Genomic DNA, 60,948 nt, shown 5'->3' on the forward strand with positions numbered 1-60,948 from the left:
CTTGGGCAGAAAGGTCGGATTTGGGGATTCTAGTTGTCTTGAAGAAGCAACTATCGCTCAAATTTTGTGTGATACATAAGAGAGAAATAATAATGAGATAAGAGATGAGCACACAACCTGAGAGCTAGAGAAAATGAACACAGGACAGGGATTGCCTGGAGCTAGGCCAGAATGAACTAGAAGTACTGGTGATTGGTGACAGTGAAATCCAATCAAGAAATTCCATTATTCTCCCAGAGCCCTGCAACAAACTCTTCACTGTAGTTACAAGCTGCCCAATTCTTTTCTAGGGAGGTTGGAATGGAAGAGGAGCTAATATTATCTTGCTATTCAAATGCTTTTGATTAGTGTTTGTTTGAGTTTTCTACTCTTCCTAATTATGCTAATAAATTACATGGTCATTAAACACCGACTTAATCTAAACTAATAAATTCAATGTTTGAGATTGAGAAAAGGGAAACTGTTACATGGGAGAAGAGATATCCCTGGTTTTATTCTGGGGGGAAGATCCATCCATTTAAAGTTTCTTTATTTTTGATAACATCCAGAAATTACCCACTACACCACCTTGAAATAGGAGAGAGAATGAATAAGGAGATGAACCAGTAGTGAAGAGAATGAGAGCCAACCCTATGTATACCTAAAGAATCCCATATTACCTATTCTATTTTTATTCCAAAATGATCACCCAGGATTCTTTGTTATTCTAAGATGCCCAAATGAAGGCATCATCCATTATCCATTGAAAGTTCCACTACTGGGGGCAGCTAGGTGGCACAGTGGATGGAACACCAGCCTTGAAGTCTGGAGGAACTGAGTTCAAATTTGCTCTCAGACACTTAACACTAACTGGCTGTGTGACCCTGGGCAAGTCACTTAACCCCAATTGCCTCAGCAAAAGACAAAAAAAAAAAAAAAGTTCCACTACTGTACCTCTAAATCCAATTTATGTGCCTCCACCAAGACCTCTTATTACCTATAATGATATAGTATTTTTTTATGTCATAAAAAGCTTTGATTTCTTCTTTTAAAAACTGCCTATTCATATTCTTTGACCATTTTTCAGTTGGAGAATGACTTGTGTTCTCATAAATCTTACTCATTTTTAAATATATTTGAGAAACAAAGCCTTTATCAGAAAACACTGTAAAAAATTTTCCCTTCAGAATTCTGTCTTTCCTTTAAAATTTGATTGCATTTGTTTTGGTTGTACAAAATTTTAAAATTTGATTTAGTCAGAATGATCTCTTACATCTAATAATGTTCTTTCTTGTTTGGTCATAAATTCTTTTCTAACCCATAGTTCAGACAGGTAAACAATTCCATTCTCCCTTAATTTGCTTATATCACTCTTTATGTCTAAATCATGTACCCATACATAGTGTAATATATTATCTCTACTTAATTTTTGCCAAACTGGTTTCTAGTTTTCTCAGCAATTTTTGTCAAATAGTGATTTCTTAGATGGCACAGTGGATAGAGCACCAGCCCTGAATTCAGGAGGACCCAAGTTCAAATCTAGTCTCAGACACTTCCTACCTGTGTGACCCCAGCCTCAGGAAAAAAAAAAAAATAGTGATTTCTTACCCAAAATCTTGGATCTTTGGATTTGCCTAACACTAGATTACTATGTTGATTTAATACTGTGTACTTAATCTATTCCATTGATCCACCACTCTATTTCTTACTCAGTACTAGATTGTTTTGATAATTACTGCTATTATACAATTTGAGATCTGCTACTACTAAACTGTCTTCCTTCACATTTTTTCATTAATTTCTTTGATCTTCACAAAATAGAACATTTTGATTACACCAAATTAAAAAGTTTCTGCACAAACAAAACTAATGCAAACAAGATTAGAAGGGAAGTAACAAATTGGGAAAAAATGTTTACAGTTAAAGGTTCTGATAAAGGCCTCATCTCCAAAATATACAGAGAATTGACTTTAATTTATAAGAAATCAAGCCATTCTCCAATTGATAAATGGTCAAAGGATATGAACAGACAATTTTCAGATGATGAAATTAAAACTATTTCCACTCATATGAAAGAGTGTTCCAAATCACTACTGATCAGAGAAATGCAAATTAAGACAACTCTGAGATACCACTACGCACCTCTCAGATTGGCTAAGATGACAGGAACAAATAACGATGAATGTTGGAGGGGCTGTGGGAAAACTGGGACACTGATGCATTGTTGGTGGAGTTGTGAAAGAATCCAACCATTCTGGAGAGCAATCTGGAATTATGCCCAAAAAGTTATCAAAATGTGCATACCCTTTGACCCAGCCATACTACTACTGGGCTTATACCCCAAGGAAATACTAAAGAAGGGAAAGGGTCCTGTATGTGCCAAAATGTTTGTGGCAGCCCTTTTCATAGTGCCTAGAAGCTGGAAGATGAATGGATGTCTATCAATTGGAGAATGGTTGGGTAAACTATGGTATATGAATGTTATGGAATATTGTTGTTCTATAAGAAATGACCAACAGGAGAAATACAGAGAGGCTTGGAGAGACTTACATCAACTGATGCTGAGTGAAACAAGCAGAACCAGAAGCTCATTATACACTTCAACAATGATACTGTATGGGGATGTATGCTGATGGAAGTGGATATCTTCAACATAGAGAAGAGCTACTCCAATTCCAATTGATTAATGATGGACAGAACCAGCTACATCCAGAAAAGGAACACTGGGAAATGAATGTAAACTGTTATTTTTACCTTCTGAATCCAATTCTTCCTGTGCAACAAAAAATTCGGTTCTACACACATATATTGTATCTAGAATATACTGTAATATATTTAACATATATAAGACTGCTTGCCATCTGGGGGAGGGGGTTGGGGGAGGAAGGGAAAAAATCTGAATAGAAGTAAGTGCAAGGGATAATGTTGTAAAAAATTACCCATGCATATGTACTGTCAAAAAAAGTTATAATTATAAAATAAAATAAAAATTAAAAAAAAAATTTCTTTGATCTTGATCTTTTAGTCTTTCAAATGAATTTTGTTATTTTTTTCTATGTCTATAAAACATGTTTTGGTAATGTGATTATTATGGCATTGAATAAGTAAATTAACTTAGGTGGAATTATCAGTTGTATTGTATTAACTTGGCCTACCCATGAGCACTTGATATTCTTCCAATTGGTTAGAACTGACATTGTGTGAAAAATGTTCATGTAGTTCCTGTGTTTTTCTTGGCAGATAGATTCCCAAATATTTTGTATTGTCTACAGGGATTTTATTTTATTTATTTATTTAATTTTATAATTATAATTTTTTGACAGTACATATGCATGGGTAATTTTTTTTTTACAACATTATCCCTTGTACTCACTTCTCTTCTGAATTTTCCCCTCCCTCCCTCTATCCTCTCCCCTAGATGACAGGCAATCCCATACATGTTAAATGTGTTACACAGTATATCCTAGATACAATATATGTGTGTAAAACCGAATTTCTTGTTGTACAGGAAGAATTGGATTCCGAAAGTATAAGTAAGCTGGGTAGAAAGACAATAGTGCAAATAGTTTATACTCAATTCCCAGTGTTCCTTCTTTGGGTGTAGCTGATTCTGTCCATCATTGATCAACTGGAACTGAATTTGATCTTCTCTATGTTGAAGATATCCACTTCCATCAGAATATATCCTCATATAGTATCATTGTTGAAGTGTACAGCGATCTTCTGGTTCTATTCATTTCACTCAGCATCAGTTGATGTAAGTCTCTCCAAGCCTCTCTGTATTCCTCCTGCTGGTCATTTCTTACAGAACAATAATATTACATAACCTTCATATACCATAATTTACCCAACCATTGATGGACATCCATTCAACTTCCAGTTTCTAGCTACAACAAAAAGGGCTGCCACAAACGTTTTGGCACATACAGGTCCCTTTCCCTTCTTTAGTATTTCTTTAGGATATAAGTCCAATAGTAACACTACTGGATCAAAGGGTATGCACAGTTTGATAACTTTTTGGGCATAATTCCAAATTGCTCTCCAGAATGGATTCTTTCACAACTCCACCAACAATGCATCAGTGTCCCAGTTTTCCACATCCCCTCCAACATTCATCATTATTTGTTCCTGTCATCTTAGCCAATCTGACAGGTGTGTCTACAGGGATTTTATATGGAATCTCTCTTTTTATCTATCTTGCTGCTAAATTTTATTGGTAATATATGAAAATACTGATGATTTATGTGGATTTATTGGGTTATCTTTCCCTTGGGTCCATTTCCTCTTCCTTAAACCCAAGATCTCAGACATCATCTTTCTTTTACTTATTACCAGTGAATTCAGACAACTACATTCGCCATGACTTTGATACTATTGATCACCTTTTCCTTCTTGGTACTCTCTTCTCTCTCAGTCACTTGGGACATCATGCTCTCCTAGTTCTCCTCATTCTCCTATCTCCATTCTCTATCATTCTCCATTCAGTTCTCCTATGTGATTTTTCCTTCTTTGTCTCCTTTGCTAGATCCTCTTCCAGATTAAGCCCTATAATCATAGGTATCCCTCAAGGCCTTTTTCTTTTCTCCCTCTCTAATATTTCATTTAGCTCCTATGGGTTTAATTATCACCTCTATACTGACAATTTTCAAATCCATCTTTACTGCCTTAACCTCTCCACTAATTTCCAATTGTCTTTTAGATCTAGATGTCAGTCTCTTGGATGTCCAGGAAACATCTTAAATTCAACATGTCCAAAATAGAATTTATGTTTTCCTCTAAATCTTCCTCCCACCCCCCCATTACTGTCAAAAGGCAACATAATCCTCTAAATCATTCAGAATTGCAACCTAGGTATCATTCTGGATTCCTCACTAGCTCTCACCCCCTCATATCCAATCTGGTGCCGAGGACTGTCATTTCATCTTTGTAACACTTCATCTCTATCTAGTCCAGGTCCTCATCACCTCACACCTGGATTAGCCTGCTGGTGGAGCTGCCTGCCTCCTTTCTCCCTACTCCAGTCCATCCTAAATCAAAGTTTTGACTGTGGTATCACCTGCCTCTAGTCAACGAACTCTAGTGACTTCCTGTTCTTCCAGGACTAAATATAAAACATTATTTGGCAAAACTCTTCATAACTTATTGCCTTCCTACCTTTCCCTATTATATACTTTTCATTCCATGACACTGGCCTCCTGAGAGTTCCACAAACAAGCTATTCCCTTTCTCTAGCTGTCCCTCATGCTTAGAATGCTCTCTCTTCCCATCTCTGCCTACTAGCTTCCCTGAAGTCAAAAGTAAAATCCCATCTTCTACAGGAAATAACCCTCTTAACTGTATTACTTTCTATGTTAATTATTGTTTGTACATGTTTTTTGCAAGTTGTTTTTATTAGACTGTAAACTACTTGAAGGCAGGATTTTTTTTTTCTCCTCTTACTAGGACTTAGCACAATGCCTGGCAAAAATAAATGTTTATTAGACATCTTCCTCTATCCTGTCCCCTGTCTCCCATCCTCCAAGACCCCAGAGTAAAAAAGCATCCCCAGAACCTGGATACATTGCAGAACAAAGCTATGTGTGAGCAGCCTGAGCCATGGCAGACCATTCATAGTTGTTTTTCCTGCCTCAGTAAAGCTTTAGATTTTAGCACAATGAAAAATACTGCCCTCAGAGATGGAAAGACTGGGCCTCTGACTTACACTTAGTAGCTAAAGGACCATGGACCAATCACTTGATTTGTCTAAACTTCAATTTTCTCTCCTGTAAAATGGGGATAATGATACCTTTAGTACCTATCTCTCAGGGTAATGGTAAGGCTGAAATGAGATAATGCACATAAATTGCTTTGCCAATTTTAAAGAACTAAATATCAGTTATTATTCCCAGGAGTTCCCTACAGGTCCCAGACAAGCTCCCAACTCCAGGCAAATGAGCAGTTTGCCATCTCATCTGGTCAGGCTAGCCAAGAAGTTAATCATAGGTTTGGGAAAAGATTTCTGGTTCTGAATGTCTTCTGAGGTCTGCTGGAAGGTTAGAAGTGTGTACCTGTCCTAGTGAATGAGTTAGTGAGTTTTAACCCTCACGACCCCAGAAGTCATAATGATGAGAAGGGAAATGGTGTTGGTGGCCAGATTCCCAGTAGACTCAATTCAATAATTTAATTTCCCATTTGCTAATTACCTGTATGTATTCTTAAGGCTATGCACTGAACACTGGACTTCCCAGCTCTCATGATTTAGGACCCTGAGGGAGCAGATAGCTTTCTTGTTTCTGATGAATTCTTCCAACTTTTTCTTGGCAGCTAAATGGCATAGGTAGGTCTGGAGTCCTGGAGTCAGGAAGAGGAGCTCAAATCCAGTCTCAGACACTTTCTAACTAAGTGACCTGAATCAAGTTACTTAACCTCTCTTTGACTCCAGATGAAATTTCATTATTTTGCCAGAAACCAGGCTTCCTTAACACTTCCCAGCTATGTCCTCAACAGGTGACTCCTCACTCTAACACACACACACATCCACCTTTTCTCAGCCTTCATCTTGTATTGCCATACCTTCTTAGAAAGTAAGCTCCATTGGGGCAGAAATGATCTTGTTTATATTTGTATTCAAAAAATTTAATGTGAAAATTCATCATATACCATCCATCTGTCTATGAAAGGGTCATTTCCCAATAGTTGTTTCTGAATGCCTTTTTCTATGTGGCAGCTTGAAGAGGGGCTCACTTAGGCAAACAGAAATCTGAGCCCCTGGCTGCCTCCTCTGTTCTGTTTCTTTCCTCAAACATTTTTTTTCTGAGAAAGACTCCTTTTTTGGAGTAGGTATCTCAGAAATTTGGAAGTTCCTGAATCTCTATGCTATGTATAGATATTCTAGTATTTATAAAGAGCATATATGCGAGATATAATTGGGAAATGTTCAACAAAATAAAAAATGCATTGTGCATACCCTTTGATCTAGCAGTGTTTCTACTGGGATTATATCCCAAAGAGATCTTAGAGGTAAGAATTTTTTTTTTTTTTTTTTTTGGCTGAGGCAATTGGGGTTGTGACTTGCCCAGGGTCACACAGCTAGGAAGTATTAAGTGCCTGAGGCCAGATTTGAACTCAGGTCCTCCAGACTCCAGGGTTGGTGCTCTATCCACTACTCCACCTAGCTGCCCTTCAAAAAAATCTTAAAGGGGGAAAAGGGATCCACATGTGCAAAAATGTTTGTGGCAGCTCTTTTGGAAGTGGCAAGAAGCTGAGTGGATGCTCATCAGTTGGAGAATGGCTGAATAAGTTATGGTATATGAATGTTATGGAATATTATTGTTCTCTATGAAACAATCAGAAGGAAGATTTCAGAGAGGCCTAGAAAAGACTTCTATGAACTGATGCTGAGTGAAATGTGCAGAACCAGGAGATCATTATACACGGTAACAACAAGACTATACAATGATCAATTCTGACAGATGTGGCCCTCTTCAACAATGAGATGATTCAAACCAGTGCCACTTGTTCAGTGATGAAGAGAGCCATCCACACCCTGAGAGAGAACTATGAGAACTGAGTGTTGACCACAATATAGCATTTTCACTTTCTGTTGCTTGCTTACATTTTGTTTTCTTTCTCAGTTTTTCTTGTTCTTCCTTCTTGATCTGGTTTTCCTTTGCAGCAAGATAACTATGAATATGTATACACGTCAGATTTAATATGTATTTGAACATATTTACCATGTATTGGACTACCTGCCAGCTAGGGGAAAGGAGGAGGGGAAAATTTAGAACAAAAGGCTTTGCAAGGGTCAATGTTGAAAAAATTACACATGCTTATGTTTTGTAAATAGCTTTAATTCTAAAAAACTGCTAAAAATGCAATACAATGTGTTTTTTTTTTCAGTATCTTAATATGCAGTTCACAGTTCTAATAGATTTTGAAACCGTTATCTAAGAAAAGGCCACTGATATAAGGGGGTTCCTAAATCTGTGGTCTGACTCCTTTAACAAAGAAAGTGTAGAGCCAAAGTTAAAGTCAAAGACTTATTCAGCTCACTGGTTAAAAAATTTCATATATTGTAATGTTCTCTTTTCTAAATTATAATCATTCTCTGGGAGCAGGTTTCTTGGGGAACTTCTGGAGGCAGCCTTAGTTTCAGTTCAGTTCAATAATCCCAAATGCAGCCAGATGTTAAAGTCCAGATCCTTTACTATCTCTTTCCAAATTTATCTCCTTCACTTGGGGCTCGGCTAATTTTCTGGAGGCCTTTCAGATCTTGGTTTCAGTATTCTCCTCAGGACAGCCTGCTGTTAGGATTACTAAGTGAGAACTGAGGTTGTCTGGACAGTGACAAGGTGAGAATTCAGGTTTTCTGGACAATTACAAGGTGAGAACTCAGGTTGACTTGATAGAGGGGGCAAGCTCATTGGCTGGGGTGGTTCTTCCCAGAAGCCCTTGCATTATCCCACGCCCATTCTCTGGGAGGATAAAAGACACAATATTGGGCCTGGAGAGCAGATCGGCCTGGAGAAGGATAAGAGCTGGAGGAGATTCAGAGCCAGGATTCAAGAGAAAGACTCTGCATTGCATCAGGCTTGACGGGGCTCTCTGCAGGAAGGGAAGTCACTTCTAAGGACAAGAGTTAACAGCAACTGCCTGGAGACAACTGTTCGTTACAGGAAGAAGAATCTGTTGGAGAGATTTGAGTAGACACAGCAGATCTCTTCCCAGAGAGCGATCCAGCAGCTTCTAGAGAAGACAGCTCGTTACAGCCTGCCACCACTTCTCTGTCTTCATTCGTTCTGCCCCACTTGTGAATCTCCTTGACTGAATCCTGACTTTGAATCTCCAGAAGTCCTCCTTGGCCCTGAGAGCTTCTTCCTTATATGCTGCCCACTGAGTACACACCAATCATTACATCACTAGGAAACCATTATTTGTTGTAGGATTAAATCAATGCTAAATTAGATTTAACCTTTGCCTCCTCAATTCCACTCAGTACCTTGTTTCAAGTTTTGGCCCATAACATTTCCTTGTAGGGTCAGATCAATTATACTGAACCATGCTAAATTAGATAAATATTGTCTCTATCCATTCCAGTGACTTAACACCTTGTAAAAATCCTAAAAAAGGGAAAGGAACCCATGTGTGTAAAAATGTTCATGGCAGCCCTTTTTGTAGTGGCTAGAAACTGGAAACTGAGTGGATGCCCATCAGTTGGATAATGGCTGAATAAGTTATGGTATATGAGTGTAATGGAATATTATTATTCTATAAGAAACAATCAGCAGGATGATGTCAGAGAAGCCTGGAGAGACAAGAATTAATGGCGAGTGAAGGGAACAGAATCAGAACATTGTACATACACAGCAATAGCAAGATTATACGATGATTCTTTTTTTTTTTTTGAATATACTTTATTTTTAAAATTTATTTATTTTTTTAATAATTATAAAATTTTTTGACAGTATATATGCATGAGTAATTTTTTTTATAACATTATCCCTTGTATTCATTTTTCCAAATTATCCCCTCCCTCCCTCTACTCCCTCCCCTAGATGACAGGCAATCCCATACATTTTACATGTGTTACAGTATAACCATGTATACAGTATACATGTGTATAACAGTATAACATATATACAATATATGTGTGTAAATCCAATTTTCTTGTTGCACGTTAAGTATTAGATTCCGAAGGTGTAAGTAACCTGGGTAGATAGACAGTAATGCTAACAATTTACATTCACTTCCCAGTGTTCCTTTTCTGGGTGTAGTTGTTTCTGTCCATCATCGATCAACTGGAAGTGAGTTGGATCTTCTTTATGTTGAAGATATCCACTTCCATCAGAATACATCTTCATACAGCATTGAAGTGTACAGCGATCTTCTGGTTCTATTCATTTCACTCAGCATCAGTTGATGTAAGTCTTTCCAAACTTCTCTGTATTTGTCCTGCTGGTCATTTCTTACAGAGCAATAATATTCCATAACCTTCATATACCATAATTTACCCAACCATTTTCCAATTAATGGACATTCATTCATCTTCCAGTTTCTAGTCACTACAAAAAGGGCTGCCACAAACATTTTGGCACATACAGGTCCCTTTCCCCTCCTTTAGTATTTCTTTGGGATATAAGCCCAATAACAGCAATGCTGGATCAAAGGGTATGCACAGTTTGATAACTTTTTGGGCATAATTCCAAAATGCTCTCCAGAATGGCTGGATTCTTTCACAACTCCACCAACAATGTATTAGTGTCCCAGTTTTCCCACATCCCCTCCAACATTCATCATTATTTGTTCCTGTCATCTTAGCCAATCTGACAGGTGTGTAGTGGTATCTCTGAGTTGCCTTAATTTGCAATTCTCTGATCAGTAGTGATTTGGAACACTCTTTCATATGAGTGGATATAATTTCAATTTCATACGATGATTAATTCTGATGGACATGGCTATTTTCAACAATGAGATGATTCAGGCCAGTTCCTCTTTTTTGAGGAAGACAATATATACAGTTCCAATGGTGTTATGGTGAAGAGAGCCATTTGCACCCAGAGAGAACACTGTAGAGACAACATAGCATTTTCACTTTTTAAGTTGGCTTGCATTTTATTTTCTTATTTTTTTTCTTTTTGATCTGATTTTTCTTGTGCAACATAATTGTGGAAACATAAATAGAAAATTACACATTTAATATATATTGGATTATTTGTTATCTAGGAAATTTGGAACAAAAGATTTTATAAGAGGGGATGTTGAAAATTATGCCTATATAGTCAGAGAAATGCAAATTAAGACAACTCTGAGATACCACTACACACCTCTTAGATTGGTTAGGGTGACAGGAAAAGATAATCCTGAATGTTGGAGGGGATGTGGTAAAACTGGGACACTGATACATTGTTGGTGGAATTGTGAATACATCCAGCCATTCTGGAGAATGATTTGGAACTATGCTCAAAAAGTTATCAAACTGTTCATACCCTTTGATCCAGCAGTGTTACTACTGGGCTTATATCCCAAAGAAATAGTAAAGAAGGGAAAGGGACCTATATGTGCAAGAATGTTTGTGGCAGTCCTCTTTGTAGTGGCCAGAAACTGGAAACTGAGTGGTTGCCCATCAATTGGAGAATGGCTGAATAAATTGTGGTATATGAATATTATGGAATATTATTGTTCTGTAAGAAATGACCAGAAGGATGATTTCAGAAAGGCCTGGAGAGACTTACATGAACTGATGCTAAGTGAAATGAGCAGGCAGGAGATCATTATATACTTCAACAACAATACTATATGATGATCAATTTTGATGGGCTTGGCCCTCTTCAACAATGAGATGAACCAAATCAGTTCCAATAGAGAAGTAATGAACTGAACCTGCTACACCCAATAAAAGAACTCTGGGAGATTGACTATGAACCACTACATAGAATTCCCAATCCCTCTATTTTTGTCTGCCTGAATTTTTTATTTCCTTCACAGGCTAATTGTACACTATTTCAAAGTCCGATTCTTTTTGTTCAGCAAAATAACTGTTTGGACATGTATACATATATTGTGTTTAACTTATACTTTAACATATTTAACATGTATTGGTCTACTGCCTTCTGGGGGAAGGGGTGGGGGGAAGGAGGGGAAAAGTTGAAACAAAAGGTTTTGCAATTGTCAATGCTGAAAAATTACCCATTCATATATTTTGTAAATAAAAAGCTATAATAAAATAAATTTTAAAAAAGAAAGTAATTTAAAAATCAGTAGATTCTTCATAGTCAAGAAGTGTATGCTCACAAGATCATATGCATCCTCATGGGTGCTTAACCCAAAAATCGTGCTGGTCATTTTGGGGTGCTTAATCAGAATTGTTGAATGGATTCTCCTACCTGAGTAACTGATATAAAAATCAGTTGATCCTCAGGAATAGGAAAGTGTTAAGGGACAGGTCAATTCTCCAAGAGCCTCTACAGCTGTGAATCATAACAGCTGAAGTAGCTGCAGGGCAGCCTTTGCTGACACAGATGTTGTGGACTAGGAATGAGATAAATTTGGAGGCAGAGGGAAGAGGAGAAAGGTCAGACAATGCAACTTCAGTTAGAGAGGTCAGAGAACAGTAACTGCTTCTCAGTCTCCTTGTCTCATCCTCTCACAAGAGGAGATCCATTCTGGGTTGGATCTCCAGCAGCCACTGTCAGGTGATTCCCTGTATTCCAACAGGAAAGGAGGCTTAAGATGTGTCTGTGCCCAGGAAAAAAGACAAGATTAGATATTATGGGGTTGATGTGGTGCATTCTTTTAAGACGCCTCTTGATGCTGATCTGGAACCCCAACATTTTGGGATCCCCATTGAACCCCAACATTGTGGAGTTGGAGTCAGCCTCCTGTGAGACAGTGAGATTTGAGCACAGTTGCTCCATTTTGTAGGCTGAATGTCCAACCAGGGTAAAGTCCCTGGAAAAGCCTGCATTTATTTGTATCTTACTCTCTAGAAAAACAATACATGCAAAATTGGCCAAAAACGATTTAGTTAAAATTTTTAAAAATTAATTTGTTTTCAGTTTTGAATCCTAACTCTTCCTCACCCCTCCCCTACCAAGTCAGAAACAGAGGTTAGAGCTCCCCTCTGGATCAGTAGGGATAATCAGTCTGAAAGTAGTGCCTGTACTTGCAACCTGGATGAGATATAGAGAATCAGGAGAGAAGCAGACAGATGGAGACACAAAGATACACACACACACACACACACACACACACACACACACACACACACACAGAAATAGAGACAGAGACAGAGAGAAAAAGAGAAACGGACAAGAGACACAGAGAGAAGATGGCAAAATGGCTGCAGCTAAGAAATGGAATCATTCTCTTGGATCTTTGCATTTTGAAGAACAGTAAGTTATTCACAGCTACAATTCCCATCCTTCAATATTGCTGTTACTGTATACAATATTTTCCTGGTTCTGTTCTTCTGACTTCACTTTACATCAGTTCTTATAAGTCTTTCCACTTTTTAAAGCCAGTCTTCCTCAGAGAGTTCTAAGGTTAGTTTCCCATCTGTGTGTCAGGAATTTTTGAAAGGCTATCTTTTCAATAATTTCAGAGCCAACATATGAGTTATTTTTAAAATGATCAGGCTAGATTGGTACAGTCTCTTTCTTTTTATCTCTCCTCAGAAGTTCAGAAGGGTTGAAGATCCACGCCATGGACACAATAGTGATAAAAGGTGTGTAAAATTCCTTATGAAATCTTCCAATTTATTGGTCAGAGACACAAATATATATATGATTCCAATGTTTATAGAATCAATACATAGTACATCTTTGAATATCTTTGATATTACTGTATCTTTTCTAACAAACCCAATCTACTAAGATGCAAATGGTTAGGCCCAGATTTTGGCCATTTCAATACAAATGTAAATAGTTGTGATTGTATAATCACAGCAATCAGAGCAAAATTATCATACCAATGTCTTCAAGTTCGTTTCTCCCAAAATGCCTGGTCTCCATTGTGGACTGCTTTTCCTGTTCTAAGTTCAAAGGTGTATCTTTCATACTCATAATTTCATGTCATTTTTTTTTTTCAATCTCTCTTGCTACTGTTTTTCTGAGAATAAGTTGCCCTGACTATAATTATGGTAGCCAAACTATTGTATATGTTCAGGAGTGTCATTGAAACAAATATTTGCTGAACTTATACTTTAACATATTTAACATTAACAATTCTGTTTTTCAGATATGTGTCAATTTTTTCTAACCTGAAATTCAACCCAAGAATTTAGCTCCATCTTTAAGTTCAAAATTCAACCTTTGCTAAATAGATTTGATGTGCACTGAGATCTTTTTTGGGGAAAATGATGTAACCTTTAGCGGGGGCTGGATGTAAACTGTGTCCCCTTTGGGGAGACTCCCAAATCCTGGGAAAAGCATACCTTCCCAGACAAGCCCTTCCCAAGTGGTCTCATTCAGTCAGAGAAAAGCCTTCAAATTCCCAGTTAAGTGATTTTATTTAACTGGAGATTTCTGCCTGATGGTCCTCCATTGATTAACCCACACTGCTCCCAGCCCCAAGCCTCAGACTACTAATAAAAGACAATTCTGAACCCCAAATCTTTGCAGAAGTCTGAAACAGGATCATACTTGCTAAGGAATCTCTCTTTTTTTTTTTTTTTTAATTCATTTTTCCAAATTATCCCCTCCCTCCCCCCCCCCCCCCATGGCAGGTAATCCCATACATTTTACATGTGTTACAATATAACCTAGATACAATATATGTGTGTAAATACCATTTTCTTGTTGCACATTATTAGCTTCCGAAGGTATAAGTAACCTGGATAGATAGACAGTAGTGCTAACAATTTACATTCACTTCCTAGTATTCCTTCAGTTATTTCTGTCCATCATTGATCAACTGGAAGTGAGTTGGATCTTCTTTATGTTGAAGATTTCCACTTCCATCAGAATACATCCTCATACAGTGTTGTTGAAGTGTATAGTGATCTTCTGGTTCTGCTCATTTCACTCAGCATCAGTTGATTTAAGTCTCTCCAAGCCTCTCTGTATTCCTCCTGCTGGTCATTTCTTATAGAACAATAATATTCCATAACCTTCATATACCACAATTTACCCAACCATTCTCCAATTGATGGACATCCATTCAACTTCCAGTTTCTAGCTACAAAGGAATCTCTCTTCTTGACAAAACTGCCTGCCAGGACTTTTGCCCACTGTGAAGATGTTCTCTTCTCTGTGTTAACCTTTGTTATCTCCCTGATAGGACCTTTGCCATTTAGAAGTATGTTTTCCTTATTATTGTTCTGTAAGAAATGACCCACAGGTGAATACATCCAGCCACTCTGGAGAGCAATTTGGAACAATGCTCAAAAAGTTATCAAACTGTGCATACCCTTTGACCCAGCAGTGTTTCTCCTGGGTTTGTATCCCAAAGAGATCTTAAAGAAGGGAAAGGGACCTGTGTGTGCAAGAATGTTTGTGATAGCCCTCTTTGTGGTGGCCAGAGATTGGAAACTGAGTGGATGCCCATCAATTGGAGAATGGCTAAATAAATTGTGGTATGTGAATATTATGGAATTATTGTTCTGTAAGAAATGACCAGAAGGATGATTTCAGAAAGGCCTGGAGAGACTTACAAGAACTGATGCTGAGTGAAATGAGCAGGACCAGAAAATCGTTGTATACTTCAACAATACTATATGATGATCAATTCTGATGGATGTGGCCATTTTCAACAATGAGATGAACCAAATCAATTCCAACAGAGCAATAACGAACTGAACCAGCTACACCCAGCAAAAGAATTCTAGGAGATGATCATGAACCACTACATAGAATTTCCAACCCCTCTAATTTTGTCCACCTGCACTTTGGATTTCCTTCACAGGCTAAATGTACACTATTTCAAAGTCCGATTCTTTTTGTACAGCAAAACAACTGTTTAGCAATGTATACATATATTGTATTTAATTTATACTCTATCAGGGACAGCTAGGTGGCGCAGTGGAAAGAGCACCAGCCTTGAATTTAGGAGGACCCAAGTTAAAATCTGGTCTCAGACACTTAACACTTCCTAGCTGTGTGAATCTGGGCAAGTCACTTAACCCCAGCCTCAGGAAAAAAAAAAAAAAAAAAAAAGAAAAAAGAAAAAAAAAATTTATACTCTTATCATATTTAACATATATTGGTCGACCTGCCATCTAGTGGGGAGAGGGGAAGGAGGGGAAACATTGGAACAAAGGGTTTGGCAATTGTCAATGTTGTAAAATTACCCATGCATATATCTGGTAAATAAAAACTATTAAGAAAATTTAAAAAAACAAAAACAAAAACAAACTGCATATCCTTTGACCAAGTAGTGCCACTACTGGATCTGTATCCCAAAGTCATCATAGAAAAGGGAAAAGAATTCACATGTGCAAAAAATGTTTGCATAAGTTCTTTTTGTGGTAGCAAAGAATTGGAAAAGGAATGGATGCCCATTGGGGAATCCCTGAACAAGTTGTGATACATTATTCTATAAAAAATGAACAAGCTAATCATAGAAAGGCCTAGGATAATTTACATGAACTGATGCTGAACAAAATAAGCAAAATCAGGAATACATTGCACACAAATAGCAAGAATGTGCAAGCTATGAAAGGCTTGATTCTTCTCAGAGGTTCAGTGAGTCAAAGCAATCAGACTTTGGATAGACAATGCCATTTGCCTCCAGAAAAAGATCTAAAGAAATTCAATATAAACCAACACATACTATGTTCACTGTTTTCCTCTCTCATGGTTTTTCCCTTTTGCTCTGATTTTTCTTTCCCAACATGATTCATAAAGTAATGTATATTAAAAACTTACAGGGTCAGTTGGCTAGGTGGCACAGAGGACAGAGCACCAGCCCCGAAGTCAGGAGGACCCAAGTTCAAATCTGGTCTCAGATACTTAACACTTCCTAGCTGAGTGACTCTGGGCAAGTCACTTAACCCCAATTGCCTCTGCAAAAAATAAAATCAATTTACAATTTAAAAAATTATATTGTTAAAGACAAACACAATGACCAATCACCATTGTAAATGATGAAAGTCTACTTCCAGAAGAAATGAGATACCCATGCAGAAATGTTTGGGAGGGGCACATAGTAGATCCTTAATATTCATTGTGAAGTAAAGGAAAAAGCATTTTTGCTAATTGTCAAAAAAACAAAATAAAATAAAGGTATTGAAGATATCTGTCCAGACACTAATTAGTAGACTATTAATCTGAATGAACAAAGTATAGTGGAAGTGTGAAAAGGGATATAAATAAAACCTTACAGTGAAAGTAGCAATTCTTTACCAAGGAGCAAGTATTTGTGGAAAGTCATAAGGCTTTTAGACCTCTGGTGACAGAAAAGTTTTGCCTGTTTAGGAGTAAAACATTGAGGGGAAGGACCCTGCCATTTATATGTACAGTACCTAATATGTCAAATGAACTTAATGTTTACTTAATTTAAGGTTGAGTAGATTCATCAATAAAATTCTCTTAGTGTCTTTGGTGTGCTGCTAAACAAGAAAAATATCCAGAGAATTTGGGAGTGGGAAAAGTTTCAGGAGAGGCTGGATATGTATACTTACATGTTGATTTTTTTTTTTTTTTAACTGAGGCAATTGGGATTAAGTGACTTCCCCAAGGTGACAAAGGATTAATACTTGCATGTGGTATTGAAGATACAAAGGCAACTGCTGCTTTCAAAAAATTTACAATCCAATACAACACACAAAAGAAAACTGAAAGGGAGGGAGAGCAGGAGAGAAGGTACTCACTGGAGTACACAGTGGAGAAATCCAGAGAACTTCCAAACCAATAATACATCCAGGTGAGAGACAAGGAGTCAACTGAGTTGAGTTCTCTTTAAATAAAGATTTGGGAGTTCATGGCCCTCCCCTCCATTAGAGGCAATTACAAGCTTCCTTGGGGTTGGTGTCTAAATTCCTCTAAGAGTGCCACAGTAGCTTAGTCAAGAAATGCTGGTACTTGTGATAACTGCTGCCAATAGCCATGGGAATTGATTTGAATACCAAAGGAATGTTAAGAGAGAAATACCTGGGAGACACTGAACTCAAAGGGTAGTATGTACAAGGCACTGCCTAAGCACTTACAAATTATTATCACTGAATTTTCAATCTTGGGATGTAGGTGTTTACATTCTGATGAAGTAATGAGACAAATTGTGAAATGTCTGGGACCAAATTTAAACATAGCTACCTCATATTATCATATTGTATAATGATCAAAGATGTACACTGAGAATATTAGTGACTTTAAAGAGTTCTTTCCATAGCATCAGAGCAGAAAGTAAATTTTTAATTCTAAGGAGGCAGTATTAAGTAACAACCCTTTTTTTGGGCACATCATTTCCCCACCCCACCCTGCTTACCTAAAAGGCTCCCAATGAATTTATACTTTTCTAGGAGGAATTGGGCAAAAGAAAAACTTTAAAAAAAATTTTTTTTAATTGTGCCCTCTGAGCAAATATAAAGATGACAATACTATCTAATCTATTTATTTAGCGCTATAAGAATCAGACTTCCAAAAAACTATTTCAACGACCTAGAAAAAATAAGTTCATATGGAAAAACAAAAGGTCAAGAACTTCAAGGGAACTAATGAAAAAAAAAAATCAAATTAAGGTGGCCTAGCTGTACCAGATTTAAAATTGTAAAGCAGAAAAAAAAAAAAAAAAAAGATAGAAGGGGGCAGCTAGGTAGTGCAGTGGATAGAGCACCAGCCTTGAATTCAGGAGGACCAGAGTTCAAATGTGATCTCAGACACTTAACACTTCCTAACTGTGTGACCCTGGACAAGTCCCTTAACCCCAGCCTCAGGAAAAAAAATAAAGAATAAAACAGCAGTCACCAAAACCATTTGTTATTGGCTAAGAAACAGAGTAGCTCATCAATGGAATAGGTTAGGTTCAAAGGACAAAATAGTCAATAACTTTAATAACCTAGTGTTTGACAAACCCAAAGACCCCAGCTTTTGGGATAAGAATTCACAAAAAAAGCTGGGAAAATTGGAAATTAGTTTGGCAGAAACTAGGTATTGACCCACCACCATACACCAAGATAAGGTCAAAATGAGTTCATGACCTAGGTATAAAGAATGAGATTATAAATAAATTAGAAGAACATATGATAGTTTACCTCTCAGACCTGTGAAGGATGACCAAAGAACTAAGATCATTATTGATCACAAACAGAAAATTTTGATTATCAAATTAAAGTTTTTATACAAACAAAACTTAATGCAGACAAAATTAGAAGGGAAGCAATAAACTGGGAAAACATTTTTATAGTCAAAGGTTCTGATAAAGGCCTCATTTCCAAAATACATGGAGAATTGACTCTAACTTATAAGACATCAAACCATTCTTCAATTGATAAATGGTCAAAGGATATGAGCAATTCCAGAGAGCGATTTGGAACTATGCTCAAACTGTGCATACCCTTTGATCCAGCAGTGTTACTAGTGGGCTTATTATTCCAAAGAGATCTTTAAGAAAAAGGGACCTCTATGTGCAAGAATGTTTGTGGCAGCCCTCTTTGTAGTGGCCACAAACTGGAAACTGAGTGGATGCCCCTCAATTGGAGAATGGTTGAATTGTGGTATATGAATATTATGGAATATTACTGTTTTGCAAGAAATGACCAGCAGGATGACTTCAGAAAGACCCGGAGAAAATTACATGAACTGAGCAGGACCAGGAGATTATATACTTCAACAACACTGGACCTTTTCAACAATGAGATGAAACAAATCAGCTCCAATAGAAGAGTAATGAATTGAACCAGCTACACCCAGCAAAAGAAATGAGTGTTAACCACTATGTAGAATTCCCAATTCCTCTATTTTTGTCCGCCTGCATTTTTTATTTCCTTCACAGGTTAATTGTACACTACTTCAAAATCCGATTCTTTTTGTGCAGCAAAATAACTATAGATATGTGTACATATATTGTATTTAACATATACTTTAACATATTTAACATGTATTGGCCTGCCATCTGGGGGAAGAAAAATTGGAACAAAAGCTTTTGCAACAGTCAATGCTGAATACTTACCCATGCATATATCCTGTAAATAAAAAAAAAAAAAAATAGGGGCAGCTAGGTGGAGCAGTGGATAGAACACCAGCTCTGAGGAGGACCAAATCTGGTCTCAGACACTTAACACTTCCCAGCTGTGTGACCCTGGGCAAGTCACTTAATCCCAGCCTCAGGGAAAGAAAAAATACATATATATAAAATTGTGCCCTCCTGGGAATCATAAAATGACTTCACTTAACCAAAATAAAATGTATCATGTCCTGATTTTAAACAATATAAATACATCCTCTCCACACATATGTACTATTCTCATTCTACTTATGTCACTTGGTATCCTTTATATCTAAATTTCATTGTATTCTTAGGATGAATATCCCAAGGAATGAGGATGTCTCCAAAATTAAATCCATAAGGATGGAAGGATTGGAGGTCATATCAAAGATGAAGGTTTAAGGGTTAAGGGATAGAAAAAGATGAAATTATGTCATAACAAACATGCTTGAAACTAGAAGTGAATTCACTTGTGATGGTGAGAATGAGAGTAGGCCCAAAAATGATTAACAGGTTGTATTATGAAACATTCTGTGGCACTATAACTATTTCATCCATCTTGACTTCACTTTCCTTCCCTCTTCCCAGTCTAGTTAGTTCCTTTAGTTGACCAGTTTAAATTCTATTGTTTACTCTTACTTGTAAGCTATTATTCATAGTCTGTGACAGTTCCCCTTTATTCCATATTCACATTGCCTCTGAAGGGCCTGAACTATTCCAGTTAAGGATGATGCCCTGGAATGTAGGCTGCACCCACTGATCATCTTAAGTTACTAATTCCCTCCCTTTCCTTGTAAAACCTTACCAGCCCACCATCTCTAAAAGCTACTATCATATCTGCCCCTTCTTGGATAGGAGATAGGGAAATAAAACCTGCGATTTCATTGGTATTTCATCCATTTCCTTTCTCACTCAAAATATTACTGTGTATAAAGTAGCATCTGAACTGACTAAATCTGCCATTCCCAAAGTTACAATGTCCTGACAAGTCTGATTACCTTTTCCTCTCAGGCTTCTCAACTTTTCTGCACTGACTGTTCTCATTACTCCTTCTCAATTGCTCCATTACAGAATGAATCAAAATACCCCTTTAGTTGTAGATGCATACCTGAGCCATCTCTCTTGGTGATCTCCATTCAGCAAGCTTTTCAATATTTTTGTGTTCCAAACAGCCTTGTTTATGTTCACACCAAGATCAACTTTCTACTTTCTTTGATATCCTAGTGATTGTTCACCATGTATTCCCCCTCAACATGTCTTTCGGTTCTTTTGAGAATGTCTTATGTCTTTCCTATTTTGTAAAATTGCAGCAGTTAGGGAAAACTCTTGCACTTTTGTGCTCATTGACTTTTTTTGGGACATATTTGATATAAATATTCCCTTTCTCTAAAAGGGTTAATGTCCCTTTTTAATTCACATTTTGTAGAAAGGTTTCACAATATAGCTACCCAATTTGGAGCAAAAGAGTAGCTCTCTATGGGGATTATATCAGGTAGTCTTAATACTTGAGACTTCTTTATCTTCCTAACTACCAAGAGTCTTTGTGGCCCAAATGGAAATTTTAGAGGCATGTGCTAATAGCACTGTCTTACTACAATCTTCACAAACTAGGGATCCAGGATCCAAGAACTGAGAAAGGGACAAAAAGTGTTATCTTGGACCATTCCACAGCTATGACACACAGACCTTTATCATCATAGCAGATCAGAACTCAGGGAGTTATTCATCCTGCTCTAGATCCAGTTAAGTCAAAAGGGAGCCATTGTTAGCACTACTGTCTATCTACCCAGGTTACTTATACCTTCGGAAGCTAATAATTAATGTGCAACAAGAAAATGGTATTTACACACATATATTGTATCTAGGTTATATTGTAACACATGTAAAATGTATGGGATTGCCTGTCATCAAGGGGAGGGAGTGGAGGGAGGGAGGGGATAATTTGGAAAAATGAATAAAAAATGAAGTCAAAAGGGAGCCAACTTTACTTAACATATTAAGCTTCATAGCAACAAGAACCCTCAAAAACTTAATAGTCCAAGTCAATTGAGTTCAACTAAACTGCAAATTAGAATGCTACTGAGCTCTTATGTAACATTTGTAACATTACTCTATTACCTTATGCCAAAATATATCCTTGATATAGCTATAGAAAGGCAAATGGAAACATTAAAACTAGTCAGATTATCACCTGGTGGTAACCAATCTAATCTACTCCCCCCCACTCTTCCAAGTCCCTATTTCCAAAGGTGTCCAAATGCCACCATCCTTCCCCATTTGGCTTCATGTATCTTGCCTTCTAGTTGCTCACCAAATCTCAAGAGGCCCATCAAAGAGCTTCTGGTCAAACAATCACAAGTCCAAGGTAACTTGGGCACTAAGATCTTCACAATTATTATTTAATATGTAAAACAAACTGACTATCTCAGAGTCAAAGAGAGTCAGTACCTCCCAGCTACCCTAGCACACATCTTATTCCAGCCTTCCAATTTATCAAAGTTTGATTCTCACCTCTTGTTGTAAATACATTCTTTAGAAAACTGTTCCAGAGAAGGCCGTGCCAAGGACACAAGGTTTTTTTTTTTTTTAAAGAAACAGGTTTACACTCCCCCTAACCCACAGATACACCAGGCACAACATAGGGTAGACCAGCCATTTTATTTTCCTCTCATTGGTTCAGGAATGTTGATGGGCAGATAGCTCTTTACATGGGCTTTGGAGGGGGTCTGGGGGCAGCACCCTAGAAGAATAAAAGAGAGTTTGTGAGCAACATGGGAAGAATGTTCCCCCGAGAATTTCCCCACTTGGAGAGCAGAAAGTTATTTCAGGACCTCAATGGGGAAAAAAAAGTTACTTGGGGTAAATAATGCTTGTATACTGGTTAAGAGTTGGTTAACTAAAGAAGGCATTACCAGGAGATATACTGTCTAATTTGAACCCTTGGACTACCTCTCTCTGAGCGGGGACCTTCTCCTACGAAAACCTCTCCTCGCCAGCGTCCCAGACTCCCCCTCCCCCCCATTCAGAGACTCACAGCAGGTCTGAAGCGGGGCGGGGGAGTCCGATCCTTGCGTGCCTCCCGGGAGCGGTTCCTCACTACCTTGCTGTGGATCGCGCAGCTCACACAGTAATGTAGCTTCACGTACAGTTTGGGCAGCACATATGCTGGAAGAGAACGAGCGTTAGCACGGCGCGGAGGCTCCCCGGAGTACACACTAATCCGCTTAAAACGCCCAGGTCGGGAAAAGGGACATTTCCGGCACTGGCCGGCTGAGTGCGTGTAACTACCACCCGAAGTATCTTAGCCTTTGTAGGATGTGAGACTTCTAGCTGTAGACTCATTGTTAAAACGGCGCCTACTCCCAACTTTCCTTTGCTCCGTTGAAAAAAAAAAGCCCCAAACCTGCCCGGCCCCACCAGCTGTCCCCGCCTTCACAGGCCCGTGAAAAGCCGCGTTCGGGGTTAGTGGCTCGGGGAGCACCCGGCAGGGCTTACAGTCGAAAACGCTGGCCTCGGAGATGTCCCTGACGGCCGCCGCTTCCACGATGTTGCGGATCACGAATTTCTTGATGGCCTTATCCTTGGGAACGCAGCGGGCACAGTTGGTGCAGCGGATGGGCTGCACGTGGCCGCGGCCCTTCTTGGCGCGTCCGTTATTTCTCCTCTTCTTGGTCTGAAGCAACGGAGGGACAGAGTCACATAGCCCCGCCAGGTCCCTCCCCGACATCTAGCTTGTCCTCCCTAGCGCTACCCAAGCCCACTCCAATCCCCGCGCCCAGCGTCTCTATGCCTTGGGCCCGCCAGGGTCCGGGCTTTCTAGCCTTTCTTCCTAGCCCACCGTACCATCTCGTCGGCCTGAGCCCGGTTTCTCCACTCCCCTCTTCCACGGGCTCAGGGACTTCCCGATCCCCCCACTCCGATACCTTCCCAAACTCAGAGACCACCCCCCCAGCCCACGTTGTTCCCTCACCATCCTGAAAGCAGGGAGCCGAAAAAGGATCCGGCTTCCCGTCCGTCCTTCTTATATATCCAGAGATCCGTGCGCCTACACATGCGCGCAGACAAAGTTTATTCTCAGAGATAAACCAATCCCGAGATCCACTTAACAAAAGGCCTTCCTCCTTAAGAAGCCAATCGCCTAGATTAAAAGAGATTTCTATTGTTGTTTTCGTTTTAGGGAAAGAACCCTGAGGGACTATTTTTCGTTACTCGTGGAAGAATACAAGTAAAACTACTTTCCCAAGAGGCTGCTCGAAGCTTTGACTTTCCCAGAAGCGCTTGCTGGGAAGTGTAACCGGTCAGCTGTAGTGTCTCAGGGCACGCCGGGAGTTATAGTCCGCCGGCTGAATTAAGACTGTCTTTTGGGAATTGTAGTCTGAATGCGCAGGTAAGGCTCCATGCGCGATGGGAGATGTAGTTCCGAGGTGACCCTTGGGCCTCTCCTCTCTCACCCCGTCCCCAAAGCTGGGGAGCAACCAGGGAGCCTTATCTTCCCTACCCTGCATTTCTGTTCCCTCGCTCTTTTATCGTGCTCTCAGGCTCCCTTTCTTATAAGAATGGACACACAACGGCGGATGAAGGAAAAGCTATTCCCCGCTCCCACCGGGGGAAAACAAGCCCCCCTTCCTCAGTATTCCTGTCACGGCTACCCCTTACTCCCAGCACCTAGGAACAGAAGAATTCTCCTGGCAGCTGGGAGCCCTCATCCCATTCGCGTTTCCTTCCTCTCCTCCTCCCCCACACGTTCTTTGGATTCACTTCTCCGGAGGGCCCAGCTTGGTACGGCGGCCGAGGGGAGGCATTTCCCTCGGAGCGCGAGGACCGGCCGCTGGCTCCTGGCCGCATGGCTCTGTCTGCGATAGCTGGCCTGTGACTTGGTGAATTCCCCTGAAAGGACCCGAAGTCTCTTCTGAGAGCAGTCCCGGAATGAATCGTTCCCTCCACCTCCCATTCCAGCATTTAAAAACTCGCGATTGTGCCGTCGCGTCATCCAGACTTTTAAAGCCAACCTCTCCAGCTGTAGCGGCTTCCTTTGGGTAGTATGTCTTGCTTGGTCTCTCCCAGATGTAGACCCCAAACTGCTTATTGTCTAAGGACGAACATATCGATAATGTCTTTTTGCTCTTCTCCAGAACAGCAAAGCAGGGGAAGTTGGAAAAGCCAGGAGGTGTTAAATTACTCATGTTTATTTATAACAGACCTTCAGCCAGTACAGTACAAAACTTACAGTAGTATATTCTTCCTTACACAAATATTTACTTACAATATATTACAGATACAAAACGCTTCGCAGTTAAGTCTCAAAAGCAAGTTTGACTCCCCTTAAGAAGGGAAAGAACTCTCAAAAAAAAAAAAGGGGGGGGACCCAGAAGAGAAGAGAGGACAGCAATCAAGAAAGACACCAAGTCTAGGATGCAAATGAAAACCCTGGGAAAGAGGACAGAGGTGGTATTGCACTTTATTCTTTTTTTTTTTTTTTTGTCCATCATAATGTCTGATTAAAAATATATATATATATAATATGTACACAAGGAAAGAAGCTGCTAGGAGTGTTACAAAAATCCCTCCACAGCTTGGAGACAAGACGTGGAAAAAAAAACCCAAAGGTTTGGAAAAGTTTCTGCTTAGAAAGGGTTTTGTTGTTTTGAATTTGTTAGAAAACACCTCTTTCTTCCACTTAAGTTTCAGGGTTTTTTTCCCCTTTTTTTCCTTCTTTTTTTTTTTTTTTTAAATTTTAATTTTTTACAAAAGGAGCTGGGAGGAGGGGTAAGCACATTTGAGGTCCCAGAGCCAAGGAGACTCTGGAGAAGTAGGGCTTTGTCCTTAAGACCCTGGTTAAAGTGCAGTGATGATCTGGAAAATGATGGAGTCCCCTTCTTCCCCTACTTAAGAATCTTATCTTGCTCCCAGCCCCCATGTCTCCACTCTCCTGGGCATAGCAATAGCCTCAGAACATGATATTTTTGTTTTCTTTTTGAGTTTTTAGGGGTAAGAGGACCACAGGTTTGCCAGAGTAGAATGGGGAAAGGATGTGGGTAGGACCGTAAGGCTCTGATCTCCCTGGAAGGAATAGTCCCTATGGGGAGTCACTATCACAAGCAGAATACCATAGTAGTTCCCAGTTAAGAAAGAGGAGTAGAAAGGGGCTCAATGTCCAAATCTGCCCTGTAAAAGTAGAGTAGGGAGGTAGGAGAACAGTATCCTTCTAGAAATAAATTTCCTTTACAGATCCTTCCATCCTTCCCCTGTACTCCTGTCTTTGTTCCTCTACTTCCCACCTCCCTGACCCTGGCAGCATCTGTTTATTGCTACATTGTCCAGGAGGAACAGACATTTCCTTCGCAATGATGCTCCACTCTACACCTCTCTGGGTCTTATCAAGGAGACTTCAAGGCAGAAGAGAAGAAAACTGTTTTAGGATCTTTTCCCCATATGGGGATGAGACAGATTCCTCTCAAAGGCCCAAGTACCACAATCCTGGGTTCTGTTCCCCCAGCCAACCCTGCAGCATCCTTCCCGGGGGACCACAAGAGATCCCTGAAGAAGGAAAAAAGGGAGAAGAGGCAGAAGAGGCAATGAGGAAAGAGGTTGTGGGAAGAAGAGTGGGAGTTGGAGGAGAAAGGTGAAAGAGAGAAGGACCAAGTGTTGCAACTTGTGAGGTGGTTGTGTTATATTTTTTGTTTTTTTGTTTTTTTGTTTTTTTTGTTTTTTGTTTTTAACATAGAAAAAAAAAAAAAACAGCCTTTGGTTTGAACCTCAAGGAAGGCAAGAGAGCCAGGTGGCTGTGGCCCTGGGCTGGGACTCCATGTACATAGAGATGCTTCCCCTTCCCAGGGGCCTTCACCTATCTCCCAGACCCACAAGAAGAGCCAAGCATGCTGCAGGAACCAGGAGGGAAATGAATCCCTTCTTCCCTGCTTCCTTGGCACTGGGCATGAAGGGGGGGGCAATGAGCAAGCCCTTGGTCCAGATGTGCTGGATCTACTCTCCCTGGGCCAGGAGTAGGGTAGGGGCAGGGGCACATGCCCACCCTGCAATCATTTTTGGTTATATTGAAATAATTAAAATTGAGGAAAAAAACATCCCATTCTTATGACCACTGACCCTGAGGATGGAACCTCAGAGCTCAAGAATGGAATGGTAATCCCTGCTGGGAAGGGGTGAAGGCAGCAAGACTGAAGGACTGGGTCTTCTCCTTGTCTTTAGGCAGCAATAAACTCAACTGGTTTTTCATATGGTGGGAAAGCCCCTGAGTGCCTAGAGAGGTTTCTGGGGTGAAGGAGTCAATTAAAGAAATATTGAAAGGAAGAGAAGAAACTTTTTTCTCTTTGTCCCCAGTTCCAATTTGGGGGAGGACCTTTTACTCCCCAATGCTTTAAAGACAGAAAAAGGTGCAGACCCAACTTTCACCCCCTGAGGATATCAAATTGGAGTACCCCAAGTGGAGGAAAGACCGAGCACACATACTGGTTGGAGGACCTGAACAGCCCCTATGAGGTTGAAGGGAGAGGACCATCACATCCTAGTGGGAGACCCAGAGTGCAAATGCAGGCTTCAGAGTATTCATATTATTAGGGGAACAAGTGAGAGGATTCTGAGCCTCACAGTGCCCTGGAGTGAACTGTCAACCCTCTTCTCCCCTCTAAGTGGGGGAAATCCTTCATTCATTCATTCAAGAACAGTGCAAGCTGCCCAAGGTGAGAGGGCAGAGAGGTATGGAGTGCCAGAGTAGGGGTGTCCCAGAGAGGAGAGATAATGCCACAGAGCTATGGTGGGGCCAGGAGGCACCGGCACCGGAACTGAGGAATCTGGCAGTGTAAGTGAGGGGTGAGGATCAGGGACAGCAGGAGGCCAATGCCCCTCCAAACTCGAGAGCTTCCCACCCCATTGTCCTAGGAAAGCGAAGGAAGCAGGGATAGAAAGGGAAATTAGGCTAGGGCTGGAAAAGAGAATTAGGGCGAAGAATGGCAGCTATCTGATAGACTTTTCCTATAGAGGGCAAAAACCCTCTTACTAAATAACTTAGTGTGAATATGGGAAGGCATAAGGGTTGAAAAAAAAAGGACTAATAAAAACAGAAGACCTGTTTCATCACAATGCTTAAATAAATCAGCTTGGCAACTGGCATAAAGGAAATGGTGAGGAGTCAAATGTAAAATCAAGCAGCCAGGGATTATGTCTGTGTGACAGGCTATAAAAGCAAAACTTAGGTTGCAAAGTGGACAGCGGAGGCAGGGGTGAGAGGGGAGGGTTGGACACCTCTGAAGATAGGGGTAAAAGACAGGAAGGGCTGGGTTGGAGGAAAGGCCAGACATCACTAGCCCACCTTGTGTTCCCCTCGGACAATGTGGGAGGAGAACTCGTACCGGTCCTGGCTATGGTAGCCGCAGATGTTGCACTCAAAAGGGTCCCTGAAGCCGTGGCAGCCCATGTGGATGGTGAACATGACGTGGTCCAGGAAGAGGATTCGGCAGTGCTCACATTTGAAGGCCTTCACTGGCTCTCCATCCTCACCCACCACCCGTAGCACATCCTTGGCGTGGCCAGGAGCACTCCGGGGGAGCCCTTCCTGCAGCTTGGGGTCCTCTTTGGCGTAGGCAGGGCTGGGCCGGCTCCCCATAACCAGAGCAGGGGCTGACTGATTTGAGGGACACTGAGGTGTGGTTACAATCCCCCCACCCCGCTCCTCGTGGTTGCTCTCTGTGTCTGTGGAGTCCTGGCAGCCATTGCTGGGGGAGACCCCAGGGTCAGCTAGGGAACCCCGAGCCCGGTAGAGGAGGGGGCCCCCATCAGCCAGGTCCTCATGCCCCTCACTGGCTTCCCGGGTTCCAGGCAGCTCTAGTCGGCCAGGGAGAGGCTGCATCTGGGTATAGACAGAACTTATGACCGGTGTGAGCTCTGAGATGCAATTGGCAGGTGGAAGGCGAAGTGGGCGCAGGTGCTCTGCGCCCACAAAGGCTAGTGAGCCAAAGCCAGGCTCCAAACCATGGTGTGCAACCAGCTCCACATCTTTCTCATAGCCACCTGAATTCATGTCAAAGGGGAGATCGGAGAGGCTAAAGCGCATCTGCTTCTCACCTGCAAGGAAGGAGAAAGCACTTGAGCCCCCAAATCAGAGAACATCCTAAGGGTGGCATTTCTTTGTGCTATTTGTTTGTTCTATTTAGGCCCATGGAAGCCCACTTCTAGTTCTGCCATCCATGAGAGTTCAGGAAATTAATTGGGATCCTCATTCAAACCAGAGTCTAGGAATCTTAAGTTAGGGATGTCAGTGTAGACTATTTTCTAAGATCAAAGGACCATGTGATCTACATCAAGGAGGACCATGGGAAATCATATTGTCCAACTCTCCATTAAGAGAAGATAAGGAAACAAAGGTTTGAAGAAGTGAGGTGGCCATGGGAGTGGGCAGCCATGATCTGCCTCCCTCCTTCTGAGGTCTCAGGGGGCCAGGATATAGATGGACTGTGCTCCCTGTCAAAGGCTCTAGGGAAGGAGAGTCAGATTCCTGATTGCTGAGATACTTCCAGTGAAGTCTGACTTCCTTCTTTCTTGTTCTAGCCATTCTGTTCTTTCTTTTTTCCACCCACAGCAGCTAAAGACATGGAGTCTTTCTAGACAGCTCTGCTCCCAGGGCAGCTGTGTTTAGGAAAGTACATTGGGGAAAGGGAGAGGGGACAGTGTCCAAAGATGGAGCCAGTAATCCATAGAGAAAGATCCCGGTGGTCTCATGTTAACTGAGAAAATTACATATTAATATCAACTCAGTTCTAGTATATTGTTATTTATTGTGTTAAATATTTCCCAATTACATTTTAATCTGTCTCAGACCTCTAAGGATTTGACACCTCTGGCACAGTGGAAAGTATGCTAGGATTGGTGGGGGAAGGGTGTCATCAGGAAGAGCCGAGTTCAAGTCACACCCCAGACACCTCCCTTGCTGTGTGACCCCAAACAAGCCATTTATCTTTAAAATCTGTTTGCTCATTTGCAAAATGGTGATAATAATCATCCTTCCCTAGAAGGGTGGAGGGAACCAGATGAGATAAGAGTTGTCTAATGATTTGCAAACCTTCTGGCTTTGGGACTGGGTCTTGTGATTTTAGTGGTAAAGGGACCTTCCAAGTGAAGCACCCTCTACCAATTCAGGTCTTTCTTATTCAGTTCTCTGCTGCTCATAATCTGAGGGGCTTCCTGCACACTGAGAAGTCAAGGACCTACCAAGGATCAGAGCTAGTTTGTCCCTCAGGCAAGCCTTGGACCCAATTTTTCCAGACTCTAAGCCTGGCACTATTCACTGTGCTATCTAAATATGGCCACCTTAGCAGCAGAGCTATTGAAAGTCTATACTTAGAGCTTGTATACAAGGAAAAGAAAGATACAGCTATAGCGGGTACTTTAGCCATGATTCCATGCAAACCCTCAAACACTGTATAGTTATTTTTTTTATTATCTCAGGTTCCAACAATTCAGAAGGGCTTTGGGAACAGGGAACTATTCCCTAACATTTCTACAAACCTCCCCCCACCCTTTTCAGTCATTTGAGTGTCTTACCCACAAACTTCTGGGGGGTAGAGCGCTTGCGTTTGGTGAGGCTGTTGGCCAGGCGGTCGATAAAAGTCGGCCGCTCAGAGGATGAGTGTAGTAGCATGGAATCTGGCACCATCTCTAGGTCACGCATGTCATCACCTGCAGGAGAAATGGAAGAAGGAAGGGAGGAAAGAGGATCAGTCTGGGGCGGATTTGTACTAACAAGACAGGGGCAGCCTGCTTCAGGGAACTTTTAAGGACCAGAAAACTAAGTGAGACAGTCTCCAAAATATACTATACATTCTCTGTGTGACTAGAAGTCATCAGTGTTTTGCTTGCCATCATCTAAAATTCATTCTATCAATATTTTCTCTTCTTTCCAATATTCCTTAAATATTGTAGATATTTATATATAGGAGCATGAATTCAGGGACGAAAGATGTATTAGAGGTCATCTTGCCCAACATAGTTTGCACTCATCTTCTGTCTAGATTTTATCTGTCTCATTTGATTAAGGGCAAGGATTGTGTCTCCTTCCTCTAGCTCAGGGGTTCTTAACTAGGGGTCTATGATCTTATGTTTAAAAAGGTTTTGACCACTATAATTTAATTGATTTCGTTTGTAATCTTATATTATGTTGTATATTTAAAAGCATTCTCCTGTAAAAAAGGTTTATGGGCTTTACCAATCACTTCCCCAAGGGCCCAGGGCACAAAATAGGTATCCTTCTCCAGGTCTCTCATTGCACCCAATACCCAGAAGGCTCTGCACCTAAGATGGGATGTTGGTGACCTGGTATCTTCCCTGATGTGATCACCCTTGCCTCTTCCCATGGAAGCTTTTGGTTAGGGAGACACTAACCAGCATCTTCCTTTCTTCCTGCCTTTCTTAGCATAGGGAACTATGCCCTACCTGGCGCTCCAGTTAGGGCCTGAGCTTCAGTGCTGAGAGACTGCAGGTAGTTATGACACCGCTCCTTGTGTTCTTCCAGCGTACTCTGCTGCTTGTAGCTCCGGCCACAGTAGTTGCACTTGTACGGTTTGCCCACCGTTGGGGAAGACACTAGGGGTTAGGGTTGAGATGGAGAAGAAAAAGTACTAGGGTCATTTATGATCCACAGAAAGGCAAAGAACAAACTCTCAATATCTGGCGTTGAGAGGACCCTAAATTTGACTTAAAACCTTTACTTTTTCACTTGTTACAGGCAAACACATGCCTAGGGACCAATAATAATAATAGGAGAGCAGGAGGAGGGAGAAGAGACCCTTTTGCCAGTTAGCATAGGGTTAGAGCTTCTGGCCAGCTGCTGCTGTTGGGAAGACAAGGACAAAGTCCCCTAGTAGGCAGGCTGGCCACACCCCAGGGCATCAGAACCTGGGCCCCAGGCTGTGGTTTAACCTTTCTATAGGGCGGATGGTTGAAAGCGGCTGTTTATCAGAAAAGGGGATTTCTCAAGTATGCACCTTTGGCTTTTGTTGAGGGGGAAATGTTGGGCTGTTGGCAATGAACTAAAAGCCCTCAGGACTTATGTGGGGTGTCAAGGGGGAGTTAGCTCCCCCTCTACTCCATTCCTAGTTTGACTTCCATTTCTAGACTGAGCTTTCTGTACATTGTTTTTCTATTTCTGGAAACTGATCCCCTCCTGAAATATCAAGGGCATCAAGAAGATGTGTCCTTAATAGATACCAAGGTTGAACTGGGAAGGGATAAAAAGAGAATGCGGGGTTTAAAAGAAAAGTAAAAAGAAGAAAAAGAAGGTGAAAAAAGAACATGATTCTTCACCCCATAAGAAACTATATAGTTATTCTGGTTAGTTTTCTATTTAAAGGCTAGATATTAACATTCTTAGGGGATAGGTAAAAGGAATTTGGTAAATATCAGGTATTAGAGGTTCCATTATGGTATAACAGAAAGCTGACTTCAGTTTTCAAGAAGACCCCTCACACATGGTTGTGTGACCCTGTACAAGTCATTTAATTCCTCAATGCCTTAGGCAGCTGTCTAAGACTACACTGTAGACTATGTGCCAAGCTGCATTGGTAAAACTGAAAAGGTAATCTTACCTGAGATTCCCTATGTCACTGAAATTATAGGTCTAGACTCTATCCTTAAAGAGAACATGAGGGAGCTTGGAACTGAAGGGAAAGGGTGGGGAGAAGGAGAAGGGTGTGTGAGTAGGGGAAGGAAGTTTATATAAGAAACTATGAACTTTTGTTATTGCATGTAATGAAATGTTACTGTTCTGTAATAAATGATGAATAGGAAGAATGCAGGTAAGCATGGAAAGCCTTTCATGAACAGAGGCAAAGCCAAGAAAGCAGAGCCAGGAAAGCAATACACACAACTACATCACTGTAAACAGAAAGCATTGCCACTATAGAAGGGGGCCCAAGAGGATATGTGACTGATTCCACTATAAAGGTCATCAGGAAGCCAGGAGAAAGCATCGCTAGGAAGGTGGGTCTCCCCCACAGTGAGGGAAAGGGGGCTGTCTGAGGTCTGCAGCTATTCCGCTCTCACTCTAGAAATGTTAGCCTTTGAGGATGCGATGAAAACCATCCCTGAGATGGCCCCTGGTTTCCCCATTCAGGCCAATGGCAACTTGCTCAGGCCTTGGGAAGAACCACCTTTTTGACTGTTGTGAGGGTTGAGAAGGCACAGAACCTCAGAGGTGGACTCTAACATCTGTTTCTGCTCTTGCTCATCCCAAGAGAAAATGTCTCCACACCTACCCAGCCCGTCCCACCTCTGCAGTGAGTAGTCCCTAAGCCTGGAGCCCAAACAACCTGTTTCAAACCAGCAGGGGGAGGCTCTCCACTCCTCCTTTCCATTTCAAATCTAAGCCCCACTCACTTCTAAGTGCAGACCTCCCAGGGTGGGGAAAATATACAGGATCCAAGGGGCAAAGGGTAACTGCTTGGTATCTGTGTAACAGATGGATTAGGAAGTTAGGTAGGGGACTATTTTTTCTGTGTCTGCTGCCCCAACCCTGGAGTAAAAAGGTTCCACCCAACTCTGAAGAAGAGCTCTGAAGAGTCAGAGGCTTGGGAAAAGAATAAGGAGGAAGCCATTGGGTTGGCGAAATGACAAACGTATTTCTCTCATATCCTATGACATATGACCCCATGAATTTTAGAAGACAGAACATCAGGAAGAGTTTTCAGAGAGGCTCCCCAGAACCAACTCAACAGCTCTTTGGTCCTCTGTCTACACCATGAGCCCTACACTAAATGAGGAGGCTGGGAAATGCAGCCTGCTCCCTGGATTCACACAATACCAAGCATCTCTCTTGAGGCTGGGCTGGCCAGTATCATTACCTTGGCCCCCCATCAATTTATTCCAAATCCTGAGCCCTTGCCACCCTGTGGCCCTGCACTTGACCTAAGGAGAGGGAAGAGGCAGAAGTTTATAGGCAGATTACCTGCTCTCTTTTCCTTCCAAACTAGTAGAAGGACCTTTATGGGAAACAGGAAAGAATGGAGGAGAAGGTCTAGAAATCATTCCTACATCCCGAGTCAATGTCTAAAGAACCAAAGGGTGGGCCTCTTAACACCTGTGGGGCTTAAGAGTTGGAACAGGTGGGGTGGGAGGATGGGTTTCCCCCAGGGCTCAGAAGTGGGGATGTAATGGGGAACGGATGGCTCTGGCACCAGAGAGGATGACAGCTAAGAGACACCACCATTGCCTCCTATTCCCCTTTGCTCCTCTGCTTAGTTCATGGTAGACATTAAATGTCTTGCCAAATATCCCCTGAAATTTCCCACAAGGGCTCTGTGGATCAGGAGGTAAAGGCAAAGATACAAGGCACCATTAAATTTGTAAATGTTAAGAATTTAGGTTTGCTTTTTTTCAAGCTTTGCTACTTCCTCTCTCCCCCAACGAAATTATTGGCTCTCTAAAAACAAAGAGCAAACTTCCTATTTCTTTTGTATGGCTGGGATTTCATGTTAGTTGACTGAGCCATAGGGCCTTGTGTGGAGTGGGACTGGAGCTAGAGGAGAGTAGGTAGTTCCAAGGTGCAACCCTCCCTCCCTTTACTCCCCTCTCTGTGGCTCACTGACCGGAGTGGGTGCGGAGGTGGCCAGTGAGAGCGTCTCGCCGGCGGCAGGCATAGTTGCAGAAGGGGCATTTGAAGGGCTTCTCCCCTGAGTGCAGCTTGATGTGGCGCAGCAGGTTCCCCTTCTGGGTGAATGAGGCACCACACTGGTTGCAGTGGAAGGGCCTCTCACCTGCAAGGGAGACAGACCCCAGAGGGGAGGGGAGGGAGAGGGTTTTTAAGGCCAGACTTGACCCCCCCACCTAACTGGCTCAGAACACTTTTCTAATAGGCAAGGTGGGTCTATGGTGCCAGGCAGGACTGTGCCTTAGGAATTCCTGCTTTATCTAGTTACTTCTTGGGAGAGTCTCTCTCAGGGCATTAATAGTGTAATGGTGCAGGGATAGGTGCCAGGCATTTATGGGAGGGAGGGGGAGAGGCAGTCCAGTGTCTCTCTCCAAGAGCATTGGCACAAGATGGCCTTTTGGCTTTAATCAATGTCTGAGCTCCAAATTACCTCCTCTGTCTTAGAAGCCAGGGGGGAAGCATTGAAGTGAAGGCATATGTCCATTTCTGGAGAAGAGATTAATGGAGGTGGGGTAGGGGAAATAGAAGGGAGAAGGGGAGCACGGAGGCCCTAGGAAGGGTTGTAAGAACCAGAAACAGTACCCAGGAATCCCAATCTTAGCTTACCCTAGGACACTCCTTAAGGTCTCAACACAGGACCTCCCCCAAACCTCAAGGGAACAATTCTTATCACCACCTTCTCATTGTGATAAATGAGATAGGAGCAAGGGAGGTTGGGAGCCCAAGTTCCCCTTTCTGCCAGTTTGAAATAAGTCATGGGAAATCTTGCTCTTTTCCTGCCTCGACCTCACCCCTCACTGTGGCTTCCCCTAGCACCCTTCCTGATCAATGCTTTCCCCCCACCCCAGTAACTCCTTAGCTATTTCACAGCTATCATTTATGAAAATATCCCAAGAAACACTCTCCTTTTCCCATTTGCAATCCCACTCCAAAGCCTATCCCAGGAGCCCCATTTCTGCTCACCCGTGTGACTGCGCTTATGTACCATAAGTACATTGGGCCCGATGCAGACCATACCACAGATGTCACACTTCAGCTTGCCATTGGGCAGTCGGATGCCTCCAGGGGAGTGAGGCTCTGGGCCGCTCCCATCACAATAACCCAGGGGCTCAGACAACGAGTCTTCTACAATCACACTGTCCTCTTTTTCCAGAAGCCGATCATCTGGCCCCAGCAGTCGGCTTGACTCTTCATCACTGTACATCTCCACCTTGATGGAATTACCTGAGAGATGAACATTTTGTTAGGAAAAGGAAAAGCAAAGAGGAACAATTTAGGTTCGGTAGAGAAGAAATTGGTCAGATTTTTGAGAATGCAAAAGGCATCACTATCCAGTTTCGAGTATACAGTAGTCATGGTGAGGAGCAACTGGTCCTGCTGAGGTCAGGAATATCTTTTTCTATACAATCCACCCACTGGGTAATTAAGCTTCAAGAATAAAAAGATCAGGAGATGGTAAGATGTCTTCTCTTACAAGAAGAAAAATGTGTCTGTGTGTGTTAAAGAAGATGGAATTCCTTTCAACAACTTTTCTATCATTAATCAAGATGTCTGATTCAGCCCTAGGCAAAAAACTAATCAGAGACATTGGTGGCAAGATGGTCTTAGGAGGATTTGGTGAGGGACAGGGGAAGGTGTAGGTGAATTGGAGAGCAGGGGAGGAAAAGAGATATAGGTGGAAGACATATATGACCCAGTTTATCCTCCCACCCTCTACTCATTCCTTTTCTCAATAAAGCTAAAGGTAGAGAGGGTAAAAAAAAAAAAAGAAAAAAAAAGCTGTCTGTGGGAGAAAGAGCTTTGACTTTGGCTCTGGCCTACATTCTGATTATTCCAATCATTTAGAGATGTCAGAGATCTAAGGCCAGTTGAGGACAGGAAGTAACAAGGACTCCACCTGAAGAGGACAGTGAGGGTGAATAGGGAGGGCCCTCCACCCTCTACCAACTTCCCAACACAACACCTCATCACCATCTCTATTTGTCTAACAGAATCAAGAAGTTTCTTCAGCACTTAAACATGTTCTAGTTCCCTACTCATTGTGCACATCTTCTACCCCTCATCTATACTGAGTTAAACTTCATTTTTTCTTAACTGTGACTAACCATTCTCCTTTCAGAAACCAGGGGAACCAAGGACATTGGGCTCCCCAATGCTCTTAAAGGGTTATAGAAGTCAGAAAAAGATAATAGGGAAATAGTCCCTAACAAAAAGAAAAACAGAACCGAATATAAATGGAAATATTTGACACAGGGATGTGACTAGGGTTGGGGTGGGAATGAAGAGCTGATACTTACCACTAAGCGAACAGATGGGTGAAGAGTGCTGGCTATTTGGTGTGCTCACAGTGGGCCCCACTGGGGCCCCACTGAACTCCTTCTCCAGAGATGAGTCCCCACTACCTTGAGGAGACAAAGCAGAACACGGTTAATGGGGGAAGCTTAGAAAAATATCACCCAGCACTCAGTATGTCCTCTTGTCCCTCAGCACGGAGAAGAGAGCCACATGTGTACCCTTCAGACCTCAGGGGAACAGGATGATTGGGGCCCTTTCTACCTCACTTTATAAGGTTGAGGGGAAGAACAGCATCATCAATTGACACCCACAGGAAGCGAAATGGGACTGCGGCTTGGAGAGCTGAGGAAAGGAGACAAATAGGGGCCTCAGGAGGAAGGCATTTTCTTGGGAATGTCTCCCTCAATAGATTCCAAAGGTACCTCCTGGATTTTCTGGGAAAGACCAGCTATAGAGTTCTCTAGCTACTTCCACATATATCATCCAGTCATGAGAAGTCATGTTAAAGGAGGTGATGGGCAGGCCATCTCTTAGGTGAGGACTAAAAATTCTGTCTTTCTTAAGCCACAGACTCATCCTTGGACTCCCAAACCCCAATTCTAAAACGTGTCTCTTTCAGGATGTCTTCCTTTTATGAGGGACTCTACCTGATTCTGCTTACTTCTCTACATAGTGTCCCTTAAGCACTTGCACACTCACTGTGTACTATGGTCTACTGGTTTGGATTTGCTGATTGATATATTGCTTTATACAAGTATTCTTTAGTCTCACGTGTGTTTGTAACCATATTATATGATTTTCTTAAGAGAAGGACCATATTAATTTGGGATGAGGAGAAGTATATATCTAGATATACATGTTACAGATATGTGCAGATACTTAGACAATCATGAGCAGATCTAGCTCTATGCTTATAGTGACATTCACAGACACCTGTTATACAGACACGCAAAGAGAAATTGCAACATCCCCAGTCTGGAAATCTACCTATTATTTTATCCAGATATTTTGTAGTGAAAAAACTCATTCTCACAAAGTAAAGACTGAATTCTAAAAAGGCCAGAATTTGGACCATCCGTCCCTGCTTACAAATTCAAGAAAATTCAAGGCCCCTCCCTGTAAGAGATGCTTCTGTTGCTCCAATTAATGAAGAGAAAATAATCATTCAGAATCTTATTTTTTTTTTAATCAAAGTCTCCCTTTTCATTTTCTATTCAACTTCTGGAGGTTCCTAGATATTAACTTACTTCACAGTGTTATTGGGAGCTTTTAATGCATTAAATAAATATGAATTCTTTATCTTTAGATCTTTTGCAAAATGCCTCATGGCCTAAGACTCAGTCCCCTCTTCTGGGATAGCTTCTGTCTTTTGAGAACATCAGATAAGAACACAACCACATATGAACAGAGCTGTAAACTGATGGGTCCACCCCTCTACCCTCAGACTCCCTTAACTGAGGCATTATATAGAATTTTGGGAGAGGAAGAGTGAGAAAAAGGATCTGTCTTAACCTTTTAAAATAAATTAACAAACACTTATTAAGCACTTAATACATGGCTAGGCATAGTGCTAAAAGGTAGGGGAAAAGATAAAATTAAAACAGTTCCTATACTACAAGAGTCTATGTCTAACTATTTACTTAATATGAAACTGCCCTAGTCAAGAGAGATATGAGGCTTGACTCCACAAAGATTAGTGAACTTAGAAAATGTCAGTGGATATTTGGTTAAAAGTCATTGGCTCTGACTGTATTCCCCTTAGACTTGAGCATGAGGAAAAAACATTCCCTTAACAGCCAAATGGTGCCAGTTCATGAAGCCCTTGGATAGATAAGGCCACTGTCTCTAAGATAAAAATGAGGTAAAGAATATTCTCATCCACTTCTTCCCTGGGGAGTACCAGAAGATTGTTCTATACTCAAATTAACTTTTGAAGGGTTAATTACCTGAAACAATTAGTTTCAGGAGTTAGGAATCAATCTGGAAAACTCATGGACTTTGAATCCTCAGGAAGTAGAGGGAACAAGAGCTAGCTTTGGGAAATTCATCAGATCACCTCAAGGCATCAGGAGCTCAGGGGAGGGAATTTCAAATATCCTAAGTTTCTGGATACTCCAAACTAATCAGGCTAGGCTATTTTCATATCCCAGAAAAATGTTCCTAGGCAAAGCTATCACAATAAGGCTGGCTTCTTAGCCATCAGAATCATATTCTGAGACTCACATTTTAGGATTAGGGGAAGCAGGAGCTCACAGGCTATCTCGTTTTACGTTCAAGAAAAGCTAGCATTCTGTTCTTGCCTTTTCCCCCATCCACCTCCAACGGTATCTGCTCTTAAGAAGCAGTCAGGAAATTAAAGAAAACCTTGAATCCTCATACTTCTCTTCTAGGGCCTTCACTTTGGCAGATCTCTCTTAGCAATGGGGCTCTAAGATAGGGGACAGTTGGCCTGTTCCAAAGAAGCAAGGTAAATGCCAAGCTCCCTGCTTTCCACATCCACACCCACACCCATTGTGGGGACATGGCTGGGAAGAGAAAGAAGCCCCCTCTACCTCTTCAAACCTGAGGCATCTGGTGCCGGGTCCCTATTCCCTTTAACCGGGTTCCCTTTCTTCTCCCACTATCCCACCCAGACCTTCTTTGGCATTTTACCCCTAGCAGTTCCATCTGTGTCCCCAAGGCCTAATCGAGATGTCACCACTAGCTCAGGCGGCTCAAGCCGTTGTCTTTGCTTAGCAACGCCAAACGCCCTCTCCCATCCTTGGCAAGCATAGCAAGGAACGCCCCCTCCCCCTTCCCTCCTCCCTTCTCTCTACCCCTCTCCCTTTCCTCAGGCTCCGGAGTTGTTTCTGAATTGGCTCCTTAGCCCCAGCAACCCCCTTCCCCCTCCCTCTGTCCACTTCCTGCCTGAACTTACATTATCCTTCCCTTGCTGGTGAGACCCCAGGGTGCAAGCGCAAGCCACCGCCTTGGAAACGGTGCTGGAGTGCGGGTGGTGTGTGCATGTCTGCGTCTGGGTGGCAGGCAGGGGTGAGCCCAGCCACTCACCTTCCAGGAAGCATGGATTCCTGGAAGTGAGGGGAACCGCCGTCATTTCATAGGCACCAGCAGCAAACAGCTCGGTGAGCAGGGGCCCACAGCTGCAGCTGGCAAGAAGTGCTCGGCTCGGGGGTGTGTGTGTCTATGTATGATTGAAGAAAGGGCTAGGGAGAAAGAATGGGGGGCGCTGAGGCTAAAACATCTCTTTCCCAAGGCAGCGAGGAGGGCTGAGAGGGGGGGGGAGGCAGATGCCCTCATGCCCAGCAGACAAAGAACAACTACTCAACAAATACCTGAGAATCCAGGGAGTGTGTGCAAGGGAGGAGGAAGAGACAGAGCTGCTGGGCTGGAGGGGGCTGCAAGGGGCAGGCCAGCCAGCCCTTTACCAGCTAAGGAAGCTAAGGCCCCCAGATGCCACAGGACCCAGGACACAGAGCAGCTGCTGAGGTTCTAGGACAGGGCCAAAGCCACTCCCTGCTATAAACATGGGCAATCCTGTCCCTATTTTTTCTACAGCAAAAGGGAGGTCTTTCTCTTTAGGACTAGTGAAGACAAAGCCCTCTTTCCCAACAGCTGAAAGGACCGATAACATTCTGGCTCCTGGCCAGTTCTGCTCTGTTGTCCTGTGCCCTTTTAGGGACCCTAACTACATCTGGGAATTCACAAAACCACTGAACACAACTAAATGTGTCTGTACCATTTCTGCTTGCCTTCCCTCCCCAAGACTGCCCTCTGGGGCCCCTGTGCCACCCCCCTCCCCCAAGGAATCAGCCTTCTAGCAGGATGAGGCTTTGGCTGTGCTCCCTTCCAAAGGAGCTGAGCACTTTAGTGCTGACCTACTTTGAAGGACTAGATTCTCTGATTTTGAGACCCTGGAGGTAGAAGGGACAGGGAATTTGAGAGAAAGTGTCCATTTTGTAAAAATAAAAAATAAAAGGAAGAACAGCATTCTCTATCACCGAGTCCCTTTCTTTTTTTAACTTTTTTTTTTTTTTATTTTTTTAGCATTTTACTATTCTGAAGGTTTGAAGTAATAAATGTTTCTGATAGATGTGGATTTTGAGATACTAAGTTTCTTCTAAAGTAGAATATGGATAGGAATGGAATTTATGTGGATTCAACTTATCCAGATGAAATAGTCTATTACATAGTAAAAGTAGAGAGAAAAAACTTCCTGAGAGTTAAACACTAAGTGGGGCAGAATTGCTCATTTTTCCTTCTAGAGAAACATCAAGATTAGTCATGAGACATCATGCCATTTCCCTATCAACTGACCAGACTAGGGAAAGTTCATTTGTCTCAGACAATAAAGATAAAGTCATGATCTCTAAAACTGAGACTGTTACTCTCAACAATTATAGTCAATCCTCAATATCACCTTTAGAAAAGAAGGGTTGTTGATAGACACCCAGACATCTAGGGAAAAAAATCTCCCTATTCAGATAGACAGGGGAGATCTTTGAGGTCCACTATATTATCCTATCAGCTCTTCTCTCTTTTCCCCTTTTCTCAGTCCCATTTCATCACAACTACCCCCCAGAAATGCCAGGTGAACATTCTCAAGGCATAGCTGAGGTGTCTTTGGCGTCTCCATTTATTTTTTGAGAATCATTTGAAGTAGGAGCCTCTTTTTTTTGGTTCTACAAGGAAACCTCAATCTATTTAGGAAGTGAAAAAAGTTTCCTTTATATAGCAAAGCAGTGAAAGAGTTTCCTAGCTTGATGTTCTTTTTGGATTCTTTAATACTCTGAGGGAAGGAATATGTGGTAATAATGAAGTTAGATATAATGCTGGATGCTCAAGGAAAGAAGTACCAATGAAGGAGGATGGATGCATTTGTATTTTTGAGTCTTTGACTTCATGAAGCAGGAAGCTTAGAAGATTCACAGATACTTGTGGAGACAATGACTTTAGGCTTAAGCTAGGTTCATCCAAAGCAGTCTATTTCTTTTCTGTTACCTCTGTCCATGGAAATAGCTATCAGTTGGTTCTCCATTTGGCTAGACCCTCTTCTCTTCCTTAAATATAGGTCTTGATTGGTGAGAAATAAACATCAGTTTCAAGATGTCCTCAATTAAATCTCACTTTACGCTACCAATAAATTTCAAACTGATCTCCTGCCCATTCTATTTTTTCTTAGTCCTTGACTCATCCATTCAGTCCCTATATCAGCCTCTTTTGGGACAAAAAGCAAATATAAGTTTCTTTCCACAGTATGGAAGGTAACAACTCAAGATTCTAAAACTTGCACCTGGCCTCATTCCCCTAAATTAAATTCTTATTCCAGTGATTCAATATCATGAATCCTTGAGTCCTAGAGATAAAAACTGGTTTCAGCTCCTTTACACTCATCTTTTAAAAAAGAGGCTGAAGAGATGTTTCCATTTTTCACCCACTGTATCTGAGTCTGGTAAGTCTATGGTTATTTCTGCATCACTGAAAATCACACTAAAAGCAAAGGCTCGCCCATTTACCCTAGTCAGAATATCTTCAGGCAAGAAAAAAATACATTTATTTAGGATGCTGGGTGGGGCCTATGCTCACTCATTTTGTTCTGATTCTCTGATGAGAAACAGATTCAATTCTTATCTGACTCACCATCATCATACAACTTTTTGTAGTTTTATCCTAAGTACTTAGCACAGTACTTGTAGTAGATGTTTAATAAATCAATTAAACAAATTGATTGATTGATTCAGGTAGTAACAAAAAGAGACCAGTTATCTCAGAAGAGGAAAAGGGTACCTAGCATCTCTTTTATGTATCTGCTTGTAAGAGTTGATCTAATAAGTGAGAATCACTCCTTTCCTCTTTGCCCATATTTCCAACTTGGGCAATGCTTCTTCTCATCATCTCCTTACATACAGAGAAAACTTAGGGAGAGGAATTATTCTTGATCTCAGAAATAAAATAAGGAAGCCAGCAATCACTACCAGGCCAGACTAGCAGCTTTAAGGACCTTATAGTCCAAGGTGACTCCTTTAAGAAAAAGGAGGGTTACTCCCAGCTTTTAAGAAGCAGAACAAATTAGAGAACATACCAGACATATAGGAGCGGCCATTGCAGTTCTCTATATCCATCTTAAAGAGACTTTGCTGCAAGAGAAAAAAAAATGCTATTAGAAGCTGAGTTCTGGGTAAGTAGCAAAAGTGCCTTCCCATAATTTTTGAATAAGAAGGATTCATGAAGGATGATCAAGATCTTCTTCCTTGTGACAGGCCTCATTTGATACAGCTCCAGAAAAAGGGGAAAATTCATATTGTGCTCTGACAAGAGGAGGAAGAGAATATTTTGGCTTAATCTCCAAGAAGTATGTGAACCTGCAACCCATGAGAATTAAGCTTCAGATCATTCCAGAACTGTTCTAGCTGGGCTTGTTTTGGTGGGGGAAGAAATCCCTTCAGCAGTGGTCTTTAATATGGCAAAGTGAATATATACATCCTACCCACTGGGAGATAGCAGGAGTCTCCTAGAAAACTCCATCCTCTGGCTAAGAGGAGGACAGTGATATGGCAGTGATGCTGAGAGATGGTCACACTAAGGATTTTCATTGCCAGGCAATGAAAAGGGTGATAATGGCGAAGAGGGTGATGGAGAAGAGCAACCATGATAGAATTTAGTGCTGGGTTCCCTACAGTGCTAATGAACGTTTTATACATTTAAGTGGCTTTTCCCCCCTCTAGGCAATTACATTTGCTGTGTTAAAAAACAAAACCTGAGTCTGGGCTTAAAATACAGGTTGAACTGTTTGAAGAAGGCAGGCAATAATTGCCAACAGCATGTTCTAAACAAGTTGGTGCTGAGAACAATTAAAAGTGATAATTTGTTGCAATGAATTATCTCCTTAGGAGCTGAATTGGGAGGGAGAAAAATGAGTGTGATTTATAGGAAATTTGCATATGTCCAAAATTATCCTTACCACATAACAATAAAAATATTTCACAGGAGGATTTGAAAGAGAAGGAGGAGAGAAATAAAAGACCCTTAAGTGGTGAGATCGGTTGGATTGACCACTTTGAAGAATTCCATTTGAGCAAATTCCTGGCTATCCAGTTTGTTACTCATACCAAATCAGGGAAAAGATCCCTAGAGCATCTATCCCTCCATTTCTTCCCAATTATTTGTAGCTCAGAGAGAGACTTGAGAACATAAAAGAAGTTAATTAAAATGACTGATGACATATCCAGGAGCTGACTTATCCAGCAGCTTTCATCTCTATTGCACTAAACTTCAGGTCCTCATCCTCTTCTCCAGAAATACTTAGCAAGTCCCCAGATCCATCATTTTTTTTCTCTTCCTTTTTTTTCTGAAGTAATTGAGGTTAACTTGGGGTGACTTGCCCAGGTTCACATAGCTGGGAAGTGTTGTGTCTATGGGCACATTTGAACTCAGGTCCTCCTGATTTCAGGGCTCTATCCACTGCATCACCTAGCTGCCCCTCCATCATTTCTTGATGTCTTTCCTTAGGTAAGTTCAGTGAGCTGCAGGACTACAACACAGACCAAAATTAAAAGGGGCTTCTTAAATCCCTCTATTAATAATGATAACAGTAGACTTAGCCCATTTATCTAAATATTGTTCATGTTATGAAATTCACACACAGTACTCAAGGCATAGCTCCCTAAGGTGGTCAAAACCATAGGAAGAATACTCTGGAGAGCCATGGAGACTTCATCCTTCCCAAACCATTTTCATCATAACACCATTTTGGCATTTACAAGAGCTCAAGAGAGCTGCTCAAAATGCTTTTTGCCTACGTCTCTTTGGTACTCATAGTACCTAAGGAAAATAGGAAAAGGAAAACAGGATTCTATCTTCTACTTAGAGAAAATAAGGCCAGTAGAGACTTGTCCAAAGTCACATGGTGAGAGTCCAGAACCAGAATGTAGGACATCTGCTGGTTCTTTTCCATTAAACTACTTGAACAATCAAGTTGTTCAGGATCTTATTCATGGTTCTTCCTGTTTTCTCTCTTATTTCTAGCATTAACATCAGTTAAACCAATTTTTTCTTTGATGTCATCTTATAGGAGAGTGGGGATTCACTTCAGAAGTAGAAACAGTTGAGCCAACTAGCTTCCCAGGAAGAAGTGATGGTAACTTAATAATGATTGCCTGGGCTAGAGACTAAGCAACAATTAGGTGAACAAGGGACATATGAAAAGATTGCTCTCTAGTCACTGGATTATGAAGTAGTCCTGACTGAGAGTTGCTCAAATGATCCCAGTCAGATTTCTAAAGGAACCTAGATTAAGCATTTATTTAGAGGAATCAATGCAACTGAGTATCAAATCAAACTTTCCTGCCTTCTAACCATTCAAACAGATACAACATGACTTGAATAAAAGCAATCTTTAATTGACACCAATGCAATTGGGTGCCAAACTGATAACCTCAGAACTGAGAGGATGAGGATTCAGTTACTACTTTAACCTTGGCACCCTTGAAATGAATCTTAGCTTTTCTAAGAAAGAGATGAGGATGCCAGATATCTCATTCCACCCAATCCCTCTAAGCTCCTCCTCTAATCTGGATTCCATTTCTTCATGACCAGGCAAAATCTAGTATCTCCCTGGGCAGAGGAACTGGGTCAAATCTTGCTTTGCCAAGAATCAAGACACTATTTTAGGTAAAGGGTAAAGATAGAAGTTTTGGTTATACAAGACAGCTTTAGATAAAAGACCCTGGGAAAGAATTGACTTAATGACAACAAATCTTTCCATTTGAAGGGAAACCAGAGTACCAAATGTGTACAAGATGTCATCTCACGTGCGAACCTTCCCGAATCCTTCAGTTTAGTGTTCATTCCCCTCTCAGATTACCTTGTATTGATTTATCCTCCCTCACCCCCAAGTAGAATGCAGGCTCTTTAAGAACAGTTTTGTCCATGCACCTTGCATATAGTAAATATATATATATATATATATATATATATATATATAAACTGTTCAACTAAACTGAAAGAAGATTGCTAGTCTTCAGGGACAAAATGAGTTTTCTTCCCTGTTTGATATTAATACATATTATCTGGCTTGGAGATTTCCCGCCAAGCCCAGTAACAGGGTGGGACACGTATATGCCAGTAACTTGGGTGGCCCAATCCAGTGTCTGTCTTTCACAGTTCTGCCAATAGCTGCCACCTTCTATGTCTCCGAAATAGTATTCCCACAGCTCTAATTGTTAATGACAAAAATGACAGAGTTGAGTTTACCTAGCTGCATATTACAAAACGTTGAAATAAGAGTGACAATGGAAATAATTAAAGTGCTTCAAATCCCCCAAAGAATCCAATGTGATAGCGACACTCCCAAACTGGGATTTTTAAAAAGACAAGTTGCCTAGATAAGATAAACAAATTAACTGGGAAAGGAGATCTCCCTTTTTACAGTGGCTTTACTCAGTCTCCATCAGGGTCCCCTGTTCCAATTTGTTCCTAAAGAGAAAAAGGGATAAGCATTCCACTCTCTGGTCAGGAAAAAGTTTGTTTGTTTTTTCCCCCTAGAGAATTGGCTGTTTGGAAATGACTTTGAAGACAAGTTAATGTTCAAATGCTTTATCCCCCATTGTTCTTTGAGGTGATGGTACTGATAGAGAGGATAAAGGGGCAGAGTTAGATTAGGGTCATTATTTTATTTTATTTTATTTTATTTTTTTTGTCACTCAGTACAAGAGGAACAAGAAACAGAAAAGCAGAAACATCTCTTCTAGTCTCTCGAGATATGGGATCTTAAGTACACCATGATTCACTGACAATAGGCATTGCTCTTACCCCTTCATGTATTCACAGTTCCAGTTGAACAAGAAGATCAAAAATGTACTGCTCACTACTGCCTCTGCCTTTTACAACCAAAGTTTGGAAGCTTGTGGTTTGGGAATGACACTGTTGTCTTGTTGCTTTAAAACTGTATTTTCATAAAGGAAACATACTGGGTGGAGTAAATTTGGCAGGTTTCTCATAGAAAGATGTTGGTAAAAGAAGTATCATTTACTGCTTAGCTCCACAGAACCTTCTAGGAAACAAATCTAGACACAAAGAGCTTTGCTGCTCTGAAATGACCTTTAGGGTTAGCTTGTTTTTCCCCCCAAGAGTTGACATCCTAAGAGGTAACCTGACAGCCTTTTTTTAAGTTTGTGTGGCTATCTTTTCTGCTGAGGATACCTGAATAATTTTTTCTTTAGGCTTTAACTAGTGATTTCATGTTCATAGACAACACAAGAAAGCATTATGGTCTCATAAAGTATTTGGAGAGTGAAAGGAAGAAATTTCCAAGACATCCTAAGAATGGCCATTCTAAAAATAAGAGATAATAACTAGGAAGATACCACAGTACCAAAGAGGTAGGAAAATACCATCTCACCCTCTTTTAGATCTCCTATGGCTATATTTTTTCTCTTGCCCTTTCATCTTGCCTCTTTTTCTCATGTGTATTTTAGAAGAAAAAAGAGGGGGCTAAGGCATATGAGAAGAAAGTAGTAACACCTTCTGTGCCATTCACATATATCTTCTTGCATTTCAGCATAGATTAGTCTGAAGAACAGTTACCACATTTAATTCAGATGAGACTTCTGGTAGGTTATTTAGCATAGCATTTAATATATTTTGTCCTACTTAGACAATAAAATCATATAATTTTAATACTAAAATGTACTTTAGAGATCAGCTAGTTGAACCTTCTCATTGAGAAGTGAGGAAACAAGGCCAGAGAGGTTAGATGATTCTCAGTTCAGTGGTTTTTTCCTTACTAAACCATACCAGTTGGAGCAGCTGCAAAGAATTCCAGATTTAGAATGGACCTCAGAGATTTTTTAGTTTAACTCATATCTAAATAGGAGTTATGGAACTCAGGGTAGTCACCAAGCATGAGCTAGGTGGTATCCAAAGAATAGAATTAATTACCTACTAAAGCAACTCATTCTGCTTTAGTACATCATCTAATCTACAGTTTTTCTTTATTGTGGACTCTTAATTCTCCTTCTTTGAAATGTCTACTCATTCCCTCTACTTCTGAATTTTGCACCCAAATACTTTCTGCCTTCTATTTGACAGATTTCAAAATACCTGAATACCCTATACTAACCTAAACTATACTAAAAACTATAAAAACTATACTATACTAAAATACCCCTAGACTGAACATACCTCGGTCTTCTGATTAATTGATCTTTGTAAGACATTATTTCTAGTTCTCTCACTATTCTGAATTCTCTCTCTGGTCATGCTCCGTTTTTTCAATGCCTTTCTCAACAGGTAGTGTCCAAAATCAAAATATCCCAAATGTAGAATGACTCATGATAGGGTTCAATGGGATTACAAAATTCCATCATTCTGGAACTAATGCCTGTTAAAGCAAAGATCTCTTCTCATTTGGCTACCAGATCACACTGGTGATTCATTTTAAGTTTGCTGTATACTAAAACCCCCCCAATTCTCCCACACAGATAACACTGTGAGCCATGTTTCCTCATCCTGTACTTATATAGAGTTGATTGTTTTGAACTGTATTGGACTGTACCTTATCAGATTTAGCTCATTGAACCACTATGTTTTCATTTATGCCATATCTCTTTATTTTGTCCACATGAGGGAAGATTTTGTCAAATATCACGCTGTCATCAAATATATTATACTTTCTTTATGGCATTTTCTTCAACTACCAATTGCTTATCTCACCTGAAAAATTATTTCTTACTGGGTACAGTGGCACATGGACTATAGACATTGCTCCTGGGAAGTTGAGGGTGAAGAATTGATTGAGTTCAGGAGTTCTGCACAGATCTAAAATCAATCAGGTGTCCCAACTAAGTCTAACAACAATATGAAGAGCCCTCAGAAGCAGGGGGCTACCAGACTGCCTAGGGAGAATCAAAATGACTCATATCAGAAGCTTCTGTACCAATCAGCAGAGGAATTGGACCTGAGAAGAGCCAATATGCTTCCATTTTGGGCAAGATAGGGAGATCCAATCTAACCCCCCCCCCAAAAAAAAAGCCTTTCTGAAACAGAACACTTCATTTCTTGGTTGACATTAAGAACTTGTATTTCCACTTCTATTTCAATGAACAATCTGGGAACATAGCCTGTAAAACTCTGCTATGCAATCTAGCCATGTTGATTCCAAATATGATGCCCAGTGAAAAGACAAGCCAGCTAAACGATGCAGTGGAGAAAATAAAAGGCCTGGAGTCAGGAAAACCTGAGATCAAAATCTGTGTCAGATGTTGGGCAAGTCACTTAACCCTGTCTGCCTCATTTTCCTCATCTGTAAAACTAACTGGACAAGGAAATGGCAAACCATTCCCACATTTTTTGCTAAGAAAGCCCTAAATGGAATCACAAAGAATACAATATGACTGAAATGACTGGGAGTGGTGTGAAGAGAGATGTGGAAGAGGCAGACTCCTAAAGACTAGGCAATTGATAAGAAATGTGAGTGAGTACGCTATCTATATTCTCCAGGTAGCTAAGAGGCACAATGGATAGAGTACCAGGCTTGTGATCAAGAAGGTTGAGTTCAAATCTGGCTGTCTAACCTTGGACAAGTTACTTAATTCTGTTTCCCTCAGTTTGTTATCTGTAAATGAGCTGGAGAAGAAATAAGAAACCACTCCAGAATCTCTTCCAAGAAAACCCCAAATGGGATCAAGAGAGTTGAACACAACTAAAACAACAATGACAAAATCCTTTTTCATCAAAATTGTTCTTTTCCTTAGAGTACTTATACAGATGAATCTTGATTTTTTATCAATCCAGAGTCCAAACCATTGTGTGGAAAAGGGAACAGACCCCAATAGTCTGAAAGTAAAACTTATCCCATTTACACAAAGGGTAAACAGGCAAATTAGGAAATTATGTGTCATTACTCAGAATCTACCAGGACTTCATGCTCTGATTTGTTCTCAGAGAGCAAAAATATTGTTTGGGGGGAAAAATGATCCAAATTTATTGGGAATGAAACACTACAGGTATAGACTGAGGTATACATTTTCAGACATGGTCAGCATGAGGATTTGTTTTGCCTCACTGTGTTTATGTGTGTAAAGGGAGGTTTTATAAGGAAGAAAGGAACATAGGCAAAAGAGAGAAAGTGAGGAGAAACAAAAGAAAAGCGCATTAAATAACTGGTTTTACTTCATACCTAGCGAATCAGCAAAGATGACAAAAAGTAATGTTGAAGAAGCTGAAGATAGGCACACTAATACCCTATTGGTGTATATGTGAATTAGTCCAACCACTTGGGAAAGCATATTTGAAATTATGGTAACAAAGTGAGTAAAATGTGCATATCCTTGGACTCAAAAATTCCACTCCTGTACTATATACATCTCAAGGAGGTCATAGACAAAAAGAAAGGTGCCACATACACCGAAATATTCATAGCAGCATTCTTATGGTGGCAAGGAGTTGGAAACAAAGTAAATTCTCATCAATTAAGGAACTGTAAAAATTGTAGTATAACAATGTCACTTTTTTTTAAAATTTAATACCAAAATGAGCATTTCCACATACAAAATAGAATAGAAAAATAGTATCTCTTGCTTCTCTTGTATACATAAATGTAATGGAATATAGTACAACAAATGATAAATATGAAAAATTCAGAACATATGAACTACTGCAGAATTAAGAGAACAAAAAAAAGGTTAATGATTACAAAAATATGAAGGGAAGAGAAAAAAAAATCCCTGAATGACTTGTAATTATAACAATCAAGTCTGGTCCTGGGGAAGAATTGAGAAAATAAGTGCAGGAGAATAGGTTAATGAATTGGTTTTGCTGAACTGATTTGTATTCTCTTTAAATCTTTTAAAAACAATGTTTGTGAACATTTTTATTATTTCCAGATTCTATCATTAAAAAACAATTGAACTCAACAAATACTAAGATGAAAATTTTAGTATATGAAACAAAAAATTGCAGATGTGTATATGAAGCCATGATTCTGCCCACTACTTCTCTCTCCAAGTATACAAATTCAACATATTATTTTTAAAGCTGCCCTCCTTGTCTGTGTTTCCTGTTGACTATCCTTCTACTTTTCCTAAAGAAAAAAAAAAAGCTTTAATGACCCTTTTTTCTTATCTCTCTCCATTTTGGTAACCCTGATCCTGTTATTAAGCCCTTTCCTCGAGTCTCTTCCATCCCAAAACCATTTGAAAGGAAAATAAAACCCAGTGTCAAAAATACAAAATAAAACAAAACAAATACCTACATTTCTAGACTTGTCTAAAAATGTATATCTTATTTTTCACTTTGAATTGTTCACTTCACTGTGAAGAGGTTAATGTTTCAACATGTTTCACCACTGACCCTTTGAAATTCTAGTTGTTCATTACACTGATCAAGAGTTAAGTCTTAGTCGTTTTTTTCTACAATGTTATATTAACTTTTCTCATTCTGCTTATTTCACTCAATAACTGAATGAATTATTCACTTGAACATTTAAGTTTTCTCAGGTTTAATTAAAACCATCCCTTTTATCAGTTCTCATGGTACAATATTCCATTACATTCATATATCATAATTTTGTCCATCTATTAAACAAGTAAGGGGCACCCTTCTCCCCTTAGTTTCCAGTTCTTTGGCATTACAAAAAGAATTGCCATAAATATTTTTGTACATAAAAGTCCTTTCCCACTTTAATTAATCTTTTTGAGGGGATAGTCGAGGGAGGGACTTCTAGTAGGTCCAAATTGTTTTACAGAATGCCCATTACCTTTTCTCCCCCAGGTTTTCATCCTCTATGGAGGAAGCTAAAAACCAAGAGACAATACTAAAGTTTCTAATTCAGTACATTTTTCACATCTGCAAAGCATATTCCACAAGCTCCAGGGAGATCCTAATTCATTCTAGTAAAATAACTAGTAATAGTAATAATAACTTTAAAAAATAAAGTTAAACTTTTTAGGAGTTATACAAAGGACAATTTTTTTTCTGATTTATTATTTTTTTTAAATGAAGGATTGGTCTCTAAGTCATCTTTCTTTACTACAGAAAACAAAAACCCCAAAAGACTAAATATTCTAAAGAAAGGAAAAGAGATGACTTAAAGGTTTTAGGTATCAGAATCTAACCTTTTACATAAAATATGAATCCCTGGGCAACTTTAAGACTTTTGGCAGTTGCAGAGCAGAGGTTCATTTGCATTGGGAGAAGGAGTTTCCTCATCTGGAGTCTCCTATAATAATGAAATCACAGATCAGGAAGAAAAACCAAAAGAGCTTGTACCATCAGAGTCAACCCTTGGTCAGAACAGTCTCTGAGTCTTGTATTCCCATACAGAAGGAAACCTGGAAGACTACTGAAAACTACCCTGACTCAAATTGTTTTCTTTCAGTAGGAAGAAAAAAGTCCAGAGCACCTCTCAAACTTAACAGAAAATGGGTCCCTGAGAGAGAGTCTAGCTTATTCTCAGCTGAGCCAAGTTTTCCTCTTTAATAAAGGCCACTGGCCAGGAGCATTACGAGCACTTCTTTTTTTGTTTCATTCTGAGACTGATAGCTTCTTATTCAAGGGCCAAAAGGTGGTGAGTCAGCGCCAGTGGCATCACAAGAGGGTAAAAGGTGACCTAGTTGAAGTTTATTCGAAGTTTAGCAACCTTTTTAGCAACTTTTAATTCAAGAGCCTCGGGGCAGCCAGGTGACACAGTACCAGCCCTGAATTCAGGAGGACCTGAGTTCTGACACTTAACACTTCCTAGCTGTGTGACCCTGGGCAAGTCACTTAACCCCAGCCTCAGGGAAAAAAAAAAAAAAGAGCCTCTTTCTGTCTCTTCTTCTGGCCCAGGACCCTATATGGATCTCCAGCCTATGGAGGAGGAGGTCTGTACTAGAAAAGTGCATGGGAGCTGAAAAATCCTTTGGTTTCTCTTGGCTGCAATACTGTTGAAATGGGGAGAGAGAAGGGGGAGAAGTAAAAGAGGATCTTATGTCTCCTGCTAACTGGAACTCTACTTTCCAAAGGAGTTGTCTTTGCCTGGTGATGGAAATATGAATTATCTTAATGACACTCCTGGTCACCTTTGATGGACATGTTCCAGATTGGTATTAGCTGTAGCCATATAGTTGACAATTGCTGGTTAATGCAAGAGGAGCTATTGTAGAAAGACAGGTTTTTATGTTACCTAAGGATATGGAGGAGGCAGGAGGAGAAGCAAAAGATGCATTCTAGAACAAAGTGATCAAGAACAACAGAAAGGGAAGTGACACCAAGAGAATCTGGGCCTCAAAAGCCATAACACTAAAGGAAATATGAATCAAAGGTCAAGGGATGGGAGAGGCAACTTTGCACACATAAACACATACACATTCATCTACCAAAACAGTAAATAACTAAGCCGTAAGGAACCTCGTAGTTCATCTTCTCCAACTTTATTTTAGAGCTGAGGACCCAAGATGTAAAGTGCCTTGCTCAAGTCATACAGGTAGCAAATGGCACACTGTGGACCAGAACCCTGGCTTTCTGAATTCAAATACAGGGCTTGTCCATTACAGCATATCTCCCATACGTAGGACCCCTGAGGAGACCCTTAGAGATCACAAACCAGATTCTGACAACTACCAATTCGGGGTAGTAGAGGACAACAGAAACACCACAGGAAGGACAGGAAGTCTACAATGGAGGGAGTAATGAGGCCCTCAGGTAAAGAATTGAGGTTTCTTACTAGACAACTACTAGACAATACTTAGCTTGTTTGAAGGATAAAAGATCTATCTAGAAGCTGAGACCCAGATGGAGTGGGAAACCCCCAATGTCCTAGGCCTTGCAGAGAGAAGGGTGTATCACACTTCCTAAATGCTTTACATCTGAGAAATGTTTCCTTTCAGAATAGTAACAAGTGAGAACGAAGTTTAACTATCACAACCAGTAAAGCATCACAAAAACACAAGTGAGAAAACTTAAATTCCCAGATTGTGGGGGGAGGGGAGGGAGAGAAAGAAAAGGGAGCTGAAGAGGGAGAATTAGTCGGACTAGTTGGTTATAGGATCCCCTTAGTACTCAGGAAGAAAACTTCCCACCCTTCTCCAAGTCTGTCCTTCTTCACCTTTATTCCTATCAGGGCCAAAATCACCCTCTCCCAGACATTTCTTCCTTTTTTTGTCTCACAGATTCTGTCCCATTCCTAACCCTGCTTTCTGGATCTCCTAAATCTCTCTACTGATAAAGCCCATTTTATTCCTCCCCTTCTAGGCATTTCTTTCTATCATACTAATATTCTTCCTCTTCTGGTGTTTCTTCCCACCTTCTCTTTTATTTCTTAGTTAGGATCCCAAGTCCTCAAACTTTCTACTTTCCCCCATCAGCCTTATTGTGCTCTCTCCCGCATCCTCTCAGTTTCCCTGTACTTCCCCCATCTTCCTAGTCTCCTAGCACTTTCCTCTCTCCTCTCTATCCCCCCATTTTCAATCCCTCTGTTTTCTCTGCTCCCCCAGCCTCAGTCTTCCAGTACTTTCTCCCCCCCATTCTCATCTCCCCTCATTCTCTCCATCCCCCCAGACTATTCACTAGTTTCTCCCATATCTTCAGTTCTCCAGTGTTCTCCCCTCATCCTCTCAGCTCTGCTCTTCGTTCCTCCATCCTTTGGACCCCCCTGTACTCTTCCTATTCTCTCTGTTCTCCCTTACTCTCCCCCATTCTCAGCCCTGTTCTCTCTTCCCCTTCATCCTCTAAGTCCCTCTGTCCTCTGCCCCATCCTTTGGACTCCTCTGTACTCCCCCCCCCATTCTTTCAGTTTCCTTAACTTTGCCCCATCCTTTGGGCCCTCCGGTTCCTCTTCCCCCTTCCCCCCTTTCTCTCAGCCCCCTGTGATCTCTCTCCCCCAGTCCCACTTGGATTCTCCCCTTTAAGGGTTCCTCCCCCTCCATCCTCTGTCCCTCTTTCTTTAGCTTTTCGTCCTGCTCGTTCTCCCCTCCCTCCAGGACTATTGACCAATCCTCCCCACCTCGGCCCAGGGGGTCATGCCCCCTCCCCCCCTCCCCCCACTTCTTCCTCCACCGCCCTGTTTACCCCCAGGCCCAGGCCCAGGGGACCCGAGGTATCCCAGGCCTCCCCCCAACCCCCAACACTTCACGCCCTTGCCCCCTTAGGCCCCGCCCCTAGGCTGCCTGGGCCCCGCCCCCCGCCCCCCGCGCGCGCCCAAGCCCCGCCCCTCACTCACCTGAGGCGGCGCCGCGCGCGCGCGAGCGGAGGGGCGGGAAGGGGGGGGGGAAAGTGTTGGGGACGAGGGGGGCGGGGCAGTGGGGGGGGAAGCCCCCCGGCCCAGCCGGCTCGGGGCTGGGGGGTCACGGGGGGCGGGGTCACTGAGGCGGTGGCAGCCAAGCCGGAGCCGGGGTGAGGGCGTTCGGCGGCGGCTCCATCTCCATCGGCTGCTTCACCTGAGGAGGGACGGACCCCCCCCTTGGGCCCCCCCCCATCACAGCCGTCCCCCCCTCCCCCGAACAACTTCCGGTCCCACTGCCAGGCGACAGGCTTCGTGGCCGAACACCGAGCGTTCCGGAGCCGGGGAGGCTGCCGGGGAAAAGGAGCGGAGCCAGGTGAGAGCAGCCGAACACCGAGGGCATCGAGTCGAACTGGCGCCCTCCGGGGGGTGGCAGTGTGGAACTTGTACCAGCCTCTATATCTACCCGTATGATCGGCATCATCCGCGTTCAACTGTGGGATACCCCTGCACGCCACTCCCACCCCGGCTTTCTCCACCCGCCTCTTTCCTTTGCCCTGGGGAGCTTCGCGAAGGTCTCCAGTCTGTTAACAAGAACTGTAGACGGGGGGAGAGCAGTCCCGAGCCCTCTTGCTTTCAGGTAGCCTTTGGCTTCCTCACAAAGATTCAGTTCAGTCTTTAAATCAGCGCCTTCACGCTAGGAGAAAAGAGCAGTAACAATGACAGCGCCCTTGCCCCTTCCGAGTTTACTTTCTCCGGGGATCGGGGGCGGGGCTTCGTTGGCAGAGCAGGGGGAAGATCCCCCCGGGCTCTGCCCAAGTTAGAAGGGACTCTGCCACTGTTTATTCCGTTCTGCAGCGGAGGGGGGGGGGGTAAGCAAAGAGCTGTGAGGATAGACTGGGGAAAAAAAGGGACGTGGTTTCCCTAAATCATGTCTTTAGTAAATTGTAACCAGGATTTAAAACTCAGGTCGGCCGATTCAAAATTCAGAAAGTTTTAAAAACCAGTTTTATTGAAATCTTTTGATTTTACATTATTTACATTTGCAAATAGATATTCTCCCTCCCCATCCTCTAGAAAACTATCCCTTATTAACAATGGGACAGAAAACTAAGGCAAACTAACATTAGGGAAAAAAATACATTCCGTATTCCACACCCAAAGTTCACCCACCTCCAAAAGAAAAACAGGAGGCCTCTTCTCTGAGATCGAACCTGCTCATTATAACTTCACAGAATTCTCATTTTTCATCTATATTTTGTAATTGTGTATATTGTTTTGGTTTATTTCATTTTACTTTAGATCATTAACTCTTCCCCTGCTTCTTTATATTAATCATATTCATAGTTTCTTATAGCATAGTATAATTTTGTTAGGCATCTCCTATGTTAACGAATGTGACCATGCTGCCACCTCTTCTTTTAGTGTACACAGCCTCCTATGCTGTACTTCCTTTCCTACTCCTTTCCTGACCCTTGTGCTCAGGCAACAAGCCTGTATAAACAGAATACTTTATTGATAAAAATTTAAAAAAGAGAGGCTTACAATCCCCTCCCCTTTTTTTCCCCTTCCCACCTTGGGAACAGGGTGTTATACACATTATGTATAACAGAAGACAAAATAAGGCCTCAGATCAACAGGGATATTAAAAGACTGGAGAGAAAAGTGATGGTGCTGGTGTAATTACATTATTTCTGTCTAGACAGCTTTCAACTCACTCAGAGAAGAGTCTGAAGAAACACAAGAGTATGAGGTAGATATCACAATAGAATAAATACAGCAAAAATCATCAGTATTCATCCTGGAAGTTAGGAGAAAAGCATGATGGGAAATGTGTATGCTTGAAAGTGTTTAGGAAGGGGATACATGTATTTGTGTTATGTGGGAGGGGTGGGGCTACCCTAGAGATTGTGTCTGAGAAGTAGAGAAAATCAGAGTTTTTGATTACCTATTGAAAAGGGAAGAATTCAAGAAATAGGAAAGTTAAGAGGTTGAAAAGGGTGGTTTATAGTGTGTCAAGGCTGCAATAATTGTTTTTATGGGGCTACCTGAACATGGACGTGGTGCCAGGCATTACTGAGCACACCTCGAAGATTCCAGATAGGGGCCACAGTGTCAGGTTGTACATTGTATCCATCATCCACAGCCTTGCATATAATGTTCAGTCCCTTCTCCCCAGGAGGCACTGGTGCTGTCAGGTGCCACAGCCGCCATGCCCAAGCTTTCCTTGGTGCCTGTGCCTCCCCCTCCAGAGTTGCCACTTGCCAGGTCAGTCCACCATCCAGAGATACATCTACCCTGATTATGGCCCTGCCTCCTCCACTCCAAGCATAGCCCTTCACAGTCACCTCTCCTGGCTCTATTGTTTGCCCTTCCCTGGGCTCTGTAATGACTGACTGGACAGGGAGTTCCTGAATGGCTGGAGCAGAGTCAAAGTCCACTGTGTCCCAATCTACTGAGGGACTGAAGCCTTTGTAATCATTCCGTTGCCAATGACTAGGGCTTTCCTCAGGGCTGATGCTCACTTTCCCCAGCCACTTGACATGGCGGGCACCCACAACACCAGGCACCACCACCCTTACTGGGAAACCATGGTCAGGGGGCAATGGCTGCCCATTCATCTCATAGGCCAGCAGCACATCACTTTCAGGGTCCATGGCCCGAGCCAGGGGGATGGAGGCTCCATAGGCTGTCCCTGTGGGATCAAAGTCCAGCCCTTCAAAGCATACATGGGCTTCAGGACCATAGGGTAAATGACCAGCCTGAATCAGAACATCTCGGAGCCGAGCACCACCCCATTGGGCTGTGCTGATAGCTCCTGCTCCCCAGTTTAACCCTTTTACAGACTTAATTTGGGCCATCTCACTGCGCCGATTACCTGCACACTGCAGGGTGACTGTTACCTGGTGCTTGGGGAAGCGACGGAGGTCATCTAGTGACAGTTTCAATGTCTGACCTCCTGGGGGCCCTTCCACTTGCAGGTGATATGTGGTAGGGTCTAGGGTGGGTACTGGCAGGTGATTTCGGGTGAAAAAGAGAGGATTGGGTGTGATATAGCTCTCACCCAAGAGCTCAAGGGGTGGTTCTGCGTTAAAAGGCTTCTGGCTGTTGATCTGGAGAGCGGGGTGTCTTGGGGGATCATTGGCAAAAGGATCAGTTGAAACTAGATCAGAAGATTTTTCCTCATCAGGGCTTAGTTCCCCAATCTTATACTGAGCTAGGAGTTCACGAACATGTGGCTGGTTATGTACTGCATAAAGAGCCCAGAAAGGCTCTAACGGTCCCCCTGCAGCAAGCATTAATTTAGATGGTCCACCTGGGTGTATGGCCACAAAATCAGTGACATCAAAGACCTCATTGCCCAAGGTTACCCAAACCCGCTTCTCAAGACTTCGATGCCGGCTCACTTCGGCCTTTGTGTATATAGGTAGTGATTCCTCGGCAGCCTGTGGGGTGAAGGAGAGAAAACAGAAGGAAAAATTACAACAGATGCTATCAGCCTTTTCTTCTCCCCCAACCCAATCCAGATAAGGTATGGAACCAGGGAATCTGGGACTGGGGTTAGATTTTCAAATCGTGGCATACTACTTATGTATTATTGGATAAGAATTCTCTATAAACCTCTATAAACCTCTATAAACCTGTACAATGGGCATTACTCTTGTACTACCTATATATATATATATATATATATATATATATATATATATATATATATATATATATATATATATATATATATATATATATATATATGTATTTAAATACATATATATATGTATTTAATTAAAGCTTTTTACTTTAAAAACATGTATAATTTTTCAACATCGGTCCTTGCAAAACCTCATGTTCCAAATTTTCCCCTCTTTCCCCCAACCCCTTTCTCCTAGATAAGTAATCCAATATATGTTAAACATGTTAAAATATATGTTAAATCCAATATATGTATACATATTTATATAGTTATCTTACTGCACAAGAAAAAATCAGATCAAAATGGAAAAAAATGAGAAAGAAAATAAAATGCAAACAGACAACAAAAAAGAGTGGAAAATGCCATGTTGTGATCCACATTCAGTTCCCACAGTCCTCTGGGACTGTGGGGTAGATGGTTCTCTTCATCATAAGATCACTGGAACTGGCCTCAATCATCTCATTGCTAAAAAGAGAACTGATCATTGTTTTAATTTTGTTGCCGTGTATAAAGATCTCCTGGTTCTGCTCATTTCACTCAGCATCAGTTCATGCAAGTTTCTCCAAGCCTCTCTCAAATCATCCTGCGGATCATTTCTTCTATTCTATTCTATAACATTCATATACCACAACTTATTCAACCATTCTCCAACTAATGGGCATCCAGTTTCCAGTTTCTTGCCACCTCAAAAAGGGCTGCCACAAACATTTCTGCTCCTACCTTACAGTGTTGCCCTGTGCAAATACTTTGTAAACATGAAATTCACATGCATATGTGTTAGAATTAGCCCTAGCAGCAATTCTTTCTCTCCAAAGTGTGGCACAGTGAATAAAATAGTGGACCTAGTGTCAGGGAGAACTGAGTTCAAATTTGCCCTCGTGCATTTATTATGTGATCCTGGCCAAATCATTTTATCTCTGACTACCTCAGTTTCTTCTAATGTAAAATGAGGATCTTAATACCACCTCTGTCCCAGGGTGGTTTTATTATATGAGATATTTGTAAAGTACTTATACAAGCCTAAGAGCACTATATAAATGTTAGCTAGTTATTTAATTCAACAAACATTTATTATCCCTTGCAACTCAGGAAACTTAGCCACCTTTCCACTCTACCTTTTCTCTATGGTTTCCATAGGCTAGTACAGCCCCAACGCCCAGCAGAGCCCCTGCAGCTGCCCAGTATCCAGAAGGAGTGCTGCCATTAGAAAAGTGATGTGTGCGCCTTTGGAGATGAGAGGGATTGCTGGTAAAGAAGATGTGGGGATACAATTTTGGGACAGTGAACCTGTAAAGAGGGGAGATTATTAGTAATACTCCCTAACATGCCTCAACCCCGAAGGAGCTTCATGCAAGGGTTTGGCAGGTTGATGCCCTCCATACCTATTCAAGGATGAAGGAACAATTTGTCCTGAGCTAAGCTATAAAGGAAACTACATGCCTTGGTCTTTTAATTTCCTAAGCTAGAACTTGTTCTTTCCCAGGAGCAGGTAGAATGCAGCTTCTCTCCTCTGATTTATAATCTCTCCTAGTTATTAAAGGCAGCTAATTTCCCCAGGCAGATAAGATAAGATAATACATCATAAAATACTGAAACAGAGGAAATACAGAAGTGAGAAACTGTTCTGGGCATACCTGGCATAACTGTCAAACCTGGAAACTCGAAGGCCAGAGTGGGCAACTCTTTGTAGCAACAGCATTATAGACCCCGGGGGGGTTCTAGGGGAGAAGGAGAAGAAAAACAGAATTACCCTGGAGCAAGGGCAGGAGAGGCTTTCAGAAGCAAGACTAGAGATAAGAGGGGTGATAAAAAGAACAAATTTCATTAGGAAAAAAATAACTCAGTCCAACCACAGTCTTCAGAGGGACAGACTGTACTAAATAAACATTGTCTTCTTTCTCTCGACCTCCCTCTCTCTGGTCTAAGTGCCCACACTGTACACTTACGCTATTACCAAAAAGCAAGTTTTGCTTTGTTTTAACTGGGGAGCAAGTTTAAATAGGCAGAAATAAGATAAAGCAGACCCCTCATTCTCCACTCAATATATCATTAACTGAAAATCATATTCCCGAGTCCCCACCCCATCCTAGCCATTCAATTCTTCCTGAGCTCAGCAAACTAAGGGGTTATTGTCCCAAGTGTCACTGAATAAACTGACTTCCTCTCTAGAGTAGGGAAGGAGAGAACTTCGCAATTCTCACCTCAACTGTTCAGTCTCCTAATCCTTTAGATTGAATCAAAGGACGGAAAGCAACAGACAAGGAAAATATGGGCCCACCTGGAGTGTTTCGTGCCTTTAGAAGGAGAGGAAAAGTTGGAATTAAACAACTGGGGGAATCAGTCTAAGAAACCCGAAAAAGTTATGAGGGGATACCAGAGAAAAGAAATAAGAGGGGAGATTGGTGACGCAGGAAAAGTAGAAGAAATTCATTCTAGTTCTTAGCACCCGACTCCCAGCACCCTTTCCATCACATACGCGGCCCTTTGGGAGGAGGATCTACTTTTTCTAAAGTGAGC

General features: G+C 41.5%; 3 protein-coding genes and 2 long non-coding RNA genes across 10 annotated transcripts; 2 read left to right on the forward strand and 3 right to left on the reverse strand.

The window, feature by feature from the left end:
- Positions 1-22,235: 22,235 nt before the first annotated feature.
- On the reverse strand, positions 22,236-24,355 carry RPS26 (ribosomal protein S26). 2 transcript variants are annotated; one of them, XM_074270064.1, is made up of 5 exons: positions 24,262-24,355; positions 23,567-23,734; positions 23,092-23,269; positions 22,631-22,761; positions 22,236-22,336 (listed from the first exon to the last, which is right to left on the reverse strand). In XM_074270064.1, exons 2-5 carry the CDS (start codon positions 23,567-23,569, stop codon positions 22,301-22,303), a joined length of 348 nt encoding a protein of 115 aa, XP_074126165.1. In that variant the 5' UTR covers positions 23,570-23,734; positions 24,262-24,355; the 3' UTR covers positions 22,236-22,300. The 2 variants fall into 2 exon arrangements, with proteins under 2 accessions (XP_074126165.1, XP_074126166.1); XM_074270065.1 differs by lacking the exon at positions 24,262-24,355 and having other exon boundaries at positions 23,440-23,573.
- Positions 23,084-26,900, forward strand: LOC141544187 (uncharacterized). Its single transcript, XR_012482553.1, has 2 exons — positions 23,084-23,308; positions 23,774-26,900. It is a non-coding gene; the product is annotated as an uncharacterized LOC141544187 (long non-coding RNA).
- Positions 26,901-27,682: 782 nt separating this feature from the next.
- On the reverse strand, positions 27,683-54,855 carry IKZF4 (IKAROS family zinc finger 4). Of its 5 annotated transcripts, none has more exons than XM_074270055.1 (8): positions 54,738-54,855; positions 42,624-42,678; positions 36,547-36,651; positions 35,213-35,473; positions 34,188-34,355; positions 31,039-31,188; positions 30,151-30,285; positions 27,683-28,674 (listed from the first exon to the last, which is right to left on the reverse strand). In XM_074270055.1, the coding sequence occupies exons 2-8, from the start codon at positions 42,661-42,663 to the stop codon at positions 27,914-27,916; spliced, it is 1,620 nt and encodes a 539-aa protein (XP_074126156.1). In that variant the 5' UTR covers positions 42,664-42,678; positions 54,738-54,855; the 3' UTR covers positions 27,683-27,913. The 5 variants fall into 5 exon arrangements, with proteins under 5 accessions (XP_074126156.1, XP_074126153.1, XP_074126157.1 ...); XM_074270052.1 differs by lacking the exon at positions 54,738-54,855 and adding an exon at positions 43,033-45,468; XM_074270056.1 differs by lacking the exon at positions 42,624-42,678 and having other exon boundaries at positions 54,738-54,833.
- Positions 54,856-54,986: 131 nt separating this feature from the next.
- On the forward strand, positions 54,987-60,336 carry LOC141544186 (uncharacterized). Its single transcript, XR_012482552.1, has 3 exons — positions 54,987-55,113; positions 58,165-58,269; positions 59,569-60,336. It is a non-coding gene; the product is annotated as an uncharacterized LOC141544186 (long non-coding RNA).
- On the reverse strand, positions 55,732-60,684 carry SUOX (sulfite oxidase). The gene is made up of 4 exons (XM_074270057.1): positions 60,633-60,684; positions 60,066-60,149; positions 59,547-59,718; positions 55,732-58,183 (listed from the first exon to the last, which is right to left on the reverse strand). Exons 2-4 carry the CDS (start codon positions 60,128-60,130, stop codon positions 56,774-56,776), a joined length of 1,647 nt encoding a protein of 548 aa, XP_074126158.1. The 5' UTR covers positions 60,131-60,149; positions 60,633-60,684; the 3' UTR covers positions 55,732-56,773.
- Between the last annotated feature and the right edge of the window lie 264 nt (positions 60,685-60,948).

The sequence above is a fragment of the Sminthopsis crassicaudata genome, chromosome 5 (assembly GCF_048593235.1).
Source record: "Sminthopsis crassicaudata isolate SCR6 chromosome 5, ASM4859323v1, whole genome shotgun sequence".
Taxonomy (NCBI): domain Eukaryota; kingdom Metazoa; phylum Chordata; class Mammalia; order Dasyuromorphia; family Dasyuridae; genus Sminthopsis; species Sminthopsis crassicaudata.

Bases quoted from the DNA above. Each gene is read 5' to 3' on its own strand.
- IKZF4 (XM_074270052.1), bottom strand. From the start codon at position 43,242: ATGTATAAAACGTTCATTAGCACTGTAGGGAACCCAGCACTAAATTCT. The intron at 35,474-36,546 runs GTAAGTATCAGC...TTCATCTCTCAG, and splicing joins ACCCATCTGTTCGCTTAGTG to GTAATTCCATCAAGGTGGAG. The intron at 31,189-34,187 runs GTCAGTGAGCCA...CCTAACCCCTAG, and splicing joins CCACCTCCGCACCCACTCCG to TGTCTTCCCCAACGGTGGGC.
- RPS26 (XM_074270064.1), bottom strand. The intron at 22,762-23,091 runs GTAAGCCCTGCC...GTTCTCTTCCAG, and splicing joins CGAGGCCAGCGTTTTCGACT to CATATGTGCTGCCCAAACTG. The intron at 22,337-22,630 runs GTGAGTCTCTGA...TTATTCTTCTAG, and splicing joins CGCCCCGCTTCAGACCTGCT to GGTGCTGCCCCCAGACCCCC.
- SUOX (XM_074270057.1), bottom strand. From the start codon at position 60,130: ATGCTGTTGCTACAAAGAGTTGCCCACTCTGGCCTTCGAGTTTCCAGG. The intron at 59,719-60,065 runs GTATGCCCAGAA...CCCTCTTTACAG, and splicing joins AGGTTTGACAGTTATGCCAG to GTTCACTGTCCCAAAATTGT. The intron at 58,184-59,546 runs GTAGAGTGGAAA...TTCACCCCACAG, and splicing joins ATGGAAACCATAGAGAAAAG to GCTGCCGAGGAATCACTACC.